General features: G+C 37.2%; 1 long non-coding RNA gene across 1 annotated transcript; it reads left to right on the top strand.

Annotated features, from left to right (window-relative positions):
• The first annotated feature begins 37,766 nt into the window (after positions 1–37,766).
• LOC138119301 (uncharacterized) lies at positions 37,767–43,860 on the top strand. The gene is made up of 3 exons (XR_011155454.1): positions 37,767–37,908; positions 39,949–40,020; positions 42,581–43,860. It is a non-coding gene; the product is annotated as an uncharacterized lncRNA (long non-coding RNA).
• Positions 43,861–72,089: the final 28,229 nt, after the last annotated feature.

Genomic DNA, 72,089 nt, shown 5'->3' on the forward strand with positions numbered 1-72,089 from the left:
TTGTATAATTTCTTGTGATTTCTACAACTGCAGACAAAATACATGAAGTAGAAGAATATTTCTGATTCAGTGAAGATACTGAAGCCTATTTGCCGTATGTTATTCAGGTGATGGGACCTGCAGACAATTTCAGCAGTCAGCTATATAGAAAAGACTACTGGGTGGCATCCCTGCACACAGTATGGGAGTTGGAACTAGATGACCTTTGAAGTCCTTTCCAACCCAAGCCATTCTATAATGATTCTATGACTTGTGGTGTCCTTACAGAGACCTTAACTTTTGAGGTAAATTTTGTTTTATATGGGGTTTAGCATATACCCAACCAGGCTTTCCCATGTGACTCGATGAGGTGAAAGCCTCCAACACAGGCTACAGGAGAGAAAAGGTACAGAAAAGATCAAGAGACAGTGAGAAGATGAATTACATTTCTTGCTAGTTATAGGACTGGTAGACATTTTGCAGGCAATGAGCCTACAAGACTGATGGTGTGAATGGTGATTTCCCTGATATACAGTAGAGAAAATCAAAACCATTTCAGGTCTTGAAAAATCAACATTTTTAAACTGTTAGCCTTTTGGAGTGATTTTTTGTTTTCTTTTTCTAAAGAAAGACTGATAATTTTTTTTTAAAAGAGCGAACAAAGAGTTTTTATTTAGCGCTCAATTCTGTTGAATATGGTTTGAATCAAAAAGCATTTCAGCTAGCTCCAGTTTACGTGTTCAAAATCTTTGTTTGCAAAGTACAAAACCCATAATTAAGATACCAACAACAAACTATTGCTAGAATCTTTTATTCTTTGCATAATAGCAATTTCCATTGAGTATGTATCAATTTTTAAACTCTTGGCAGACACAAAATTCTTGCAGAGTAGAATTTCTAAGAAACTGTTTTTCCTTTAAAATCCGTGCTTCCTCTATTCAATGTGTAGCTATAACCCATCAGATTGCTGAGAGACACTTTGATAAATTTATAGTAAAAATTTAGAGTGATAATTTAAGGGAAATGGGAATGTAAAGAAGGAAAAGGTCACAAGGTTACAAATCATTATTTAGAAAAGATCTGTTCAGCTACCTGGTAAATATGCCACAGTAGGAACCTGTATTAGATTAAGGTTTGTAATCTCTTGTCAACCAGCAATTTACAACCTCCTTGTAAATTTTACTGTGAGGATGGTGCTATGCTGGCACAGGTTGCCCAGAGAAGTTTTGGATGACCCATCTCTGGCAGTGATCAAGGCCAGGCTGGATGTGGCTCTGAGCAACCTGGTCTAGTGGAAGGTGTCCCTGCCCATGGCAGGGGGTTGGAACTAGATGGTCTTTGAAAGTCCCTCCCTACCTAAATCATTCTATGATTCAACTAATTTTTCCAGAGACCTGCCCTTGCCTTTATTATCTCATGTTGAATCTTTTCACCTTCATTAAATCTAAAAAATATTGCTAATTTTTACTTCCTGATCACAGATATTTTGATAGCATCTCAAAGATCCACTCAAGATGGAGAACAGTTTGTATAAGGTTCAACACCATCCCTGAGACCTAGTTACAGTCTCAAAGACTCCAAACAGACAAAGCAGTTGCATTAATTTAAAGATAACATTGCTCTTTAAACTTGTAATAAGTTGGAATTATTATTATTATTAATAATAATTCACTTGTATATTTTAATAAGAATCAGGGCTCTCCTGAGCTAGGCAATATACTGTAAAGAAAACATGCTTTTGTTTGATAATTTATATTTTTGGTGTCTGAGAAGAGCCGGCAAACGAAAGAGGTAGGATGATGTTGCATTTAAAAGTTTTAAAGTAAGGAGAATTTAATTTATCTTTCTAAGAATCTGTATTATGGTTTCCTGGTTATATATCTTTTCATTTTATGTCGCTGACAACAGTGCAAACATGTAGGCACAGAAATGCATCACAGAGCACAAAAATCTACCTGTTATTCTGAATGAAGTACATGTTCAATCCACCTAACCTTAACCCTTTAATGACATTATTCATTCCAGCTCTTATTTCAAGATGTTCTGATGAACATGGAATACACACAGTTCCTTTACAGACCAGTTCCAACCTGGATTTCTGACTTACTTCTTTGGTTATGGATATTTCTCTGGCTGCGTCCCCTCAGACTGCCACAGGGACTGAGTCAAGGGATTACCTTGTAATGACTAGGAATTCAGCTTTTGGAGACCCTAATTTCAATCATGCTTTCAGTTTTTAAAGAATTTTTAATTTGACTTTTATCATACATTCTAACCTGTTTATGTTTTGGGTCAGAAGTAATCTTAGTAACTTTGTGTTTTCTGCCTACCCTTATGAACAGGGGGAACAGCAGGGAGCACACACATCTGGGCAGCCAAAACCCAGGATATTTTGACTTCTAGTAAACTGAACATGCCCAGAAATGTTTCCTGACCCCGAGGCTAAGTACTGTCACTTGGCTCTAGATACAAGGAGGCTGTGTAGAAACTGACTACTGGGAACGACCTTTAGAATATTTTGACAGCCAAACTCTATCTGGAAACTATAGAGAAAGGCAAAATTCATGCCAAAGAACGTATTAACAGCTTAATGACCCAGCAACACACTCCAGTGCCTAGGGACCTTCCTGAGTCTGTGGATTTTACTACCATGAGTAGTTTTTGTGCTGTTTTCATCTGAAAATTGATTCAGGCACATTTCTGACACAGGCTTAAATTATTAGAAGCTTTTAATATTTTTATCTCATTTTAAACTGTATTTACAGCAAGGACATAATACTGTAAATATGGGCTTCATGTCTGTGCACAGGGTCAGAACAAAACTTTATGAACCACTCAAACCCTGAAGCCAGGAATATGTAGCTCTATACTAAATAATATTAAGGTTATGAGAAAGACTAAATGCTAAATCAACCTGTCCACTTCAGTCTCAGTGAACTGTTTCTATAGTTTCTGAAGGCAGTGCTTGGCTGAAAGATACAAATTTGTTTTCCACCAGTGCCATTTTTGAAGGAATTTTACTTTGTTATAAATTGGAATAAAACAGGAAAACAAGATTGCATTTCATCATTGGAAGGGACGAAACAAAATTCATATTTTCAGCAGGGAAAACATATTGTCAATTTTGTTTCTCTCTCCAGGATAAAGTGATTTTAGAATCTGTGTTTCGCTTTGTCTGGGAGAAAGTTCAAGGTTGTTTTTTGGTTTGTTTGGTGTAGGGTAGATTTTTGCTGCTTTTTGTTGTTGTTGCTGTTTGTTTGGGGGTTTTTAAATAAAAATTCCTCTATTGTGTTTCTTTTTTTCTCTTTTAAGATGGTATAGTCTACTAGAAGAGTTGAATGGGAACCTCCTAGTCACCTTGAGTTTTCACATCTCTGCAAAGTGACTGAATCCCAGACCAAGTTCATTATTTTCTGCATTTACAATTCTCCTCAGGAATTTGCTAGGTATTCAGAACTTAGCCACAAAACTTTATTGAAAATAACTCTTCACTTTAACTGAGTATAGATGCATAAAAATGATAAATCAGAGTGGATGTCTTAAGGATTTTTTTATTTTGTAATTTTTTAGGGTGCTACTTTCTTTTCAGGACAAATCTTTTCATTTCTAACATGAACTCCCTGGCCAGGATAGCACTAATTGCATTGCCTAGGCACATTGAGTAGGGATTTCATTTCACACATCACAAACTATCCACACAACCTTGTCATAGTAATATTTCATATATATTTTTTTCCCAGCAAAGTCTAATCTCCCTATCCTAGTTTCACAGTCCACTACTCTGAAACAAAGCTCAGTTAAATCTTAATAAAAAAAGAAGAAAAATTAAAAAGATCAAAAGGCTCAGTGATTTCTCTCAGGCCATTGTCCCTGAACTTGATAAAGGTTTCTGCAACTTCAGCTGGACTCGAGGGACAGGACTTTGGTAGTCATCAACAGAGGGTGTTGCTGATTCAACACATTCAAAGGGAAGGAAAATTAGGTGTAGAAAGATAAAGAATACTTAGGGTTAAGTGACCATTATAGTTTAATAAAATCTTACTTTTTACTTCCCATCTTTGTAAGAATCAAAGCTTTGAAATTCAAATTATTTTTTTTAATTGACACATATTACATTTAAATCAAAGACAATTAATTTTCATGCTTTATCTTGAATGGGTCTTGGATGGTTGCTAATTGTTCTCTATTGATTTCATGCACCTGTTTTACATCTAAAACATACTTTTCAATCAGCAATATGATGAGGATAAGGGAAATTTCCATTTGTGCACACGGTATTTCACTAAATGTGTCATGAAGGTCTTAGATCCCCTTTTGAAGCACTTTTATAGGTCATCGTCAAAGTCAAAATACTAGTTGGTCCATTGACCTGTTATGGTGTATGCTTCTGTATATTGCTTTTCACCTCTATCTCTCAGACAGGTGCACAATAAGGTGATATAATGCTAATTCCTCCTATTTGAAATAGAGTCTTTTTTGTTCAGAAAATTGCTGTTCTCACAAAGTTATGTGATTGTTTGTTGTGGTTTGAAATTCACTCTTGCCTGCAAAATTTCTTGGGAGGAAAAAAAAAAAAGAATAAGAAAATTACAAAAAACCAGTCCTCAGCTGCAGTAAATTCATGAGAGTATGATAATTATTGGAACAATTGGCATCAAGATTGCAACACTTTGGATACAATGTTTGCATCAAATCAAAGCAATTTGCACCCAGCAATGATCTGCTCCTCTTTCGATATGTTGAAAAGCAGCTTTTGATTGAATATCTGATTACTGGAAAAAAATAGCAGGTATTTGAAAGTGTGCATGTAGAGGAAAGTAGATTTTGCTACAAAGTAAGTAGATATTTTTCTCCTTTGGAACCAGAAGTACAGAATACTAAGCACACCCTTTTCTCTCAGGACCACTGGGAAGACCTGGACCAGAATAAATTTTCTCTCTTTATGATTGTTTTAAATGCATCTTTTAGAAACTGCCATTTCACTCCAATTATTTTTAAGAGATTCTGTATCTTTCAAGATGTGCTTTTTCTCTCTATTTATTCCTCTGAAGGGAACATGGCTGTTCAGGTAACAGTCATTGAAAACCTGATAGCACAGGCATATCATTAATGCCAGCAGGTGTGCTTTCACGGTTTAGAAAGCAACCTACTCTTTTCCTGCAATTAAGTGAACTTTCCTGATTTGTGGAGAAATTTAGTGGATTTAATGGACTTGCTTGATTTGGCAGTTTTTAAGTGTCTGAACCTTGGAAGAAGCTTCGCAGGCATTTTGGCAATTTTGCAAAAAATATCTGAGAATTATTATTCCAGGTATATATTTCTTTCTTTGTTTCAATGTACTGAGATAATTAATATCCTAGATAGAATTAATCCCTGAAAAACAAAAATCAAAATTGCATTTTTTTTCCTTAGATATATTAATCTTTTTACTACAGCTTGTGTTCTTCAAGATTGTTTGACAGGACATTTCCATTTCCATGTCACAAACAGCAGAGTACTATTGAGTGCTAGTTCAGCACTTCAGCTCTGGTTGTGTGTAAGGAGATGTCTGCATCTTCAAATGTTTGTGCTTATGCATCTATAGCTCCATTAATCCAGTGCTGATATTTTAGAATTTTCTGACACAAAATCAGCCTGCTTCTAACGAATTAAAGTATGCTTTCATTGTAGCATATTTGTTTAGGGTGTCTAACAAGCTGCTCTGCCTGAGTGCCTGGTACAGATGAAACCATTGCCTTCTGCTTGGCAAGTCAAACAAATGCCACTATAGGATTGTTAAGCTCTGATAAAAGCATACATAAAAATCTGTGTTCCTGGACTCCTCTCTTCAGTGCATCTGGTCCCACACTCCAAGCGGTGAAGATGGAATTCTTCAATGGATTTCTATAGAGTCAGTGGCTTTTTTCTGATGTCTGTCCATAGAGTCTGCCCTTGGCTAGAGTATTCCAGAGAAACAGCAAACACCCTGAGCTGGCTAATTAAGGAAAATACAAAAAGCTTGCTGTCAGAGAATCAAATGTTGGCGAACAGGTCCCTTTAGGCTCTTTCTGAGAAGGCTGGCAAATGCAAGCTGTCTATGCATTTGGCTTGGGATAAAACATGATGCTAGACATGGGCTCTTTAATTTTCTTTTTTTTCTTCCATGTAAAAAATTCTACAATAGCTTACATGGCTTAGATTGACTTCAAGGCAATTATGCAGGGTGCAGGCCAATATGGAATTCACTCTGCACACTCATATGTTTCATATTGGGTTGTCATTCACTTCATTACTCCAGAGTATAACTCAGGAATGAGTCTGCCAAAGACTGCAGAGTTACATTTTTCTTTAAAGCAGATAAAAAGTAAGAAGAATATAAAGCCTATATTGTGAGGCTAAAAGAAAAAAAAGACCATGGAAGTTGAGTGGCATGGTTTCAAAACTGCATGTTCTGCAAAAAACCCCAACTCTCCACTTCCCAATGAGATAACTCTTTAGCACAGCTCTAAGCTAACCCTTACTTTAAGCCTGCAACTCTGTCCCTTACAGTGAGAACCAGAAGAGCTCACATGGGGTTTTTTTGACTTTTTAACACACAAAATAGGATAGACACCTATATTCACAATATAGTGCTGATTTGATATGCAGAAAAAGAGTCAATTATGCTAATTTTTCTTTTATCCACTAGCCGTGATACTGAGGAATTTTTCTTTGCAACACCTCATCTACCTTGTTCCACTCCTCAACTTTAACTGACCTAAGTGTCCTCAGAAAAATATCTACCAGCACTGAAAGGTTAGGGTAACTCCTGACATCCAGAAATAGAATTATGAGTCTGAACAAGAGAAAAATAGACCATTTTGGCATAGCTGACATCTTAGACACCTGAATCTTTAACTGGCACATGGGTTATGCCCCACTTTCATATATCCAACCCCAATTATTATAGAATCATAGAATGGTTTGGGTTGGAAGGGACCTTAAAGATCATCTCATTCCAACTCCCTGCCATGGGAAGGGAAATCTTCTTTAGGTTATTAGAGCCTCATCCAGCCTGGCCTTAAACACTTCTAAGGATGGGGCATCACCATCGTTATAGTAAAGAATTTCTTCCTAATAACTAATCTAAATTTACCTTCCTTCAGTTTAAGGCCATTCCCCATTGTCCCATCACTGAATGCCCTTGTGAAAAGTCCCACTCCAGCCGTCCTCTAAGTCCCCTCTAGGTACCGTAAGCCCCCGTTAGCTAACAGCAGACATTTGTATCATGTCTTTTTCCATTTAAGTGCTTATCTCCATCACATGGGGTCTGTGCTTTTTCTCTTTGTATAAGAATATTCAAAAGTCCTGGGTTTGGCCACATGCATGGAGAAATTTCTGGTGTCAATAATTTGTGCTGCTGTGAAATCAGATACTCATCCAAGTGCAACAGTCCCACTGGTTGTGCCCTGTCATCCCCATAATCAGTCTGTCTCCATTGCCCTAAGCATGAACCATTGAATATCTCAAGTTGGAAGGGACTCAAGGAAGGGTCACAAGGGTTCAACAAGTCCAACTCCCTACTTCTCACAGGGCTATGCAAAACTAAACTATATGACAAAGAACATCACCCAGATGGTCCTTGCTGTCACAGTAGGATTGCACCTGCACCTTGACAGATTCACACTCACTGTTACTTGCCAATGTAGAACTTTCTGTGCCCACCACTTAGAATATCAAATCATTCATTCGCTAAGCAAACAGAGCACAGAGCTCACACTATCTTAAAAAAGCACCATTCTCTCCTAAAATTCCATAGCCTTCTTAAATAGGTTACCTAGTGAAACCTACTATGACTGAAAATACTGTTTCACCCTCATAATTACCTAGTAAAAGTCAAAATAAATCCCAGATATTTGTTTTCAGTCCAGTTTATTCACAACCCATTTTAATCTTGTACACAAACACCATCTTCACTCTTTATTTTTATATTTGCTTTCAAAGTGCCTTTTTTTGGTCCCATGGAGATTGCCACCTACTGCTGTTGACAATCTGTAATGTAAATAAATTAGACTAGACCTTGGCAAACTATTTAGGTTTTCAGATGCATGTTCACAAAGAGTAGGGAAGCATTTGGAAGAGACATTTTCTCTAAGTGACACAATATGCATGTGAAGCTGTAAAATCAATACACCATTCACTGAAAAGGAGTTGATTTTCTGAAAAGTTTTCTTAATTGCTTTTGCTTTAAAGTGCTTTTTTATATAGCCCTATTTGATTATGGTCTTCTCTTTTGTGAAAACCATTAATTAAAATGACATCACACTCAGAATAACTTGTATATAAAATGAACAGTAGGACCATGTTCTTATAATTAAACTTCTGATTAAAAAATAGAAGGAAGAAGTATGGAATTCTGCCTAAACATATGCATGTCAGGCAGATACACATAAAAGATGACAATTTTCACTTATAATTGTCTTTAAGAAAATATCCAACCTTCTGAGTCTTCATTTGATCAAGGACTGTGTCAAAGGGGTGCTATTTACAACACCAATTATTAAAACTTACGCACAGTTGGAGCACTAAATATATTTTTGTTTTACAGAAATTAGTTACTCTCTTGCTTTGTGGCAGTATGCAGCTTGTCTGAACCTAATTTCTAATCTTCAAATTCAGATTTCTCAGCTGTTGAAGTGTTGTAAGTTTCCTAGAAGTTTGTTTTGGTAATTCTGGTGTCTGGAGTAAGATTTTGGGAATAAAGAGCAATTGGGAGCACATTACTCAGGACAGTTTCTCCCACAACACTTGAAAAGGAGGAGTTAGCTATGGACAGCACAAGCTGTTATTGCAGCTCAAGAGAGTTCCCTGCAAACTACAAGCCAATAAACTCATGCTACATTCTAAGATGCTTTAGGTCCCAGCTTTCTGGGGTGATGCTTCTTTCCTTATGTGCTGTTGAGGGGGCAGGTGATGATAAATACTCAAGAGAAGACTCTCCCCTCTGGAACTAATTTCCACCAGTAATGCAGCAAAACCTGAAGGCATAGAGAAAAAAAAATCTGTCCAGACAGGCTTTTGCCTGAGGTAGATTAGTACAATATTCCAGTCTGTCCTTGCTTTCTGTTTGAGGATGTGCCTTTGCATTTATGTTTGCTGGGTAGTATTCAAAAAAACCTAGAGAAAGTTGCTAAATTCAGCCAGCTATTGGTAAATAATTTAAAATGTTGTCTCTATATTTTGTTTGTTGTAAATATACTTGAACTATTAACAATGGAAGTGGGTTTTATTTATGCCATCAGAAATGGCTCACAGGTTTACATTGATGGAAACATGACCTAGAAAGACAAAAAGGGCTCAAATATCGCTCAGCTACTCTACCTCAGCTCCTTAAATCTAAACTAATGCTTTTGTTGTGAAGGTTGAAGATAAAGATGAATTATTTGTAATTACTAAGTATCTAGCTGTGTGATTTTATGTTCCATATTTTATAGTCACTACTGTGAGTATATAAGAATTGATTCCCATGCACACCAGATCTGCAGTTTAGTGCTTATTATTAAAGCTGTGTGAAAACAAAGGTGAAGATCACTTTTATGTTCTAAATTCTCCATACACTAAAAATCAAACAGCACAATAACTTAAAGAGGATAAAAGTTCAGTAAGAGAATAAAATGTTGGTGTGTTAGAGCTACAGGAAGTTTTTTTTTGTTAGTGTCTGCTTGGACCTATGTTTCAATTAAGCATTGAGAATCCTCACACAGAAACTAGTCCCATTTTGTTTGTTGTCATGCAGAGATTAAGTGCTTGAGGAATACTGCTGTCTTGAGAAACCTTCATTTTGGACAAGAGATAGAAAGTGGGAAACACTGTAATCCCCAGTTTGCAAAAGACACTCATTTAGTAAAGAGAGATAAATCCGCAGTGAATGGACTGCTGCATTTTGTAGGACCCCTCATATGTTTCAGAATTCATTGCCTGGGAGCACCACCTCAGTGCATAGCATGTATTTAACCACACCAAAGGTCACATTTATGATTCCCAGTGATTTTAACGGACTTTAAGTAGTCTGCATGCTTAAGTGCTTTTCTAGGTCCGAGCTGTCTCTGCTTTGTGTCACCTAAGCTGTACTGCCCTCTGTATTAGCACCGCTCCTGTGCCTGAGGCAATCTGGCAGTCCTTTCAGGAAAGATGAAAGATGGTGTATACTGGTCAATTACCCCTTGCTAATAAAGCCTTTTCTTTGTTGTATTCAGTAATTAAATTACAGTATCAAAAAAAGAAACCTACTTCAAAAGAGTGGACAAATGTATCCACCCCCTCAACCCTATAGTCCTTTGGAACTGACAGGTACTCATGTCTCCTTGACCACTGTCTGCTTTTCATCTACTTTCCTTTGCCCCTCAAGAGCTTTCTCAATTGTTTGGCTTTTTTATTTTTTGTCTCACATATTTCTAAGAACTGGTTCATTCCCAATAATGCCATGTATGCTGTAAGTGGGGTTAATAGCAGCTTGGTCTGCTAACTAGTTTCCACCAATTCTTCAGTGCTTATTCAGTGATAGCTACCATGAGCCTTCCTTCTTCTTCCCATCTGCAAACCACTGAGATAAATCCAAAGACCAGATAGCTGCACATGTAAGGAGCAGTGTATGATCCGCCAACCACATCCAACCCATGACCAATGGCATATCTTCAGAGATCTTCAGAGATCTCCATCTCTGAAGATATCCAAAACTCCAAAACACAGTTCCAGGCAACCTGCTCTATCATAGAATCATGGCTTTGGGTTGGAAGAGACCTAAAAGATCATCTTGTTCTTTGCACAACCTCTTCTATCTGAATGCTTCTGAGCAGTGTGGTTGGATTAGATGATCTCAAGAGATTTATTTAATTTCAAGATTTTTTTATTAATAATTAACAAATTTAAATAATATTTTTTATGATCATGCATATTCATATTTGAAACAGTCAGACTTACTATGTGTGTGAAGAATAGCTTTATTTTTTATGATCCATAACTGATAACAAAAACTCTCATATATCTGTTAACTGTAAAACTAAAGCATAATTATCTGACTAAGTAAACCAGTTCAAAAGAACAGAAAGAAATATTTCTGGCATCTTCAGTGTTAGAAGATTTAATTGTTTTCATATGAGTAAGGACCTCTGGCTGTACTATTCACATCTTCAATGTACTACGGAAACAACAGTGCTCCAAGATTTGGAGTTGGATATAGAAATGACAGAACACTCTCCTTGAGTAATGCAACTGTGTTTATGATCAACAATTAAATATAGGGGAGATAGGGATTTTACTTGAGAAACCCCTTGCTGCTTTCAGGACTAGGGTTTCAATGGGTGGTCCATCCATTCCGGAGGGAGGGAGTGAGGAGGAAGTTAGTTGCTTGTGCCCTGCTTAACTAGGTTAGAACGCTGAATTCCAGTGTCTTGTTTTATTTATAAGCAGGTTGCACTCAGCTAAAATTTCTCTATCAGACAGTCTTTGATCTTACTATTCAGGTACTAAAATGTGTCACTGACTTAGATTAAAATATCTCTAGGGTTTTCAAAATTAGCCCAGTAAAGAGAACTGTCAAAATGAAAGTGTCACTATCAGTTCTACTATTGTCTTTTACACTGAATTTAAACGATTATATAAATATAAAATCACCTTAAACCAGTTTCCTTCCTTGCAAATTTCTATTGACACTGCAGCGAAGTAATGGCATTTTAAAGCCTTTTTGATGGCTTCAACGTCAGTCATTAACATTATAGAACCTGCCCCTCTATTTGCTAAAGCAATACAGATCTTTCACAAGGGCTGCACATGTTAAAATTGATATAATTGTTGAGAACAAACAAAAATATTTTCTAAATAGTACAAGGTTTTATACTTTTTTTTTTTTTACTAAAAATTTCACTTTTTAAGGTACTTTTGGGCATAATAAACTGAAAGTTGAAAAAAATATGTTACATACTAGAGAAAGAATCAACCCTGACTCTCTCTCATTCTCAGTGAATGAATTTCCTCACTCTGACAAATATACTTTTTTCCTTAGATGTTTGCACATTCCAAATATTAAAGATCCTTAAAAAGTTCTCATTCCTTCTTCATGAAGAAAGTGTCACCAGCATCTCACACCTTGTCTCTTTAAAGCATTGCTCAAAATAACAGCAGTTTCAGGAGACAGGTCTGTGGGCACCCAATACATCCAGTATATCTCAGAGAGTAGAATCATGTTTATTTTTGAGATTAAGTGCCAAGAATCCAGGGGGCCCATAATGAATTGTCCCTTCTAAAAAGTAGACAAAACACTCCTAAATTGTGCTTAGCAAATTAATCTTCTCCAATTCACTTTTCTACATTTCAAGTGTCCTATGTGTCCTAACCCAAATGGTCAGTCTGGGCTCTTTTGTATGTTTTGAAGGAAAGCAGCACAGTCAGTATAAAATTCAGCTGACCTATTTTATGTGTCAAATGGAGATCCCTGGAAAGGAGACATTGTCCCAGTTCTAATTTTACAGAAGTCATGATGGACTTACAGGAAAGGCATGCTCATTCTGGAACTGCCATTTAAACTTGTGAGATCAGTGTAGCAAAATAACACACTTCTTCATGTGATTGTGGAATTTCAAAAGATTATTTTGGACTCAGCTGGCTAAAGAAAACAAGATAGGTTACTAAAAATCCCTATTTTTCAAAATTTTGCATCAGATTCTATTGTAATGTAGCATTTCTCAATGTCTTTTTATTGTTTTCAAATTGTATGACAGATTTTTAACTTAAAAGTTAAAAAGTCTATCTTATTAAACATCATAAATACTTATGCTTTAAATAGTTAATACATAATACGATTAATTTAATAACACTTTCATCACTGACTCATTTCCCTGTGTTTCTTAATGGCATAATTTGATACCTGTAAACTAGGACTGCCTTTTTACTTACTTACTATTTCAATCTACAAATAAAAAGTCAAATTAATTAAACACTATATAAAAATATATCATTAAAGGTTTTATATTATTTTTGAGCCCTGGAATCTGTGGAAGACTACTCAGTTTATATTAGCCTGGGAGTAGAAATTGCAAGTGTCTTAGTCAAAAAAAAAAATATTAATAAGTGTAATGATGTTATGAGATAGTTATATCAGATCAAATTTTATTTACAAAAGTTCTGAAAGCAGCCAAGAGAAAAAAGAAAAATACAAATGCCTAATATATTTTAAGAATTCAAAATAATTTAAACTGTATTTTTACAAGAACTTGATTTTTTTAAGCATAGATGAGAAGTTGCAAATGGGTATGTTGCCATATTATACAGATTGCACAGAAAAAGCAGAATTTAAGCACACTGACATAGGATCTTTTTGAAGAATAACAATTTGGAATGTGCTGCGGGGTTTTTGAATGAGGAGACAGAAGAGATGAGAGAGACAAAAAGAAGCAAAGCATTTTCTCTACTAGCACAGTGCATTTAGTTTATGGCAATTAACCAGTTTACTGAAAAGTGTTTCACTAACACTGGTGTATGTCTGGAAACTGGTGAATATATACAAACTTCTGGGAGTCTCTTGGGGAGAGTAGGTGAAAAGGGTGTAGGAAAACAGAAACGTGGACCTCTCTAAAAGGCTAGGACAGGAATAAGATGTTGAAAATTTGCAGAATGCTGTCTGAACACATTTAGTAATAACCATGACAGTTACATCATAGAATAGAATAGAATGAATATGACTACTCATTTTGAAGTGACCTACAACAGTCCAGTCTAGCTACTTGACCACCTCAGAGCTGACCAAGTAAAAACACATTACTAAGGGCATTGTCCAAGTGCCTCTTAAACATTGTGAGGACTGGGACATTGACCACTTCTCTAGAAAGCCTGCTCCAGCACTTGAGCACCTCTTCAGTAAAGAGATGCTTCCTAATATCCATACTTAACCTTCCTTGCCATCACTTTGAATTGTTGTCCCGTGTCCTATTACTGGATAACAGGGAAATCAATGCCTCCCTCTTCACTCGACCTCCTCGGGGAGCTGTGGGGAGCCATGAGATCACCATTCATCCATCTTTTCTCCAAACCAGACAAAACCTCAACTACTCCTCACAGGACATTCCTTCCAGCCCTGTCATCAACTTTATTGCCCTCTTCTGGATGTAAATTCAAGGATAATTGTGATAGAGGCTTCTAAGTAGAGCAGCTACAGGTCTTATCTTTTACTAGATCAGTTACTAGAAGTGAAACATTAGCTCAGTTGTCAGGCTCATGAACCCTTCCTTGTATTTGAAATAGAAGCAAGACACTTCAAACTTAAAGTCAAGCCAGTAACAAATATTCCAAGATTTGTCTACCTTGAAGGAAAAATAGTCCACCAGAGATTGGATGTTACCAGGGAAAGACAATAAAGTAATTATTTCCTTGATAAAATGAGGAGACAAGTTGTTTATAAGTTGTGTAACCTAGAGCTTAATACCAACAGATCCCCACCACTGCCCCTGTAGATAACCCCGCAGTAGAAACCTCAGCATTCATGGATCTCTCATCTGCATGTTGCAGGATGCAGCACATTTCCTCCTGGGCAGCAGTGTCCTCATTGTATCAGCACAGGATAATCCAAACAACACCTACACAGCAGGATAAACTCAATCAATCAAGAGTAGGAGCACCCAGCAAAAATAAGGGAACATTTCTTACACAACAGTCACTCGCTCTCTCCTGGTTCTCAATGAAGACTTAAAAATCACTCTGAAATGTTGGTTCAGAATATTCATAATTCTGCTCAGGACCAGAAACAATGAGCTAAATAGAGATTGATCTTTGAACATATTATATTCTATTTCCCCTGCAGTAACAACAGACGATGACTATCTGTCTTCCTGTTTCTCATGAGGGAAAATTATCCTATATCCCTACTAACGCTCTAAGATCTATGCTGATTTCAAGGATGGCCTAACATAAGTACATTGAGCATTTTTTTCTTAACCTTAATTTTGAGATTTAATGTTTGGAAGAGCGAAATGGATGCCCAGTAGCTTGGCTAATTTTTTAATAGGTATGATTAGTATGAAGACAGGTTCTATCTCCATTTAAAAGTCTCATCTTCCTTATTACTGTAAGCGCATACATAGGAGAGAAAACTCAAAACCAAAGCAGTAAAATTCATGACTTCAATAAATTGTGACTTTTAAGTTCCAGCATGCAGCAAGATAGGTAGATTATGAAGATGTCTAATCAACAGATAGACACTTCTCAGAGACTTTTTTATCCAGAAAACCTGTATTACAATAAATATGTAAGGAATGTGGGACATTTTTGGAGATTGTACATCTGAAACATATCCTTTTCAAAATGTGAGGCTTCATGGATCTTCATGCTCTCTGTGGCCCTTCTACGTTGTGATTCCTCTTAGCTCATGCTCTCTAAATGGGGAGGGATGGAAAGAGTTTGAATAGAGCTCGGGAACTCCATTTCAATGCTTAACTGGCACAGTTACATCTGCTTAACAATATATTTTAGCAGGATGTGCTAGTTTAAATGGGTGTATCTTTTCTGGAATTGTATCACCATGGAAACAGGAAAAGATCATGGTCTTTGCACAGTCCTTGTCTCTTTGTCCTCTCGTATTGAACTCCACAGGGGAAACTTTCAGTTATCTTTATTTTATAACATTTTACGGGGTCATTCTACAAAAAGGAGCAATTATCTCACCAGAAATACCTCTAAGAGCTTCAACAAAGCAAGTTTTAGAATTTGGCATCCATGGCTGGTTTTCTATAAATATGATATTATCTTTTGACTCTTTTAGAGGAAAATAACAAAAGTTAGGGCTTCTATTTCTCAGATGTAAAAAAAACCCCAAACGTTTCAATTTCACAGTGTAGGGAACTTCTTCCTGGAAACTTCTATGGCTTGATTACATGTGTGAGTTCATCGTCAGCACGTAAAATTTGGAGTAGCTCTTCTAGGTGGTGCTGTTTCACCAATTTTACTTGGATTTCATTTGTCTTTCTTTGAAAAGATTCCTCACTCAGGCAGAACTTTTTTGAGGAAGTTAAAACAAAATACTAGAAACCGCCTTTCTCATCTGTGATAGAAAAATCTATATATAAGTAGGCAGATTGCTTCTTCATTATCTTCTAAGTTCTCTGAAATTTTTTATCCCTTAAGTCTTTATTTCCACCTTCAAAATTCTTCTCAACTTAGTTTAAGAACTCTTTAAATTCTCCATCTTCCCAATTAATGTTTTCATTTAAATGTCTCATTTTCCCTCTCCCAGCTTCTTGATATTTAAGAGCTGTGAAAACCATAGCTACTTGATTGAGCAAAGAAAACACATTTTGTGTGGTTATTTTTGTTTTATTTTTAACAATGCTCGGTTTATACTACATCATCTACTATAATTCAAGGACAATACCAAACTTAAAGTGATAGAAAATAACATTGATCCCAGCAGAACAATGGAACTGTCACCCTGGTTTTAAAGAAATCATAAATTACTGTAGCTAGAAAAATTAAACAAGCTGATTAAGGCAGAATGCAGTTATCTCGGGCTTTTCTGTATCAGTTCCTTAACTTCCCTTACCTCATCAACACTAAGATTTATTTCCTTTAGGTAGTGACTTTTTTCATCTCTTGTCAGTGTCCTGGCCTTGAACACAGCATAGTTAGCTGTGACTCAGTAGGTGTTTCTTGCAGCTACTTTGGATCATTTCAGCTTGTACATGTCCAGTTCTGTATCACAGCTACCTTATTTTCCCTGATATGTTGCAAAAGGAAAAGGAAGATCAGTCAGACTACAGGGCACAGTAGGCTCTAAAGAGCAATGGATTCAATATCATTGCTCTTGTGTAATTAATATCAAGAGCAATTCTCTGTGAATAATATGAAAATAAATTTCTCCTCCAAGTTCTGGCTTGGAGGGTGTTTTATTAGATGTTACACTAATATAAATGAGCAGGACATATTTTTTTATTGTCTAATCATTAAATTAACAAGACTGGGTGGTTTTGGAAGCCAATGTCATACACAAATGGACTTAATAAACAGATATATGTGCCTTGTTCATTCTTTGTTTCAAACGGTGTTTTAATGGCTGTTTAGGTTGTTAAATGGTAAGTAATATTTTATGCCACAGAAGTTAGCTCAAGGAAAAAAAATAACAAACACAAGACCAGAAAAATCAAACATGGCTATTTGAACTGGCAGTTTGTTGAAAGAGTCATTAAGGGCTAATTGTGCTTAATATTTTAATAGAAATGTGTCAGAAATATGACAATGGACTACTAGTGCCTGTAAATTGGATTTTGCACTTTCTTGTCCCTTCCAAGAATCCATCCAGCTTGTACAGAGAATGTTCTCAGCAAATAAAAGATAAGCCATTTGTTTCTCAGGGATGCTGTTGATGGTAATGAAATTGTGCCTTATATTGTCCTCTGCTAATTTCCCCTTTCATACTCCTCCAAACAAATCTCAGATTCATTATCTAATATATTACTGAGGTAAATCTAGAGCAACCTCAATGATCTTCAAGCATCAAGCCTCTACTCAGTGAAAGTTCAGGGTAAATTCACTGAAGTCATTGGAATTGAGTTCCTACAGCTATAAATTAAAGTAAACTTGATATTAAAATTTGCATTATTAGTAGAAATAATATGAAAGAAGTCCCTTCAGCCATGATCGAAACAATACAAATGTATAGATTTTTTTCACTACTTCTTCCACTTAAAACATGCCGGAGATGTCAAAGCAAAGCTATGATACAGTTTAAGTACAAAAAGGAGGGAAAAACCCCTGCAGATTTCACTTTTACTGAAAGAATGCAAATAACTAAAAGGAAATATGAGAAAGATACTGAATCTAGAACCTCAGTGCTGATAAAAGAAGAACAGAAACTGAAATAACCATTGGTGGTGAGGGTCACACATGTCCTTCCATCATATTCTAGTATTTGTGGTGGAAGACTGAATAAATGCAACTAATTGTGCAATGGACCTTTAATGCAGCATTACTTAAAATGCACTAAAGAAGGTCTCAAGAAATAAAATTTAAAAAAAAAAAAAAAGAAGAAATCCAACTAGGAAAGATCCCATAGTGATGAAAAATATCCTCTTTATTCTATCTTTAGCTTTCCTGATGTTTCAGTTACCATTTTATACAATTAACTTGAAGCTGCCATAAAAGAGATGTTTCCTAATGTTTAAATTTTGCTTGGGTAAAAACATTCATGATGTTATGGAGTCTACTGAGAAGCAAAGCTGAAGGGTGAGAGAGAGTGATATAAAAGTAATATTCTTTGAGGGGAATAATATGAGCCATAACGTACACACTTTATATTGAATCAATTCAGTGACATTTGTGTCAATTTGATAACACAGAAAACACTGGTTGATGAAAACCAAACTGAATAGCATTCTACTACCTTGTTTCCTTAATAATGTCCTTTTATAAATTATCACTGCCAGTATTTCCCTTCTTGAGGGAAGTTTTGAGGCTTTGTGAAGAAAGATGAAACCTTTATTGTGACAAGGCAAAAATATAGTTTATCTCTGCCCCAATTCACCATTTCCAGCAGTATAAATTGTAAGCCTGATCAACGATGTCCCTCCAAATGTGTTGGGTTTGTGTGGCAAGGTTTTGGTGGTGGGGGAATACAGGGATGGCTGTAGACATCCTGCTGAGCTGCTAGAAGCTTCCCCCATATCCAAGAGAATCATTGCCAGCCAGCTCCAAGATGGACCCACCTGAAATACCACACCCCATGGAAGGGACTCATGATGAAGCCATATGTGAAATGCAGCCTCTGGGAAGGATTCCCATCAGAAAACTTCATGAATGACTGTCTCGAGTGGGCAGGGCCCCGTGATGGAGCAGGGAAAGAGGGTGAAGAATCCTCCCCCTGAGGAGGAAGAAGTGGCAGAGGCAACATGTTATGAACTGACCACAGCCCCCATTCCCCTTCCCACTAAGCAGCTGGTATTGGGAGAAAGCAGAGAAAATGGGGAATGAAGTTGGGAAAAAAAGTGTGAGGGATTTTTTTTCAGTTAATATGTCATAAGCATTTCTTGGAGACAATCCAAAACAAAACAAAAATTAGATTAGGTCATATAATCATTGATTATTTCCAGGTCTACCAATTCTGCTTCGTTTACAAGTGCAGCAGAAATCTGTGGTAAATTACTGATTATGCATTGTGTGGGTTTGATCATATACATGTAGAGCCATACTTTCAGAAGGGCTTACAGCTTTGCAGATGCAAACTTGAGCCAGAAATTGATGTAAAATAATGCACTGAATATGTGTGGGAATATGTGTGGCAAAGAGAAATGTTGCTCTGGGGTGTTTTTGCAACCAGATGTTGATATTTCTATTAAAAAAAAAAAAAAAAAAAAATTGCAGAATTCCTGGGAGGGGCTTTTCATGCAAGACTTTAAAACGGAAAGAAAATTTAGGGTAATTTTATATGTTCAGAATCATTTAATTATTTCAGTGGAAAATGAACTTATAGTCAGTGAAGTCTAGGCTTCCACAAACAGCAAGGCTAACCTCGAAATTATATGAGAATGCTCAGATCATATTCAGCCAAGTTCTGAATATCTCTAAGACTGGAAATTTCATAATTTCTCTTGTCCTCCTTTCCAAGTGCTTTCCTGCTCTCATGATCAAGAGGTGTTTCTGTATATTTATCTGGAATTTCCTGTGTTCCAGCTTGTGTGTTATCCTATACACATCCATTTACTAGCTGAAGATGGCAATAAAATCTTATTTTAAATTCAGAGAATAATTTACTTTGGAAGGGACGTCCAGAAACCCTCTAGTCTAACCACCTGCTCAAAGCAGGTCTAATTATGAAAAGAAATCCTTATATTTATTGGACTCGTATTTTCTGCTTTGAACTTTGAGGAGTTTTTGCCAGGCCACCTCATCAACCTGTTGAGTTCTGTCAGAGTGTTCGGTTGATGGATTTACACACTAACATGCCTCGACTTTATTAAGAAGCATCTAGTTCTTCCCTCCTCATTTAAGGTAAATAAGTATCTGAATACAGACAGTGTGAGTCTCTCTTCTAAAACCAAAATGATGATCTTGACTATAAAACTCAATGTTTTACCCAGCCCAAAATTTCTCCTTATATCCTTAGTCTAATTCTTTTAAATCTACAATAAAACAATGAAAAGGAATAGTTAGGTTTACCTTCTATTTTCTATACTTAATTTCATTATCTTCCATCTATGGTTAATGTAATTTGCAAAGATTAACAATGAAAATAAACAAGTAAAATATCTCTAATTTAATTTAGTGAGCATCCTGATATTATGATACTAAAAATGTAAGAAACATAAATGCAAATATTTAAAATACACACATAAGTTTTGAGATTTTTGCCTATTCATGTGTATGTGCAAAACTGCATAAAGTATCCAGAGGGTAAAAATGAGGCCCTCAATATCAGTAAAGGCATTTTATAAAGGTAATAATGTTGTTATCACCATGCCATATAGCCCAACTGATAATAGTATTCAAAATTAATGTACTTTGTAGTGCAGTGGATTAATGCACTCTGTGCATATTACATAAATCTTCCTGTCTGAAATTTCATATGGAATCCAGAACTAGACTAAATGTGAATGGCAGAGGAAGACTTTTCAGTCTCTGGGCTGTACTGAAAATTATACCTTGACATTATTCTTAAACAAAATTTATAAGCAGGACAGGTTCATCTAGAATTCAGCAGTTTATCCTGAGAAAATACAAACATATAGTTAATAAATTTTTAATGTTTTTCTCATTAGTCTCAATAATATAAATTCTTTTGTGTGTTTTATGAAATGTGATCCTAGGGGGTTAGAAGTCTTTAATTTCAAAAGGAATGTGCCTTAATATGTTGATTATATTATTATTTTCTGTGCTATAGTCAGTTATCCCTTGACCTTCAAAAATGGTTGAAGGCTGGAAACGTATGAACTAAATTCTGCACTCAGAAAACCATGTAAATGCTCAAAAAAACCCCTCAAATAATTATACCTCTTTGGATTTATATATTTATAAGAAAAATCAGAATTCACCATCATATTTCAATTATTGCAATGGAAAACAATGTAAATCTCACAGACCAAACAATTCTTATTTTATAGTATTAATTTATTTTGATAAAATTTAAATGCCTCAAAAACTCAGTGTTTATTGTGAGTTCTTTTGTTGTTTTGTTTGGGTTTTTTTTAAAGTGAAACTTTTGCTCCAAACCCTATGAAGTGCACATCTGTTTTCAATAGTCTCACTGCTCGACATATTTAGGTACCTATATGGAGAGGTGATCGTCCTCTTCATTACTGTCAAAAAGAGTATCCATTATAATGAGCTATTTTAGCTTCCCACCCCTGCCCTGGAAATGATCTTCTCTTCAGTGCCCTGGAGCAAAGCCAGCCATGCTTGCTTTCTCTGCCAGCTAGGATTTTCCTTACACAAGGAGAATTCCCAGGAGTTTTACTAGCTCAGCATTAAGATAACAGATCAGTGCAAAGGAGCTATATCAGGAGCCAAAAGTTTAGATCAATATAGTTTGTATCCCTTCAAACTACTTACAGTCTTACTTGCAAATTGTCCTCTCAACTTTTTTTTTCCTTTTTTCTTTTTAATTGTGTAAACACAATTATTTTTTCCATTTTAGTAGTGGCTGAAGGTTTCAGAATGTTGTTTCAGAATGAGGGTCTACTTTAAACAGCCTTTTTTACATGTTGGAAAAAATTAAATCACTGTATTCAGCTTCCAAGTACTGTTCTACCAACATTTCCATAGAAAACTTCTTAAGAAGATTGCGCTCACTGCTGCCTCCTACTATCAGGATGTTATGCCTCACTTTCCACTGTTCCATTCTTTGCTATATAATTAAAGTCAAAGAATCGTGGAGTTATTAAGGTTGGAAAGACTCTCCGAGATTACCTAGTCTAACTTTCTGCAGGACCAGCTTCAAATTCAGACCAGGTTTCTCAGGGGTGCACTGAGACCCTCAACAATGATGGTGATTCCATAGCCTCTCTGAGCAATCTGATCCATGGCTAAATTACTGCCATCACACAAGCTATTATACTAATACTAAACTGAATTTCCCTTTTTGCCACTTGTATTTCTACTGTGGACCTCACAGGTCAGCCTGTCTATCCGCTCTATCTCTATTTCCTTTGTCATTGAAGACAGCTATTTTTTTAACCCAGCTAAATTCTTTCAGCTCTCTCAATCCCTCCTTGTATGTCATGTGCTCCAATCACTGATCTTCTTGGTGGTTTCTGCTGGACTTTCCTCAGCATATCACTCTCATACAAGGGTGCTCTAAACTAGACACCGCACCGTGGATAAATTCTTGTGGTAGCTGGGCTGGGGGGAATCCCTGCTTTCCTCACCTGAAGTAAGTTTTTTGTTGACCAGTATCTTCAAGCCCTTCTTGTCAGGGCTCTTCTCAATTCATCCAAGCAGCTGTATTAAAGCAAAATGGAAATTTCTGGGATTGTTGTGTGACCCTTCTAGCATTTATGGTTAATGTCTTTCATGAGAACCAAGACTAGCGATCAGAAGATTTTAAGGAGGCTTCAATAACTGTCTCTTTTTGATCAGACTGACCAGCAGAGGCCTGACACAACTTCTCCTAGGTCATTCTCCTAGGACCTCACCTCTGATCCTGACTCATAGGGTCTCAACAAACATTATGGCCAGTTCCTTTGCAGAGCTCCATATGTATTATCCATGCAAATGCTGTCCATTCATATGTGTCATATATGTGTATCCATCTTTGTATTCATCAATCACTGCACTCTGTTTTCACAAGCTGTTCTGCCAGTAACTGCATAGTTCTGCAGTTGTGCCCAAACCTTCAGAAAAACCTTTTCTATGATTTCCATGCATGTGTTAACAGGATGGGTTTGGGCTTACAGCTTCTTGCAGGCCATTCCAACTGTCTGAATTACCAGATTATTGGCATGTAATGTTCTGGTGGTAAATGAGTATTGTATTTTAACTTATTTTCCACTTGGTTTTGTGCCTTTAAATATTCTCTCCTTCAGAATACTGTCTTCAAAATTTGGAGTTAAAGGCATTTAGTTTCACGGATCACTTTTGTTCTGCTAACTTAAGCTATTAAACTTGTTTTTTTCAGTCATATGGTACCTTCCTGTCTTGAAAGGTTTGTTCCAATGCTTGTGCCTAGATTACTCTGCCATATGAAGGAGACATATGGCATCACAATCTGGGAATGAGATAAAGACCACCAGATCATGCCACATATCTTGCATATCAGCTTCTAGTCACTGGTAACATAAAAGTGAAAAGATCTTCCAACCTGCTATCAATACTTCAAGCCATACCATCTATGCTTGGTACTGCTTTACATCCCATTTCATTTAACTGATAAAAGTAAAATTCGTGGGGAAGAAACTGAAATTTTTCAGTTGCATTGTATTTGCATTCTGCAGTTGGTACCTTTTTTAATGTTATTGTATCTGTGATATATAGATCTATCACAACTTCTGCTACTGTGCTCTAAATCTCAAGACTTAAAAAAAAAATGATGAATGTAGACATTAGCATTCTCGTGGGCCTGGCCATCAATATTTCATCTTAGGTAAACAGCAGTTTTGCCTAATTTATTGGTTCTCATTATGTCTGGCATATAGAAGCTGAACTCCCCTCTGCAAGGGAAATTCCCCATCTGCCTGGAAAATGACCTTTTGTGCTCTGCAAATCAGTAGGGACACAAATCAAGAGGGACACAGTTGGTTAATATTGTAGAAAAATGACTTCATTTGTCACTAACTAAATTGTCATGAGTTTGACCCATTTTGAAATTAGTTAACATTGGCCTCCTTTCTCACGTTTCATGATGCATAATTCATTTGGATTCTCACTTTATTTGCGCTATGCTTCTGGAGTGGGGATGTTTTGTATAGTCACTCTTAGGAGCAATAGTAACACAACATTTGTCAAAGTGTCATAGTGAACAATGAAACCTCATTATATGTCACTCAAAGAGCTGAATGAAAAGTGATGCTACATCTAGGCAATTTTATATCCAAATCTTGGAAGGTGAAAGACAGAAAACAAGTTTTTGTTGCTTTGATTGTCTTCCAGTTTGATTTGTTCTCTGAGAGCTCCCACAAAAGTCTATGCTAATATTCCTGGTCTTGATCCTGCTCTGCTGGAGGTGTTGGGGAATTTCACCAGTGATTTCACTGTGAACAGAAATAAACTGCAAGTGAATAAAAATTACTCACGTGTAAGAGTTTACAAGATAAGATCATCAAGGCAGAGACTGTCAATTTTGTTTCCACTGCACAGTATGGAAGATATTCCTCATGCTGCACTAAAAAAATACAGAAGATTTGAATACTGTGTGCCACACAACATTGCTGTGCTGCAATCCCCACCAAATACAGGGTCAGTGCTCACATAGCAAAAACAGGCAATATGAACAGATCAGTTTGGCTACTGAAGTGTACATGGGAAGTCATAATTTATAATTTAAAAAACTCCAAACTGAATATTTGCACCTTCTCTTTGGAAAAATGGCTTTTTCTGTGCCTCTTTCCATTTTGCCTTGTCTAACTACCTGGATATATGGCTTTTTTCTTTGCTGCTATGGTGATGAAGAGCCTGTACCCACCAGTCCTGAAGACAAAGAAAAATAATTTCATCCATGTATTGATCATATCCTAAATATTTAAATTCCCTGCAGTAACACCTCTCTTCTCAAATTTAAAATTTAGTCACGTTCCATCAAATCCAACCCTTTCATAGAAAAATGAGAATCAAATGTTCATTATCAAAATAAAACTTTCATCAAAACTGGCAGTATAAACTAGCCTTTCTTAAGGTGAGAGTATCCTTACCATGGAGTAAAGGAACAGAAGAAGCATCGGTGTTCTCTAGGTTTAGCTGCTTCTTCATGCAAAATCCGTCTTTACTTAGAACACAAATCACTTCTGTGTTTGTGAGGTGAATCAAGGCTTCTCAGCAGTCTTAATTGTCTCTATCTAGGCATTTCATTTAAAAAGTTGTATGTAATAAAAGATGATAAAAACCCAGGAGTTAATCCAAGGATGACAATATAAAAACATAAGCATAAGCTTTGCCATGTCGATATATGGCCATACTGTCAGTCATTGTCAGAACTATAGAGCGGAGCAGCATATCACATCTTTTCCTGTCAAAATGTTCCTTCTGACAAAGGTCAGTGCCTTCATGACATAAATCTGTTATCCTATTATTGTCATAAGCATCACAAGAAGAAAAGAGTCAAATGTTTGGAACAGATAGAGTCGGTGCAACTTAATTCAGGAAAGGGCCATATTTCCCACTTCCCTTTGTCAGGCTGCCAGCCATCAGCATGAGCGTTCCCTCTCACAATCTGTTTGTGTTCCAGTGAGTAATAGCTTTTTACTGGCCTGGAAAATGACTATCCCATTACTAGCAAAGTGCATTCATAGGATCAAGAGCCTTTTGACTAGTTAAGTACATTGTGCCCTTTAAATAGACCAAACGGCTTCAGATGAAAGCCTTAAAACGATGGCCAATCTGTTGGAAAATTAAAAATATAGTAAATCTAGGGCTGAAACCAGGCATATTTATGAGCTACTCAAATATACAGCCATTTAAAATAGTTTGTTACTCAGTGGAATTTATGAGGGGTTTTTTCTTCACAAGAACAAACATCTCCAATAACTCATGGACATTTGTAATAGATGGAAAATAAAGAAACAATATAATATCTGGGAAAAATTATGTTAAATTGGTCACGACAGTGTTTAGTTTCACATCTATTTGGAAGCATACAAAATCATCATAAGAACTGTGTGCATGACTCTCTTCCCAGTAACGCCAAGATGAACTGGGAGTAAATGGAACTGAAATCAATAAATGCACATGAATTTAAAGCTACAGTAAATAGAAATATTGAGGATACTAGATATGAATATAAATTTGTTAAAACACATAGAAACATGCATAAACATGTATGAGGAATTGGAAATTATAGATACCAAGTTTTATGGATGGGACTGGCCTGTTTCATAAAACCAACAAGAAGACTGGGCTAAGTATGCTGTCCCAAAAATATGATTCATAAATTGTATTCACATGATCCATGGGACTTAAGATTTTATTTTGTTATATAGTTACAATGTTATAGCCATGCTAACATAAACTTAAGGAAATGGGGGGAAACAGTGACCTGGAGTTTACAATCTCGTGTAAATTACAGAGCAAATTCTAGTGTAGAGTTTGAAGGATCTGATTATTCAGCCACGGAATGCTGAATTGCAGTGTTGGAGGATTGATTGGGCTATTTTTCATCTCTTACTGGTTAACTTTGTGATCCACACAAAATTACTTTTTTTTTTGTTGAAAATCAAACAAAAGCTTTGCAGTTTTGATACATAAACCACCTGCTGATCCCTACTTCTGAGTGAAAGGACCTCCAGGATTTACAATTCTAATAACAGGAATTTGAAAAAGGAAAGATAGAAAAATGTATTTTTTCCTTGTTTGTTTGACAGCCTATCTTTTTTTAGAATATGAAAATGGAAAAAAAATGCAGAAAATTGAAAACAAAATTGCCACCATTTTAGATAAAATAGAGACAACGTGGTCAATCCCATCTTTACTCCCTAGAGAAATTAATTTCGAGCTTCACTCACATTCACTTTTGCTTCAAATACCTCAGTCCTGGTCTTGCCTCCTCCTGCATTTAGTAATGCTGGAGAAACTTTCCTGGTGAATGTCACACCACTTTGCAGTTTTCAGAAAACTAGTATCTATACTTTCCCCACAACTTCCTTCCTCAAGATATTTTATGGGTTCCAGCTGTAGGTCTAACATCCTCTTTACTCATGCTCCCTGTAAATGTTGTTTCTCCACGGTGTACCTGGCAGAGGTCAATGCCTTAATACACTTGGAAACAACCTCAAGGGAGCAGCAGGCATTACAGGTTTTTGTAGGAAGGTATAGGATGTCACCAGAGAGAAGGAGAGGGAGGTCACTGAGGGAGACCTCACTGGGGTCTTCAACATCCTCATGAGGGGAGGCAGAGGGGTGGGTACCAATCTTTTCACTCTCGTGACCAGTGACAGGGCTTGAGGGCATGGCATGAAACTGACTCAGGGGAGGCTTAGGCTGGATATCAGGAAAAAGTTTCTCCCCCAGAGGGGGCCTGGCCACTGGAACAGGCTCCCCAGGGAAGTGGTCACAGCACCAAGCTTGACAGAGTTCAAGAAGCGTTTGAACAATGCTCCCAGGCACATGGTGAGGCTCTTGGAGAGGGTGCTGCGCAGGGCCAGGAGCTGGACTTGAAAATCCTGATGGGTCCCCTCCAATTCTGCATATTCTATGACTCTATGACTATGAAATCTTTTCACTGAGGTCTTCGACTCTGCAGGAAGGTGCTGGTACAGTATTTCTGAATTATGCCATAAAATTAAAGCAAAATGAGGCACAAAAGGTGAAGTGGGAACTTGGATCTGAAACAAGGAGCTCTGTCTCTGGGCGGCAAATTTGATGAGAAGCTCAAGACTGACCTCAGTATTAGCTGTTAGTTACTAGGAAAAAATGTTTTTTAAAAGGGTCTTAAAATGGGTGCTTATTCTGTAATAACTGGGGTGGTGAGAACAGTTGTGCTGAAATATAGACTGCACATATAGACTCATGCTCTCAGTCTTTAAGGACATGCCCGCATAAGGAAACTGAAAGTAAATCAGCTATAATTCATCTTCTTGCTTTTAGGTTCTTTCATCCCTCCCAGAACAATCAGTGATGCATACCTGTGTTGTTGAAAACAAATGTCCAACTGTATCCTTATATTACTTCATTTGGTCATTTCATCATAGAAATGCAAAGGCCAAGGTGTTTGAGTGAGAAGTTCTCTGATTAGAACTGAAATAAAATTTTCAGGGTGCAGGGCTTAAAGCACACTCAGTTTTACTTTTCTGTGAATTCAGACATGAGGCCTCTTTCCTAAGTGCTTGCATGGGCCGCTGCACAGGTATCCTGTAGTAATGAGTTTTAGAAGCTCAATAAGAAACTTATGAAGAAATAAGTTTTCCTTAACAAGCTTTACGTTTTCTTTCCTTCAAATATATTCGATTTCCCCTTGCTCTTATATTATGACTAAAACTTGAATTGTAATGCCTACAAGTCAAGCTTTTCATCATTCTTGGAATTATCTGCCTTCATTTTTTTTACTGATAGTCTTAGAATTGCATGAAGAACAGTAAGATGATATAATTTTTTTTAATACTTTTAACTTATATTAAAATCTGTAATTTTTAGTTTCATTAATCTTTGGTCTCAGTTAAATATGAAAAGCAAACAATGATAACCTTCAAGAATGATGAAAAATGCTGCGGAACTAAAAAAATATCTTCCAGCAATCTGGAGAGAAGGTTCAGCTATTGTTTTGAAATTAGTTGTTTTATTACTCATAAAAGTTAAGATCAAAAAAGTATTTCAATAATTATTAATTTTCTCTATCATTTCTGATGCAATATATAGGCAAGTTTCATATGCTGATCAGACTTGGGACCAAAAAAATAATAATAGAAACAAATAACATAATAAATACTTATTTATTTAATTAAAATTTAAATGTTCATCTGCAGCTGGGGTTAACCAAATGCTGGGGAGAAGGGTGAGTATCTTGATTTGTTGCTGGTATATGAAGTTCTCAGCAGACTGGTTATCTTCATATATTCCACAGTCATAGTTTTGATCACAGTGTTTATTTTCATATATATATATACATATACTTTTTTTTCCCCTTAGGAAGTTGGCTGCATTTTCAGAGGATTTTTTCAGACATCCATCTGGCTTTATTGAGGTAGGAGTACAAGATATGGACTAAATATATTTTAAAACTAACTGTCATCAACTTTGATGCACAGCTAAGTATAAAATCAATTAACAATTCATGAAAGGTGGGTTGTGTCAGAGGAAAAATATTGTCAAATGAAAAGAGTGGATAAAGTTGTTAATTTTATGCTTTAATATGGCACAACCAGGTGAGTGGGTTTTGGAGGTTTAGGTCACCATTACCTGCATCAGCTTTGGGGTGTTTGTATTCTGTGCACCCACTGAATATGACAGAAGGAAGGACGGAGTTCCTATATCCATCACAGCTTGTATTTTGATAGCTGTTCTGTTCCTACTGCCATGACCAGATCCTTATCATAGAATATTTTGAGTTGGAAGGGGCGCACAAGTATTATAAAATCCAGCACTTAGGTGAATGGCCCTTCTGGGAATCAAACCAGCAAACCTGGAGGTTTTAGTGCCATGCCCTAACCAACAGAGCTAATCTCAGGGTTGATTTGTTGGTGCTCATCACAGTCAGGCCATGCATGTGTGGAAGAGCTGCTTCAATGCCAAAAAAAAAAAAAAAAAAAAAAAAAAAAAACACAAATAAGTGGAAAGCAATAATTTCATCTCTTTTTCTCTATCTCCTTAAAAACAACACCTCTCCCTTCTTACCTATTAGATGTGATATGACTTAGGTTATAATTGGAGTTCCAGAATCTGTTTGGCTTGTATATGGACTTTTCACGGGTTCTTGTGGAAATTATCACTTTAAAATTCTGCTAGTTTTTCCACCCCAGGTATGTGGAAATCTTTGTAAAGGTTGGGCAGCCTGGCCCATGCTGTCTTCAATAACCCACCTCTCTTTTCTGATAAACATAATTGCTGTAATACATCATCAAACTTAAAAGATATATCTATTCCCATTTGTGATATTTTCACTAGCTAGATTTTGTCTGGATCAAAGATGACATTTGACACACATTTCCAGCCATGAAAGGAGATAAATGGTCAACATTTTCAACATTTCTCATCAAAGTACAAAAAGTCCGAGTTAAAATCTGAATAATCTGCTTGTTATTAGCACCATGTGGTTTGACCCCAAGGTATTTTACAGGTCATTCCTGTGAATAAAATAGCTGGGCCAAGAAAACTGCATATTATTTAGTAGAAATCAATGAAATATTTCACAGTGAAAAAAGACAGGCTTCCACTCTCTATCATGTAGACCTGCATGAAAATACTGAGAAAGTGACAACTATAATTTCCTTACTTGCTAATTACTCTTATTAATTTTTGTTATTTCATGTTTTACTGAAATTATTTTAAAGTCTTGAACTAGATTGGAGCCAATTAATGAATTTCATACTGGCATAAAGATGATGTGTATCTGTGCTCCTTTCCTGCAGAAAGAGTCACCCCAAGAAGTCAGGATGGTGGATTGAGCAGATTACCCCTTAAAACGCAAAAGAAATCAAACAGAAATTCAAGTCTGGTTTAAAAATTTAAGCAATTCTTTAAAATATACATTTTAATTTTCATCCTTCTGGTTTGCTTTGCTTTGGTTTGGTTTGGTTTGGTTTGGTTGGGTTTAGCAGTTGGGTTTTTTGTGGGACTTCTGTTTGTTTTGGTTTTGTTTATTTTAACCTATATTATAATAAAAAATTAGGTTTTCATAGGACTCCTGCAGCTGCAGATTTTAGAAAATATGCAGAGAGATCTGAGCAATGAAGTAAAACTAAGAGTATTTATTGGAAAAAAAAAATTAAATTAACTTTAAATATACTTACAGGATCAAGGACTTTATTTATCATCTAAGCCTTACCCCTATTTACCCAGGTCTCCATGATGCTAATGGAATCCCTCTTCCTCCCTTCAGCCCTAAGATGTTACAAGTTTGATAAAGCAATATTGTGTAAAGGGAGGGGGTCTTCCTGTACTCCAAATTTTCTCATATAAACTGCAATGGTTTGCTTTTTTTTTTTTTTTTTTTTTTTAATGATACGTTCCAGATATGTTTTTCATTAAGTCAAAACGAAGGACCTCGGACAAAATTGCTCAACTCTTTCTGTTGTTTGTTTACTTCTCCATCTCTACCCGGCAGAAGAGCCATTGAGAAAAACTTGTAACATCCCTGACATTTAGAAACCTTAGCAGAAAAAGCATGTGCTATAGCTACCCACTCAGTGAACATATGTGGAACAGTTTGTGTGTAAAATATAGTGTCAAAAATGAAATCCTTGTTTTTGGCTACTGCATATGCAGAAGATTCAAGATTGTGTGGAACAGACTTCTATGAGTGTTGTACTGTGTGAGTGTGATTGTCACAACGGCCTTTATAATGTAAATCCCCAAAACATGGTGGGATACTGTTTGGAGCTTCTGCAGTCAGAGTCTATCTCACGTGTCCAGTATCTGCTGCCTCAGCCTGTCCTGTTTACAGCAGGCTTGTGGCTACTCTTACATATGTTGCTAACATCAAGTCTTTAAGGAGCTTGCACTTGCAGAGCCGAGCTCCACTATGTTCTTCACACATCCTACACAAAATACCCCTGGTAGAAAATGGACAGAAACAGCATCATCAGGAGTTTGCTTTAGTACAGATATGTCTAAATTCAAGTACTTTACACTTTCTGATCAAAGACAATTAATTGGAACCGGGCTTGAGGGTGTTTAATATTACAAGAATTCAAGCTGTGCAAAAAGGCTCAAAGAATTCCTTTGTGAACAGATACCATGAGGCTACAACCAAATCTGCAATCTCAGCTACCCTTTGATGCCATCCATATGCAAAGGGTGTCCAGCCTGACAGTGCTGATGCCCAGCACTGTGATATTGTCTTCTCTTTATTAATCTCTGCAGGTTGATTTTGGCACAATCTGGTCTGTGCCCTGAGATCTTCAAGGCTGGGAAAGAGTCTGGTTTCCCTTGAGAGGCAGCACAAAGTTCCCAGCCAAAGGGCAAGACACTAGTATAACACTGAAACACCAAAAGGGAAGGAGATAGAGTTTTCTAGTAGGATCTATCCAACTGTTTATTAATGCAATCAAGTCATGGCAAAATGGTGGAAGTCAGAACGCGAAAGAGACAGCTGCTGAGTCCTCTCAGCAGCTTTCTTCTTTCTCCCAGATCTGACCATGGATTTTTCATAACTTGAGTTTAATTATATGTCCCTGTTAAGCTGAAAGCCACGTCATTGCTACCCAGATGAGGAATTTGTACCTCAGCTTTTTGTTAAATATCTCTTCCAGATAATTTGCTTTATTCAAAAGCTTCCTTCCCTCAATATGCTCATTGCCTGCAAAAAACCGTCATCACCTGTTCTCCACTTGTTTGCATGCTGATAGCTCTTCTCCTCTCATAAATTCCATTAATTAATGAATAGTCAGCAGGGAATTGTCTCCTCAGGCTCATTAAAGAAATGGACACTAAAATGATATGAAAGCAGCTGCCTCCTTTCTGTTATTCCCTTCTGACGGCTACTGCTTTCCTCATCACTGCTAAATTATAACACTGCTTTGATTAGCAGTCCTGTTAGCTGCAGCTGCATTTAGAGATGGAAATTTTAACTATACAGTCATGTTTAATTGATAGTCTCATCAAACTGTTAGCATTGTAAAAAAATGCAGCACTCCAATACATCAAGCTTGTGTATGTATATTATATCCTGTTGGAATTTTTTTGACCTTGTAAGCAGATTGAAAAGACATGTTTCTTGATGCTTTCTCATAAGCCACTGATTATTATCTGAGCTCATTTGGGAGCCAGATGTAAAATTTGTGAAAAATCTCAGGCCAGAGATCATCCTAAACAGAAATATATTTGACTGCTATCCCAATGCCTAAGTGTGAATGTTCGTTTCTATGCTGAAAAATTTAGAAATTATTTTAAAGCATAGGATGAGATCCGATTTTTAGAAAAGATTTCAAATCAAAAACTATTCCACATCAAAAGAGTAAATCTATGTCAGACAGACAATCTATATCATGGCTGGTATAAATTACCATAGTTTATAAGATGTTCTAATTCATACAAGAATGATGGTTGGGCTAACTTGCCCATACTCAGGGTTTAGGTTCTAATTCAACCCTTGTTGAAGGAGCACTATTCATAGAACAGTCCAAATCAGGATAAGCTCCTCTACTCTGAGGCTGCTGAGACATGCTGACCCTCTACTAGCACAGACTTTGAACAAAAGATGACAGAATCCTGGAATCATTAAGGCTGCAAAAAACCTTTAAGATCATTGAGTCTAACTGTTAATACATCACTGCCAAGTCCACCACAAAACCATGTCCTCAGGTGACATGTCTACATGTTTTTTGAGCACTTCCAGGGACAGTGATTGTACCACTGCCCTGGGCAGTCTCTCTACAGGGCTGGACAACTCTTTCTGTAAAGAAATGTTTCCTAATACCCCATCTAAACTTTCCTTTGTGCAGCTTTAGGCCATTTTCTCTTGTGCTGAAAGAGGATGTCTTGCAGCTTTGAGGTAGCATAACAGGGATTGTTCTTAACTGTCTTTTAGCGATTGGTGCTTTCACTTAGATTAAATCAGATCCTTTTCTGGGCTCTGGGACTAAGCAGAAGATTAGCCACAGGATAAGGGGAAAGGCCTTTGGTCTGGTGCTGACTTGTGAGGCTGCCCATGTTCAAGTTCAGCTCAAAAGACAGAGGAAGAGGTCATTTGCCATGGTGTATACCAAAATCAGAACTAACAGGAGCAGATCTTTAAACCCTAGCCCTAAGAATAATATATTGAACACAATTCTGAAATTGTCAAAAATATAATGGAAAGGCTTCAAACCTGTTTTTCTCCCTGTTCATTAATTTGCATTTCAGAACTGGCATTGGACTTTGATTACCAAATATAATTACATTTTGATGACAGACCCAAAACTTTCAAATTCAAAGGTGGCACCTTATAAACAGAAAAAAATCCTTGCCCCGCCTTTAAAACTGTTCGGTTTCACTTGGAGACATTTTCATTAGATGTTCTAAAGTTTGTGCAGGGTGAATATAGGGTTTCTAATTCACCTACAGTATGTAAAATTCCCATTTTATTTCATATCAGGATGACCATTTAAAAGGAATCTCACAGCCATCTCCAATTCCTGCATTGTTGAAACATCATCTGTTCCTGTTACGCTGCACCCTCAGTGTGGGCAACACCCTCAAGTCTTTAATTGTGAGAGCTGGTTTGGATTCAAACTGGAGTTTTTGGTTTAGTTTCTACTTTTATAGCTCCAATACCTAAAAAGGGGTGATTTCACTAATTTTGATGTGACATCCTAGCTTCTTACAGAGATCAGTAAAGGTGGGTACAGAAAAGACCTAGGTGAGACAAATTCCTTGTTGATCAAGGAGACCTAGGCTCTTGCTGTAAACATCTCAAATTGCCCTGCTGTGAAGAACCTCATCTTTTCTATTCTAGACTTAACAGAGAAATTTGGCCTTTTAACTAAAAAAAGACAGATTTTGAAAAATTAAAGTAGTCCCCCCATCAGTTCTTCACTTGAAATGTTCTCCTGTTTTGTCAATAGTTGATGTATCATATTAAATATTGCTACTTTGAATAAATAACCAAAAATTATTCCTTTTTTCTTTCAAGTGTTTAACTTCTTTCTTTGATAGCCTGTGATTACACTGTATTATTCTCTATTAATTGAATATCTCCCTTTGAACTGTCTTGCAGAAGCAGTGAAAACATCTAGGTAGTTTAGTATATCACAGATATCACAATATATACGTGGGGGATTCACATCTGTTATTAGGATTAGTTAGAAATGTCATGTCTCTACCATAAAAATAATTTAAATAAATCATTCTCTGTAGTAGTTTGTAACTTGGCTCCAAGTATGGGCATCTCATCTGCCTTAAATTAGATAAAATTATTTTAGGCCTAAAAGGATTATTCGTGGGCACGCTGTAAAGTTCATGGTGCAAATTCAAAATTAGAGGCTTCAGTAGATTTTGGCTTGAATTCAAGCAGAGCAGGACTCCAAAATGAAACAAACATTATTCTTGAAATGTAGTGCACATCTATGAATTGGTGCAATACCTAAGTTTAATTTTAATTTTTTAACAGAAATTTTTATAACAGTTATGTTCAGTAAAGATATCTGGTTCCATCAGACCTTTCTTTTGGTGAACAGAAGTCTCTTGAAAGCCATTTTCTAACTCAAGGATTCAATAAGGCAGACAGGGTTTATCAATTCATTATACATAAAGAGCTCAGTTATCCTGTGGCAGAATTGCTTTTATCTCTCGGGAGGTTAAATTTTAATTTATTCCATGTATGTGAAAAATTTTACCTCTTATTAAACCTTTCATATGTTTTCCAGGCCTACATCTCTTTCTGTGTATACTGTTCTCTAACCTACAAGTCATTAAATGGTTTTTGCCTCTAAGGTAATTTATTAATTATAACACACATTTGTTTTTAATTAAAAGATGCAGTTGGCTTAGTACTTGATATTGTTGCTAAATTAATTCATCAGATCTTTTACTAAAAGCCAAGATATGACCTTCCTATAGTGTTACACCTGATGCTGTTGTTCCACACCAGTTACCACAAGATCTAATAATAATTACAGCGGATTCAGGCTGTCTAGCTGCTAGCAAGGATCTCAAGATGGGAGAGGAGGGCTAATTATTAGAATTAAGATCTGTGTCCACACCCATAGAGAGAAGGAGCTTGTATAAAAGGAAAAGGAGAATCCTTATGGCACAGACTAAATATGTAAGAAATTTTTATTTAACCCCACAGGCAGATGAGTCAGTGTTTCAGGGCAGTCTGAACCCCTGCCCTGACAAAAACCCTGCTTCTTTTATAACACAAGAGTGGAGAATAACAAGTAGCCTGAATTAACCTGATCTGGGTTGATTTTCATTTAGAAATGTACAGTGTATATACAGTGTCTATAACTATTGGGTTTTGATAAAGTGATTTGTAATTAGAGCCCTGCTAGATATCCAGTGATGAAAATTATTCTTCTTCTGCACCTCACTGTCTGGAGCTGTTCCAAACCCCAGATTATACCCACGTGGGAATGCTTGGCTCCTCCCCTGGGCGGGGCATGTCACAATGGGCTGATGAGTCATGCCCTGTGTCCTTGATTGCCCGAGGGCGTGTTCAAGGATGAGTCCTGGTAGGCGATAAGGAACACTGCCCCAACTGTTTTAACAGCTTGTGGTCCTGTTAAAGCAGTGATCCTGTGGAAAAGGGTATGGCCTTCACCTGAAGGCCCAGTGGTAGCTCTTGTCCTCTGGGAAAACAGTAGGTAAGGGCTGCTTGAGCTGTTCCAAACCCCAGATTATACCCACGTGGGAATGCTTGGCTCCTCCCCCCTGGGTGGGGCATCTCACAATGTCATGCCCTGTGTCCTTGATTGCCCGAGGGCGTGTTCAAGGATGAGTCCTGATAGGAGATAAGGAACATTGCCCCACCTGTTTTAACAGCTTGTGAAGCTGATAAGAGAATACATACTAGGTTACATCTTACTTTGTAACCTAGGACAGCTAGTTAGGGCAAGAAAACAAGAGTTGTTGGTGAGAAAAATAAAAATATCAGCAGTAGGAATCTGGCACAGAAGGGAAAAAAACCTACTTTTGAATAGGAGCTGTGGGATAGCCAGAGGATTGGAGCTCGCTGTGATCCTTACTGTTGCTCCTTCTCACTTTGATAATGAGCAAGCAGGGTTTGTGATGCCCAGTCTGCTGCAGTTCCTCTGCCACCCTGCAGCTGCAGCTTTTCTGAATTGCCTGAAAAACCAGTCTGAACTGGTCTGAATTGCCTGAAAAACCCCATTCCGTACTCCAGGAAAAATCCTGGTCTGAATTGGCTGAATTGCCTGAAAAACCCCATTCCGTACTCCGGGAAAAGTCCAGTCCGGGTTTTCCCCCATTCCGTACTCCGGGAAAAGTCCAGTCCGGGTTTTCCCCCATTCCGTACTGTGGGAAAAATCCAGTCCGGGTTTTCCCCCATTCCGTACTCCGGGAAAAGTCCAGTCCGGGTTTTCCCCCATTCCGTACTCCGGGAAAAGTCCAGTCCGGGTTTTCCCCCATTCCGTACTGTGGGAAAAATCCAGTCCGGGTTTTCCCCCATTCCGTACTCCAGGAAAAATCCAGTCCGGGTTTTTCCCCATTCCGTACTGTGGGAAAAGTCCAGTCCGGGTTTTCCCCCATTCCGTACTCCAGGAAAAATCCAGTCCGGGTTTTCCCCCATTCCGTACTGTGGGAAAAATCCAGTCCGGGTTTTCCCCCATTCCGTACTCCAGGAAAAATCCAGTCCGGGTTTTCCCCCATTCCGTACTCCAGGAAAAATCCAGTCCGGGTTTTCCCCCATTCCGTACTCCAGGAAAAATCCAGTCCGGGTTTTCCCCCATTCCGTACTCCAGGAAAAGTCCAGTCCGGGTTTTCCTCCATTCCGTACTCCAGGAAAAGTCCAGTCCGGGTTTTCCCCCATTCCGTACTCCGGGAAAAATCCAGTCCGGGTTTTCCCCCAAGTCCAGGTTTTGCCGCGAGACGGGTCAGCTGCCTGGTCTTTTAAATCCTGGTTATTCCTTTATTTGCTGCAGTCTTTCCAGCCCTTTATGGAACAAAGAGCAGGATATACAGTCCTCACAGTCCAAATTTATTTGCTGCAGTCTTTCTAGCGCTTTATGGAACAAAGAGCAGGGTATACAGTCCAAACGGGCACTCTGCTCTGGAGACTGCCGTGGCACGAGTGTCAGGATATGGGATTCATGCTGGTATTACTCTCTGGTAAGGATTTGGGCAACTACAGTGGTCCAGCACTGTCCTGGAGCCCCAGGGCATAACAGAGAGCGTCTGGCTTTGGCAAGTCTCAGGTAGCCTTCGCTCTGCACTGACTGAATTACAGCGGAGCTCCGAACAGCTGGGAATGCTTGGCTCCTCCCCCTGGGCGGGGCATCGCACAGCGCGCGGATGAGTCATGCGGTGTGTCCTTGATTGACCCTTAAACAGAGATAGCCCCGGGAGGGATTGTCAAGGGAGAGTCATGGTAGGAGATAACAAACTGCCCCACCTACTTTAATAGTTTGTGAAGCTGATAAGGGAATACACACTACTGGTTACATCTTACACTGTAACCTAGGACAACAGCAAAACCTGTCTGAAGTAAGTAACAAATGCAATTTTCATTCTCAAAAAGAGCTCCGAGTTAGCTCCCCCCAAACATGAGGGAAGCATGAAACAATAAAGTCGTTATCTGAGCAAGAGGGTACACAGTATAACGGAGAAAGCAAATGAATGTGATACTTAAAGAAAGAGCCAGCATCTGCTTTTGTAAAGGCACATCTGGTCCTGTAAAACTGGAGGGTTTTGAGGGACTTGGCAAGTTTGTGGATAAGGCAGGTCTGGCCAATACAATTTGCTTGGATTTAAAGAATTTGACAAGATTTTCTCATCAAAGTCTTTAAATAAAGCTGAAGTCATAGCATTAAAAACAAAAAAAAAAAGGATAAAGAATTACCGAAAAATAGTAAATGGAAGGTGGGAATTAACATCCCGTTTTTACAGTGAAGGGAAGTCATCAGTGGTCAGATCATAGGGTAATCTGAAATACACGCTGTTCAGTATATTCCCAAGTGACCTGGGAATACAGCTTGGTGAGATGAGAAAATGGGATGATGGTAGAAAGTTGCTCAGGATAATACAGTGGGAGTTGACTTGTGAATAATTTCGGAAAGACCTTACGGCAGTGAACGAGTGAGCAGTAGAACAGCAGATGAAATTTCATATAAGCTTATGTAAAACAATGTTCATACAAAAAAAAAATAATTTGCATATAAAGCAATGACTGGGAACTAATTGTAACCTCTTTGGAATGAGACTTTGATCATAGAAATCCATGAGATTGTTATCTTAATGCTTGGTTGTGGTGAAGATCAGAAATCATCGCTGTCCATGACTCACCAGCATTTTGAACACCACAGTTCTGTGCCCTCCTTCACTCTTATCTCCAAAATAAGATGCCAGAATTGGAAATATCTCTGAGAGGGACAGCAAAGGTGATCAGAGGTGTTGAATAGCTGTGTACAAAGAACACCTTAGTAGGGCTGCAGTCTTCAGCCTGGGAAAGAGCTGAGGATGGATAGGGATGTTTCAGGTCTGTTACCACGAGCAGCTTGGAGCAGGGGGAGAGAAACAGGAATCACCCACTGATTTTCCTTTTTTTACAGCAACCAACCAGGTGTTATAAGAAAGAGGCAGGGAGAAGGTTATAAGCAAGTCAAAGGAGGGAGTGTGTCTGTAGCTGGGCAATGGAACTCCTTGCCAAAGGATGCAAAATTTCTTATGGATTTGATGGTTAACTCTACAAGTAGCTGTTAATAGAGGCTTAGGAAGTACAAGGGCAAAAAATCCTCTACTCATAGCCTTTCCCTCTGCTCTTCCTTTGATGGCTGTTTTGACCTCTGGATTGCTTAGTCCCACCCCCTGCTCACAGCAGAGCTCTCCCCAGAACTAGCTCAGGTAGCCCAGGGCCTTTTTCAGGTGAGTCCTGACACCTGCCAGCATGGAGGTTCCTCAGCTGCTCTGGGAACCTGTGGCAAATGCTGAACCACCCTTGAGGGGGAGCATGTGTGCAGTTTTTCCTGATACCTAATCAGAATTTCCCTTGCTGCAAGTGATGCCTGTTGCCTCTTGTCCTTTTGTTGTGTCCCACGAAAAAGAATCTGACTCATTATCTCTAAACCCCCACGGCCCCTTTTAGGTAGTCTCAGACAAGTGTTAAATCCCTCCTTAAGTATCTTTTCTTCAAGCTTGCTCGCTGCTGTGCTCCAGGCTCTTCACTGCCTTAGTGGCATTATGCTGGATTCTTTCTTTCTCCTGGGATTATTTGTGGTTGACGGTGTAGTGATCTGCTGTCACTCTCCACTCAGTCAGGAACCTGAGGTTTTCCCAAGGCAAAGAATTTTGGGGTGTTTTGGACACAATTGGTACTTGTGCTGCTTTGGAGAATATGATAAAAACGTTTCTGCAATATAGATCCAAGAATATTTGGAGGAAAAATAAGTTAGCATATAGTCTTTGGTCCAGCAGACTTCAAGAAGGATGCAATATATGTCAGAAATTACTGACATCTCTCATCTCTTCCCAGGCAACAATGCCCTAGCATTTCCTGATATGCTGACTTTCTGATTTGCTCTTTTCCAGAACTATTCCAGTCTCATAAAAGCCCTCATGGCAGAGAATCTGCTTTGTTTCTCCTGTGCCGCTCATTTCTTTGTATGTATCCATGTTTGTTTTTGATAATTATTCATTGGCTAGTACCAGTATCAACAACACATACTATGTCTGGTCCTTACATGTGCTCGTGGCCAGTATGTCATTCACAAATTTAATTCTCATAAATTAGTTTGGGTTTATTTGCTTTTTTAGAAACCCAGAAACACCCATCATTTATATTCATAGCTGAACTTTTAACTAATTGGTCAGAAATTTAAATCTGTGGAAAAAGACTGCCATGTGAGAAGACAAATGTGAAGATCATGTAGACAGGTCATTATTTGCACTAATTGCATTATTGGGAGTAATATGCTGTATAAGTGAAAGTGGCACTGGTTCCTCATCTATTCATACAGATAATTCTAGATTTCTGAAAAAGTAAATGCACTTATACTTCTTTGTAAAACTTGCTCACATTGTCAGGAAAAGAAATATATTCTCATTTATGTAGACTACTCCTTCCTAGAAATCCATATAAATAGGTTAAAGGAAATGGCAATAATGTAAGTCATTATGTAGAAAATGGTTAAGAGGGAATACATTATTTCTAGACATATTTTTCATTACATTCAAAGGATATGGAGACTAAATGACATTACAATAAGTTTCACTTCTTCATTTTTGATTTTTTTTTAATGATCATTTTCAAAATATTACACCAATGCAAGCAGAACATGAGATCAGCATTATTCCAGAATTATCCTGGGGCACTGTGGTCACATAAGGAAATGACACGTCTCCCTGACTGCTTTTTAGGAATGTTTATCAGCTAAGGATACAGCAATAAAATGTTTAGTTGTCAAGGTCAACAGGAAGGTTCTGTCTTGTGTCAAAGCAATATTGTAATCGAGTACACCTAGGGGCTATATAATTTATTTTAAAAAGTGAGCTTTTCCTCACTTCTTATCCTCATATTTCCAGTTAGTCGAAAATAAATTGTGCTATTTTGGTATTGAAAGTTGTATTTACCCAGATAGTAAAAAAGGCTTTTACTGATCCTTTAAAGCAGAAGTTCACATCAAACCACTGTCAAGCCTGTCAAGAGCATATTTTTCAGCTTTTTAGGAAGAAGAAAATTTGAAATTTGAATGATAATGATTAGATTTATTTTGATAAATAACACAATAGAAAGGACATGTAGCTGTTTAAGGAGAAAGAATAATCACAAATGTCTTCCTTCATGTCTAGTTCACAATTTGTCAAAAAATAAAATAAACAGATCTGCATCTCATGCTAGATATGAAAACAGCTTCACTAGCAATGAAAATAAAGACATCAAAAGGAGTTTCCAAAGCCATGAATGTGAGTAAATATGAACAGAAGGAATTTAGGGTTATTTGGGGTTATCACAGTAACCCAAATAAAATGGATTTTAATGTCAATCTGTTTTTGTGAGATGCACATGAAATACACAGATGCTTTAGAGATGATCAAATTTAACAGCTCTGAAACTTTGTGTATTTAAAAGCATAATATAAATTTTAATCGGCATTTCCATATGGAAAGTTCTGTGGATGAAACCGCAGAGCTCACAGAAATACAACCAGTGATGCCAGTGTTTGTGGCACTGGGGCTAACACAAAATGTCTTGCAAGGACAAAAGAGAAAACTGTTGTAAACACTGGGATCAGCAAGGCAAAATGCTGACTTCCAGCCACAGCCACCTTCCACAGCCCTGAGCCCTCCTGCTCCTTTCCTGGAGCACATTTTAACCAGGATCCTTTAGGAAGATCTGAGCTGTGTGGGTTTTGGGAGGATGTATGTGTAAGACAGTACATTTGCTGTATGCTTCCTATAATCACAGGGGACAGGACTTGAGGATCAGATGATCATTTGTCTTTGTTGTCATGAGGAACAGTTGGCCACTAAAAGTGGTATGATACCTTTAAGAGAATGACTCCTAAAATTTCCAAAACAAATCAGCAGATTAATTACCATTATCAAGTTTCTTGTTACAAAGGTTTGTTTTGAAACAAATGACATTGTACTCTAATCTTTCTCTCACTAAAAACAGTACTCAGGGAGTCTTGAACAGTGGCCAGAAAAATATAAAACAAAATTAAAGAGTTGTTCCATTTATATGATCGCAGATCACATGGGTTGCTGAGATTGTGATGATTTTTTCTCTTTGTACTCTACGTAGATTTTAAAAGTGGAATCTGACAAATGATGAGCCGTTGACAAAATTTAAGATATTTTCAAATTTGGGGGGGAAAAAGGAGTAAAGATCACTGCATTACAGACAAGGTGTATTTAGAAAACACAGCTTCCCCTGGAGCTTTGTGCTCCACATAATTACATTTCACATACAGTAATTGAAACTTGTGAATATGTCAAACTGTGTGTTTTCATAAACCTGCAGTAATCAGCTCAAATTATTTAAATTCACTATTTGACATAATTGCTATAAATATGACAGAAAAAGATATTTCTAGGGTATACTACTTCATAACTCTGTCAAATGACTACCTAGGGAGATAACTATATTGTGTTCCTATGGAAATCTGCAGGATAGCAACATCCAGTACTGAATACTTGTCTTTTCCCAAACACTCTTTAGATTTACTAAAAGATCTACTGAAATTAAAGGGAAACTTCTGCAGTCTGGGACTATCCACATACCTCTCTGATTCAGAAACTGCCATAAAATCAAGCAGTTGGAAACTAGTGGCCAACAGCTCAACAGCTGTCATCAGGAATAGCTCCACTGAAGTCAGAAAAAACTGCTGATTTTTACCAACAGAGAATTCAAATTGCACCTCTAGGGAGAGCACACCTGCTGGGTTCCTGACACAGTTGCAATGGACTTGTCACCTAAACAAAGACTGCTCTAAGACCTGAAATTGTCCTGTTTGTTGTGCATTTAATGTGTGAGAGAAAGGGCTTTCTAGAGGTTCATGAAAGCCAAATGCCAATTGTAGTTTCCAGCCCTTCTGAACCTTTGAGATGTCGTGAGTGCCAGAGGAAAAAGGTTTCTCCGACACATTTGCTTTGAGAAGTGCTGTGTAGATGGAAAGGAAAAGAAGAGGACAGGGGCATGGAATGTGTTTGGGTATCCTAAATTATAGTTGAATGTTTCCTAACATACAGTTTAAGGAATTCATTTATCCCAGCCTCTTGTCTGGCTGACCAAAAGGCAAACGGGATATTAATTGATAAAAGAATAAATTGAGTCATTGCAGGAAACAGATACACAAGAAAATATTTGTACAGTTTGTTAGGAAACATGAGAACTTTCCAGAGGTCTTTCACTACATCTAAGTTCTAACTACTCTTTGTTGGCCCCCAGAGGTAAGGTGAATTAATGAAGAGGAAAGAAAAAGCAGAAAACCATACAGAAAACTTTTTTCATCCCTTTAATTATACGTATGGATTAAAAAAAACCAAAAAAAACAAACCACAAAAAAAAAAAAATGAAGAAACTGCTCCAGCTGGAAAGCAGAAGCAAGCTTTAAAATGGGGTTATCTTTTAATTTGTCCTTCTGACCAAATGGTGGAAGGATGAATTTAAACTTATTGAATCATCTTGTCTTTCTCTCAAGAGTCAGAGAACCTTGTGGACATTTTCTATCATTGTGGATGTTTAGAAGAAACTCTGTGGGGGTCGTGAGGCACTGGCACAGGTTGCCCAGGGAATTCGTAGATGCCTTGTCCCTGGAAGTGTTCAGTCAGTTTGATTGAATTTTGAGCAACCTGGTCTAGTGCAAGGTGTGCCTGGCCATGGCAGGGGCTTGACATTATATAGTATTTAAGGTTCCTTCCAATTCAAACCATTCTATGATTGTATGAAATGTTAGAAAGGAAAGCTAACTTATTTAACATCATCTTTCTTTTTTATGGAGATACTGTGTGCTTTTCTCCTGAAAACAGACTGATCTGTTAATGTATATGTATTTGTAGAACCACAACATCTTATTAAAAAATATGTATCTATTCAACACCTAGTCTAGAACGAAATGATTTAAAAATGTAGCTAAGTATCCCAATTATGAATCATATATCCCTGCTTCAACTGTACCCCAGTTAGGAGAAGTATTAGCCTGGCAAACCAACACAACCACTGTTTCTCAAAAACCAAAGTGTCTTCTAGCTGCAGAATGGCCACTGAAGCTCTTTGGTGGCAGGCAAACAGCTGAAGGTAAAAATAACCAAACAACCTTTTTTAATCAATACACTGATTTAAATGAATGCTGCATTCATTCTTTATCCAAAGCCTAGAGAGTCTGAGGAAAAGGCTCAAGCCATTGCTTGTTGACACACATGAATAGCTTTGCAGAGAATTTACATGGAATTCAAACTATTCAAAAAATAACTAATTCAAAAATTACAGATAACACAGTGTAAGATTAGGAGATGGTCAACGAGAATAAGAATACAGTAAATCCAGCACATTTTGCCTTATGACTTAATACACAAACTAGACTGCTTCAGTGGACTTGTCACAGCAATCCCAGATGAAGCACATAAATAAACACACTACTCTTGCATTTTATCTCCTCCTACAAGACTGTTAATGTAGAGAGGTGTACAATTAAAACTGGAAAACTTTATGGGAATGAGAGGGTCTAAATTTGTACATAATGTTAAGAAGGAAAGAATTTTGACATAGTTATTTCTTATGGTTTGTCAGGCTCAACAGACCCTTGGCTCAAGCAAAGGCGGGAGAGGGATGAAATATGTCTCTTATGGATTTAAAATCATCAAGGAATTAAAAATAAAATGTCTTCACATGATTTTTTGTTCTCCTATTAAGGAAATTATTTTTTGTGTCCATTCCCTGACCTGAACACAGGAAAGTTTTCTCCTTCCATAGGAAATGAAGAGAACTTAGAGGACTGCGAAAGTCTTTGGAATGCATGGAATATAATTAGCACACAGGAAGCCATATCCCTTGCCATCTGAAAAGCTATAAAAATGTTAGGAAAGGAGAATTATGGATTTTCAATGTATCTTGCATAAAACCATATCAACAAAGCTGATTAATTTCAGATATTTCTTCTAATTTTCTTTTTTTTTTTTTCCCCTTTTTTTTCCCACTTTCATGCCACTCAGTAAACTTAGGGAGGGAAGTGACAGAGAGATACACTCAGACATGGGTTTATACATACATTTTAGGTATTAATGGCGTGATTCTATGACATATATATCTATATATATAGATATATATGTATATATATAGTATTATCTAAGAGTCCAGGGTCTTTCTAAGAATTTGTCAGGAGTGGCAGGAGATGGGACCAAAAACATTACTGGAGAGAGGCTACCTAAAATACAGGTCCAAGAGCCAGACAAGGCAGGGCTGAAGACGGGGATATCCATGGCACAGCTTAGAAAGGGACCAGGGACCCTGTCCAGAGAGTGTAGGGGAAGGTCCTGGGTGAGGCTGCTCAGGGTAATTAAGGCTAATCCCTTGACATAGGGATTAAGTAATGTAAATTTAATGAATTAGAGAAATATTTTTTTAATTTTTATTTCATCCTGGTATTGCTTCTGCCAGCAAACCAAGAGGATTTTTGGTAGGTACAAAGATTTTACATTCCATGCCAGAAGTCCCTTCATTTAACACATATCATTAAATGTATATAATTGGAAGTTGCTGAAGTGTGTGTTCTTGTCCACCTTTTTGAAGTTACATAACATAAAATATCATTTGAAATACAGTGAATTCTTATTCCATAACCAGCATTCATAGTTAGGGATTTGACTGCCTGATGTCTCCTCCAACATCATTTTAGAAGCTTACACTTTTAATTGAGGTTACCCCCTCTAGGAGTCCAACACACAGAAAATAAATGTTTATATTAAATTTGTGCTAGCAGCTGCTTTCAGAATATATTTCTTGGACTTAAAAATGCTAAATATCCCAGAACACATAATCCTGAGATATTTTAAATTTCAGAAAACAGTAAGAAAGTTCAAAATAATGCTAAGAAAGCACTGTTTGGATCCCCCGTTCTCCTCAGTCACAGACAAGCAACTCATTTACAAGGCCTGCTACCATTGAGGTTAAATTTTTAAAGAATTAGAATTTAGCTTAACAAGTAGACTCATATGATTGACATGTGCTAATGGTTGGGTTATTGCCTGAAAATGTGACACAAATGTATGTCAGTTTAATAGGAAAAGAAGAGGTGAAGCAAACTGGGTTTTAAAATATCAGTGTGAAGCTACCCTCACTATGTTAAACTGTTGGCCCTTTAAAGTTATTGTCACACTCTACTACCTGAATGTATTGTCATTGTCCTCTTAGAAAGTGCTGATAAATCATTCTTTTTTTCCTGGAAGGTTTATTTCTTATGATGATAAGAAATATTTCTGATTTTCCCTTTACTCTAGTTTTTTATTAGCAACCTCTAGGAATTTATTTTTGGACTAAACTGCTTTTCTTGACTAAAAAATTAAATGAAAGATTTGAGCACCAATGTTATGAATTGTCTTATGGGGTATTTCACCCTGAATGTTCTAGAATATCTTGTTAACTCTTACTTGAGAGTTCATCTAGTTTCATTCCATCTAAAGTGAATTCTTTCTCTTACAACCTTACTAAGTAGGCATAATTTGTGAGTTAAAGCATCGGGATTTTATACATTCTTATGCATTGGGGCCCTCTTACTATTTTAAATTGCATCAGAGCCTTGATTTTCTATCCTGCAATTTAGGTGATATGATTTTCATATTGTATAAGCCAGGGGCGTACTGCGAGTCTAGCTCTTAGTTTAGTATCTTAATTTGGAAAGATAGCAGATTTGCAGTTCCTATTTCTTTTCACACCTTCTTCAACCTGACTGGACATGCTGGAAGTCCATATTATCTCCTGGTATTCAGTGCTAGCCTTCTCATGGTGTGCCAGGACTGAAAGATGAAGAGGAATATCCAGCCCTTTAAGGCAGAATAATAATTTGGAAATTTGGGAGAGAAAAAGCACATTTTGTTCTAAATGTACCATATGAGCTAGGAGAGATATTCTTTCCTTCTTTCATAGGTATATCTGAGCTTTAGGGTTCCCATTTAAGTGGATTAGTGGCTTCACATGTTCTTGTCAGAGAGGGTCCAGTAGAAGAAAGAGCAGTTATATGGATATCCTTCAACATGTAGCAGAGGATAATGGCAGTACGATGTCTTCCAAGCCAATAACATGTATAGTCCTAAAAATCCCTGTACATATCTAAATAAGATTTTAAGAATTCATACGCATTCATTTATTCAGATTGTATAAACTAATGAGTTTTTTGGAGTGCAATGTGCAGTTTAGATTTCTATATTCAAAAGTCTGACCCCATCTCTATAAAATCTAATGCATTTTCTAATGCATTCAATGCCAAGTGTAACAATTTGATTTCATTTTATAAATGCTTTCACAAACTCAATCACTAATCCTTTCTTACTGTGTTCTTTTAAAATTATACTCCTGGCTTGTATCTTTATCTCACCTCAGCTGAGGTGGGATTTCTGAAAAACGAACTGTGTACTGCTTTGGGACCACATTTCTTTTTTTTTTTTTCTTTTCCTTTTTTAAAAGGCATCTCATGAGCCTCTCCTTACACAGCTGAGCAGCTGTACTCGGTCAGCAGTGCCGTGGAACCTGAGCATGCAGGTATCAAAGTGCCAGCTGTGTGACTCACAGGAGCTATTTTCAGCTTTGGTAGCTAATAAGGGAAGGTAGAACACCTGCTTAATAATTCTAACCACCAGAAAGGAATTACAGCTGTGGAGACAGAGGTTCATCTGATCAGCGTTACACACTGTGGAGTGGTGCAGGATGCTCGGATCAGAAACACTATTTCTAGCTGGCTGTCAAAATGCTCTCCCAGTCCCACGCTGAAAATTTGCTTTCTTCTATGCATGCCTTCACAAACACTTCACTTCAAGAGTGTTTCCAAGTGGGCACCAACCTTTTTGCAATCATTAATAAGGGGTCAAAGTCACACTAAACTCTCAAAACTGTGGGAAAAGAGGTTTCCTGTAAGCTCAAAAAGTAATATGGGAAACAGGCTTCTTATTGATGGGAGAGGGATTTTCAGTAAATTTAATTAATATATTTTGTACATTTATTTCTGTTGTATCACTAACATTAGCTGTGCTCTGTGCCAGAGACCCAGGAGACAAAAATATCTCACGCTGCCAGTTGTTCTTGTCAGTGCCTTCAGCTCTCCCCCAGGAAATCAAAAAACCTATTGATTCCCAGAATTTGAGACATACAGAAAAAGGAGCGCTTTATAATTGACCTATTTCTTTTATCCTGTCTAGATATTCAATGCTGGCTCAAAATGAAGCCATAACACAGGGCAAGGCAGATCTCTCACTTGAAGTGCTACACACTCTCACATGTTGTAACTCAACCACACTTTACAGAATAGTCAGCCATGCTCTGTCCTGTGTTTTGCCTTTTGAAGGAAACTTGTAGAAGGAGGATTATCTGCATCCTTGCATTGTTATGGATTAACTGGAACCTGGGCTGAGTTTTCATTGTGTAGTGCATTGTTACCTCAAACAACAGCAGTAACAATGGATTGTGCTGGAAGTGCTAAATTCACTGCTCAGTGCAGATGATGTGCTTGCTGGTGCTCTAGCTCTGACTGACTCTGGCACAAGTTCATCCTGCACCAAGAGACACAGTCAGGGAAACTCCATGTTCTTTGGTGAGAGGTTCCCTGAGCTTAACTAATGCTGCTTGACCTTGGAGATAAATACAAAGTTGGCTAGTATATCCTGTTACATGCTAATCTCACACAATACATCCTGTACAGGTGACACATACTGCAGCTGTCCCATCCCTGGAAGGGTACAAGGCCAGGTTGGATGGGGCTCTGAGCAACCTTGTCTGCTGGAAGTTGTCCCTTCCCAAGGCAGAGAGGTTGAAACTAGATGGTCTTTAGGGTGCCTTCCAATCTAAACTTTTCTATGATTCTGTGATTCATGGGAAACATTTTTGATCTATGTTACCCATAACGCTGCAAAGAAATATTTGTGCAGCATTGCCCTTTGCTCAACTAGGATGACCTTCATTTGGATCACATTATAGTCATTGTGGGAGAAGGGAGTAGAGACAGGTTAGCCTTTAAAAAATGCTTTAGGAACCTTTGTCTGGGTGCTGTATGAAGATCTTTTGAGTTTGGCATGCCCCTGTCACTATTATTTATAGCCTCCTGTCCTTTGGTTCCATTCTACGTGAGACGGAAGGGCTTTCTGTGACAAATTAAAGAACAAGCAAAGATAAAATTATCAAAAATCATGGAAATTACATCAGGATGTAGAAGAAAATGTAACAGACACCTTAATTTTTTTTTTTAATTTTTCTGAAATGGATCCTTATTCATATGGGTGGGTTTGCTAGGCATGAACTGCATGACTAATAGCTTTCTTTTAGCTCAGCCTATAGAAATAAGATATTTCTGTGGATTTCGAATTTTTCTTTCTTTTGGTCTTGATGTCATCTGTATTTGTTGTTAGGCATGAGGTGTTCATACCTCTCAGATCTACTTCCCAAGCCAGTTTTTTCTTGATATTTTTCCTCTTTCTTTTGATTTTCATTTAAAAGATCTGTGCTTTTTAATGTTATTTTTTAATTATTGTTTTTACTATTATTAGTATTTCTCAGTTCTATAGAAAATTGAGTTATCTAGGTAGATATGCAGTAGCTACTGGGATATTTTTGTATTTTTATATAAATATAAAAATATTTATATAATGGCTGTGTTGCCTACTCATCCTCAGACTACTTTATGCATTTAGAGATTAGAGGGACGGAGCTCATCTCTGATATCACTGCTGGCCCTTGCTCTTGTTGTTCAGTCTAGTCTCATGACTTATACACGAGCTACTCATTCACCTACACGCTCACAGATCAGAACAAAAATTCCAAATTGTCAAAATGTGATTGAAGAAAGAACAGAGAAACCTGTCAGGTACCCTAAGACACTGATGACAACTATGACTTACAGCCTCTGGTGTTCTGACACAAAGGTGTAAAATAAAGAACCTGTGGATGATGGATCTTATGTTGCCATCAATTCAGTGGACCTTTTCCCCCCCAAACCTTGCATAGAAATAACCAGGCAAAATGACTATTGAAACATTGCAACTGAGAATGGAGAATATTATCTATTTGCTTTGCATTCACTTTTTCAGAGGAATAATTTGTCAGTTGGACTTACCCTGAGTGGGCTTTTCTGGCACAAATTTCTGGTGTCCAAAGACAACATTAGCTATTTTCTAGGGTAGGCACAAGCACATACATGTCATTATCTCCTGCTGAGGAATTCAACTGAGTGCTCTTTCCAAGTTGCACTTGCATCAGGGCACAGTTATTGCTGGGAAATGCTAACACACCCTTTCCTTTACACTTCATTTGTTGCCTAATCCATCTAATCTAATGGCCAGCCCTGGAAAAGGCTTTACCTTCTGCAATGCAAAGATCTTCCTTTAACTTTTTGTGGTAGTGACAATGTCCTACCCAAAACTTCTCTACAGGGAATGTATTTATAGTGATTTTTTTTGCATGCTATTCCCCCCTCCCCACCAACCCCACCCTCCATATAATTGCAAGCAAATTTATTAGCCATGTTTTAAAGCCAGTTTGTCTCTTGAGCTTGGTCCTTATATTCAGGAGGTGGGACAGAAGTAAAGAGACAATCAAAGCTGATGGCTTTGTATTGCTGCTGTGAAATATGTTTCCATAAAATAGGAAGTACTTTGTCTTGAGGATAGGATTGAGCACTATTTTTCCTATCTTATGCCATTAATTTCCAACATCTCCAGAATATCGTCAGTTATTCAGGTCCTCACTCATTCTAAATTATGTGTAATTCATTTACTCTAAAGTCAGGATCAGAGTCCAGCTGTCTATACACAGGCTTCTTGTACCATTTGGGACATCTTGATATACCTGAGATATCCTCACGAACATCACAGATGTAATATAGGAAATTTGCATCCCATTGGAGCAGCAGCAGAAAGACATGAGCACACAGTTCACAGAGATATTAACTCTGATGTGTGAGAACAAACCTGAAGCCCACTCTGAAAGTTATGTGAGGTCAATGTTATCCTTAGGAAAAAAAAAAAAGTGACGAGAGTAACTTTTGGCCAATTCTGCCTCAAAAACATCCTGTAATGCTAAATGGGGTTCATAAAATGATGTAGATAGATTCACATTTGTGGTGTGAATTTTGACATCCTTTGACATAATTTACTTTCATGAGTAATTAAGGACAGACTTTAAGTTAAAGAACAAGGTACCTGTTGCTGTAAGCTTCACCACAACTGGCAAAATGTATTTTCTTCAGTGGGACTGTGAGTGTTTGGTTGGCTCACAAGATCACTTCTCGCAGTGCCATCTAGGGGCTGCAGCCACAGCAGAGTTCTCCTGAAGAGAGATTGCCAAACCCATTTTTCTGTCTCACTGGCACGGCTAAATAGTTCAATAGGGTTCATTTGGAATTTTGATATTTCTTTGTTCAGCGAGCTTCAGTGAATCTTTTTTTATCTAGAAATATAGAGACGTGAGGAAAAAGAAAGTGGTTTTGACTTGATTTTTAAATGAAATGTCTTGGTGAAAAGCTGGCTCTGCTGAAAGCAATGCTAAAGCTTTCACTGATGCCTATGAGCTGAAATTTCACTTGATTACTTTTCCTATTTAAACACATTCCTCTTTTAAAGAAATACATTTACATCTATAACACTCGAGACAGACAACTCTAAAGCTTAATCTTTCTGTAGAATCTTTAAACTTGAGTTGAAGGGTTAAAAGCGAATCAGAAGTAATAACCAGACATTTATGCTTTCCACTCAAGAGGCTGTGCAGAAATGCATTGCTCTCTTTTTTCTGTTTTCCTTCCCTTTCCAACACACAAAACATTTCATCCATCAGTAGCTACTGCTTCAAAGCCTCAAAGGCTCCATAAATCCTGGATTATCTCTGCAGTCTCTAAAAAGAAAGAAAATATTTGAGGTATGACCTTCTTCTTAAATTTCCTAGTAAATGCACAAGTAGCTAATCATATCAGTAGAATTAAAGTGATAGAATTAATAACATCAGAAGAATTATCAGCAGATATTATTGTCCAGCCTCAAGCAATCATTTCCTAGTTTTGTTTTTCCCTCCTACCTATTCTACTTTAAAGGTTTTTGGGTACAGGAGTACTCATGATAATGTGTTCATTGCCAATTACTCCCATAGATTTATAGAATAATTACAAAATTATGTGGAAAACTGAGATACTGCAAAAATGTCAAGACATTGTGAAGAAAATGCATGTTTGCTTTAATATTGCTATTAGATTCCATTAGGTTACAACAGGAATGGAGGTAGTCCTCAGTACACTGCTTTTTTAAAAAAAATATTAACTGGGGAATAGAATAGGTGAGGAGGAACAGAAAAGGACGGTCCTCTGGAGGTTTTTGAGGTTGTTGCTGAGCTCGTGTGCTCCCAGATTTTAGCCACAACTGCCAGCAGCTCAGTCTTAGACAGCACCCACCAAAAGCTGAGTATCATCACTCTGTGCTTGACACAGTGATTGTTAGAATTTGTTGGCATGGGACTTGGCTGAGGAATATCCAGTTTAGCGCCTGCATGGTGATTAAATTTCTGCCCTGATGCTTTATCTGAAATACCTGTTTAGCTAGGAATCCTAATGCAAAGGTTTTCTATCCTTTCTGGCCCATCAAAGTGGGTTTTCCTATTGAAGATAAAGTACAGGTGATGAAGGGAGGAAGGATTTCTGATTTTGAGCTTCCTAAGTGATTTTATTTTGGTTCAAACCAGACACCACTTTTGACCAGGTGGAAGGTTTATAGTGTCATAAATTTTTTTGCTGTTAAATTCATAGCTGCTTTCTTGGGAAACCAGATATGCTACTCAACTACTAGGCAGTTAAATTGTAGATAAGGTTGTGGCTTCTGCAGGCTTCCCATCAAGACCATTTGGGGACAGTGATGCTTGCAAGGTGGGATTTGGAGCACCTCCCATGGCCTAAAATGGGATGGTCTGAATAAAGCCAGCTGTGACTACCACATCTGTCTTTCTACAACCTCTCACCACAGTGATTTACTGTTGTGAAACCCAAGCTCATGGAGATGAACATACATATCGTGGGAACTAATCATAGAGGGCATGCTACTGCCCTAGAATTTCCCCCCACTACAATTGGTGAGGGGATGATCCTCACCATGGTACCCTGGAGACATGGAAACAGTCACAGCTGAGTGTGTCCTGCATGTAAAGGGAGAAAGCAAGTGAACAAATTTTATTCTGTTCCAAATTATAGAACCTGAGGCTTCCTTAGTCTCAATGTATTGTCAATCCACTTATGATGGTTTTGATTAGTCCCTTTCTGTTAATTTTCATTCATCATAAACACCATGGGGACGCCTTTCAATACAAATGCAATTCTGCTGGGCTTGATTTTATTTTGCTTTTTGTTTTTTTTTCAGGAAAACCACATAACTGAATTTGAATATAAAAATAAGGATATAATCATAGAATCACAAAATGGTTTGGGTTGGAAGACAACTTAAAGATCATCTTGTTCTACCCCTATTCCATGGGTAGGGACCCCTTAGACTAAAAAAAGTTGCTCAGGGCTCCATCCAACTTGGCTTTGAGTGTTTCTAGACTTGGGGCAGCCATAACCTCTCTGGGCAACCTGTGCCAGAGCCTCACCACCCTCACCGTAAAGAATTTCTTCCTAATTTCTAACCTAAACCTTTCCCCTGACAGTTTGAAGCCAGTTACTCCTTGTCCTGTCACCCCATGCCCTTGTCAAAAGTCCCTCTCCAGCTCTCTTAGAGCCAGGGACAGGGGAAGGGGTCCCTTCTGGATCAGGAAGTGTCAGGTGGTATCATGAGTTCCCATGTGAATCATTTACCTCTTTCTTGCAGTCTCTGTTATTAGCTTTGTTTCTGCTACTGCTTGTTGCCTTTTGTGCCTCCAATCCTCCCCTCCAGCCCTTTGCAGGGGGCTGTGAGAGGGAGAAAGGTGAATGACTGAGTGGCACATGGTTTGGAGTGTTTCAGTGGGAACGTTAAATTGAGCAATACCATTCCTGAACTACAACAGCCTGTGGGAAAGCTGTGTGATTTCTCTTTTTTTCCCTCAGGGAAACTGAGGAAGCAGCATTATACTAAAACACAGTTTTCTGTGAAAGCACATGCACCAGGGCAAGAATTAATAGCATGAATGCATTTCATGTGGCAGATGAGTGTTTATGGAAACATCTTCACAATATTTCTTTCTTTCTTCAGAAGTACTGCTTTTTATGGATAATAAAATTTATTAGTGAAAATATGAAAAAAGTATAGCCACAAAAAGCGCTATTAGTTTGTGTGGTTTGGCTTCTTAACAGCTTGACTTTAGCTTTGTGTCTGCTTCCTGATTATTATTTTTCTATTGCTGGTGATAAAACTAAAGGAGATGGAATAACTCTTTAACTGAACTCATGCTTTTACTGAACACATTTCTATGCAAGATTTAAAACACCATAGAAGTGAAGGTATTTTTAATATTACAGTTCACTTTAATGCCTGTTGTTGTGCACAGCCTACTTAGGCAGAATATGTCTGTCTAAATTCAGCCCAGACCACACCCTGATTTTGAAAGAGATGATATTTTCCTGGTCATTTTAATGAGCTTGGGATTTAGTTCTACACACAGATTCCATTGTTCAGATCAATTTTAATCTAGAAGTTTTTCTTCCTGAACCCATCTAGTTAAAATTTTGCTATAGAAAAATCTGGTTTTGAATAGAAATTGCTTGGCTTCAAAGTAGGGGGAGTATCCATGGATCCATTCAAAGGGCTCTGTGTCACAACTGTGATTGTTTTTTCATATCACTGTCAAGTCAGTGTTTACATGATCTAATGAGAGGATGCCAGGTTTGCTGAGCTGCCATGGGGATTTGTGCCTGACTCATCTGATAGAAAGAATCAAATCATAGACTCATGTCACAGAATCATAGAATGGTTTGGGTTTGAAGGGACCTTAAAGACTGTCTAGTTCCAAGTCTCCTGCCATGGGCAGGGACACCTTCCACTAGACCAGGATGCTCAAAGCCCCATCCTACCTGACCTTGAGCACTTCCTGGGATGGAGAAGCCATGACTTTTTTTAGCAACCTGTTTTAGTGTCCATCTACACTCCATTCAAAAAAGAAGTCAAGGAGAGTCCTAGTGTCCTCTTCATCATCTTTAAAGAATGTTAAATGATGTCAGCATGAGCACTCAGGTGTAAAAGAGAAGCAAGGAAAGGGTTTTCCTCTTTAAATTATCCAATATCAGAGGTTTTTACTACAGTAAAACCATAATTAAACTCCAGTGACAAATTACAGAGAATTCAGAAAATTAAATTGACATGGCTTTCTGGAAAGAGGGGTACAGCATCTCCTTACTACCTCAGAAAGAAAGAGAAATGTCTTCCAAAGAAGCAGAAAACAAAACCTCCGTGGAGAAAGGGCTCAGATAACTGAGTAGTAAATACAGACATAAGTAAGTCTTGAATAATTTATATTTTCCATGTGGAAGAGAATTTCCATCTTTATTGTACAAATTCTCCTTGGTCTGCTTTGTTACACATTTACATATCAGAGCTGGAGGTCATTGAAGAGTTGTAGGGCCGAACTTTTCCATTGTGTTAATGGAAAACAACCATTACAACCCTAATTTCACACTACACCAGGCCTTTGTACTCGGGCTCTCAGAGCACACTACAATCTCCCTCCAAAAATCCTACCACAAAACCTGCTTGCTCACTGTGCATTCAAACAAGGAGTATCTAAGACATCCTAGACAGAGAAGGGAGGCATAAACAACTATGGAAAAAGAATTTTTGGGTAAGCTGGAGGCGGACTGGCTTCTGATGCCTTTCAGCAAGCCCCAAGGCATCTCTGACTGGTGCACAGCTGTCAGTAATTCTGACCCTAAAGGTATATGGAAATTAGGAGAATGCCAAAGTATGGGCACAAAACCCACTAGCTAGAAGCTACAAGCATTTGTTCCTGAAATGGAACAGCATCAGTTTGGGAAGATTTAGATTAAATTGACTCAGTATTCAGTGTTTCAGTGTCCAAAATTCACCTTTCACCATCTTGACAAGGGGTCTCGTAACCTCACAGATCTGTGCCCATTCAATCTTCCATTAGTGTTGTCCCCAGTCTCCAGAGTGAATTCCAGAGTACATCAGCTTCTATTTAAATAATGTTAACATGTATGAATTAGGTGTCTATAAGAAAATGTATACAATTACATCTTATTATATACCATTGCATCTGAAGGAAAGAAAAGATTTTATCATTACTTTTCCAGATAGAATAAAACATTCTTCCAGGCCTTTAATATCCTGCTTTAAAGATTATCGAATATAATGTATTTTTTTTAACTTTTCCAAGTTGTTATTTTTTTCTAAATTTGGTATGTTTACCTTCTTCCATAAATTTTATTTGACAGACATCCTAATATTTTCTCCATGCTATCTCCATGACACACCGATCAATTTGTAACTTTCTACATTATTAAATGCTCCCATAAGTTTCTTTTTAATTCAGGAAAATACATAAATACAAGCTGAAATGTACCCCTAGGATTCAAGGAAATTTTAAAATTGCTCTTAAGTGCACTGCTGATTCAAGGCCTTAATATCATCAGGAAGAAATATTAGTGGAAAAGCTCTGGATAAAGCTATACATAAATGGGACATTTCACAAATAAATATTTTTAGCCCTCTCATTGTTTCAGTTTCTTCTCTCTAAGCCTCTTATTGAGCAATAAATTCTTTCAATCTCTATAACACCCTGGAAATCAAGGTAATATTACAGGTAGTATGAGCCATATTATTCTGTGTAGATTTTAATTATTCTTTTTATTAGAGTTTGGATTTAGAAATTAAAACCCATAGTGATTTAGGCTTTCTTGTAATTAGATGTAGTAATTGGAATTTCTTTCACAGTGCACTGTGCCTTTGTTTTGAAGGAAGAGCAGTATTTTATACATAGTGATATTCAATATTTATCTATTTTCCAACATTTCCTTGTGGCTCTCTCTCTACTGAAACTTCCCAACATGACCACTCTGCTGTTATTATGGCAGTCCCCATCACTTTTTACAGATCAAGGGGTTTAGCATTAATTTCTTACTTTCCTTCCATTTCTCTAACTGCAATTTCCTGATGACTCAAAAGTGACTTTGTGCGAGGGGGTGAGGTTTCTGATGAAGGTACAGCACAAACCAAACAGAGCCACGCAAATTTGCCACAGCAAATTTGACTTTTTGGAAGAGTGAAGTCCAATGCCACAAACAGTTCTCCTGTCACATCTTTCCAAACCTGATTTTTGGATACTTTTCGTTCTTTATTTCTTAGGTGGCAGCTCTCTGGGTTATCACTTAATAAGAGATTGCATAAAGAGATTGGGCGAAATCATTACCTATTTTGTAAATATATAAATATGCACCTCAGAAGTAAAATTGGGTATTAACAGCTGTCTAACATGTACCTTTTACAAATAATCCCTTCATGCTGACAGCTGGAATTGCCAGGTTTTGAGGACAAACATCCTCCCTCTCATGGGAAATAACTAATTAAAAATGTCTCTTCAATCACGCCTCATCATCCAAGGATTCTCTTGTGATGAGGGTCATCTGCACAGGGCCAGCATTTAAGTGTAGTCACCGTAAACTAAAGAAAAAAAATGTGAAGCGCAGTCCAACTTATTTTCTACAACTGTCTCTGAGATGTGCTCATTGCCCTGATTTTGGATCTTCCATGCTTAAAGATTTTAATATCCAGCACTTTTTTGTCATTATTTAGGATGCAAAACAATAGTCAAATTCAAATCTGCATTCAGGTTTTGATCAGCTGGCCCTAGAAATTTGAAGTGGATGGATGGATAAAACATCCGTTTTATGTTCCATGTTTATTGTGAAGATAGCTGATTTATCAAAACAGCATCAATGGGTGAATTATAATGGTTTCATACTTGGTTCCAATATTCTCCTGCCTTTGCTTCTCTTTTTAATACATTTTTGTAGATAATGCCTCATTTTCATTACAGTAGCGAATTACTGAAACATATAAAACCCCTGCAAGTAATTTTTTATAATGTTTTTAACTTTTGATCCAGTATTCCAAACTTCTAGAAGAAAGCACAAGTGGAGGGAATAAAGGCTTCATAGTAATAGAAAGCAATAAACCAAGACCTCCATGTCTGAACAGACAGCAGAGTATGGCAAAATTAGGAGACAGCTGGCACAGAGGCAAAACTGAGCACTGCAAGCTATATTTCCATTTTTTTTATCAGTATTATTCTAAAGTTTAAATATCCAGTCTGAGGTGACATTCAGATTAATTTAGCCTAGAAGGAATGCAAATATTTTTTTGCTGTCATTCAGATGTTCTACTAGAGTTTCACAATAATAAGGGGTTGTCTTATATCTAAATGGCAAAATCCATCCTCTCATGTGGAGGATGCTTGGATGTTGTGCACAGCTGAGAGAGTGATGGCTAGAGAACTTATCTCAGCAAGCAACCGCTTACATCAGTAAATGTAACCCAACAGGCCAAGGAAAAGGGAAGAAATACACGGAGAGGCTGAGGGAGCTTGTTTATTCCAATGAGAGTGGAGAATAAGAACGACGAGACTTTTGTCTTCAGATACTTAACAAAGAGCTGTAGAGATGAAAGAGCAAGGCTCCTCTCAGAGTCACACAGTAAAGAGGCTATGAAAACAAGTTGAAAAAATGGTAATTCTGGTTAAATATAAGGACAAAGGGGGGAAAAACACAATGAGAGTGTCTGAACATAGAAACAGGAACCCAGAAAAGATGAGTGAAGTGATTTAACATATACATGGACACTTCTTCTAGTGAGAAGGTGGACTCCACAATCTCAGAGATCCCTCCAATCTGTTGCTTTATGGGCATGGGAGATGGTTTGTATTAACAATATAACCATGTATATGATTGTTTCCCTGTGCCAAGTTTGAGCCCTAGTTTCCTTTTACATGCATCATAGATGTAGCCTATAATTCTGCCAGTGTATGATAATTGTCAGTAATACACACAGTGGTATAACATATATATTTAGCCTGTTGTAATACTTCTACCCAGCCCACAGCACCCATCTATAAGGAACCGGTGATTTCAATTAGATAAGACTCTTCAGCCATGTTGTCAAAAAATTAGAGTATAATTTGAATTTTGTAGGATAGATTATAATGACAGCTCCATTGGCCAAATGATGAAAATACTTTTTACTCAGATTTACACACCAGTGCCTGGGATTGGTCAGTTGCTTTGTTTTGTAATAATCAGATTCTATTCTGTAGCCCCTCCTCTTATTAAGATACCACAGATTAATAGAAGATGATGTTATTGAGCATCTGCCCAGAGTCTGGAAGCATAATCAGGAAACAAAAATCATTTCAATCAGAAGATAAGCAATTTTGATTCTCTGAAAGCTTCTAAATCAACCATAACTGAGATTTCTGCTTTCAGGATCATTGCTTTTCCCCATTACATCCACTGAAATTAATGTTTTCTATAAGCAAATAAAAGTAAAATTAAATATTTTCTGATACAAATGATAATTGGGCACTTGTCTGATAAGATGGTTTTATTTAAACAAAATATACTCGTATAACACTGCCTTTCTGATTCTACAATCCCATAATCTTCAGGCTGCTTCTCTTCTCCAAGTCATCATAATTAAAGGCAGGTGTGCAATTTAGCCACCAGAAGGGATGAGTTAATGCTGTAATTATTAGCTGTAAAAGATTTCTAATTAGAATTATAAAGTATTTAGTTGTGAAAATGCAGGTAGATGCTCATACGGTTGTTTTTTGGGGTTTTTTTAAGTACATAAACACCTATCTCCAATAAAATGAGAAGGACTTCAGCTGCTAAGTATATTAAAAATGTCATTAAGAGCTTATTTATGTCTCAGGGCAATAGTTAAAATGTTCCTTTGGATGAGATTCAGATTTAAATTATTATCCAAGATTTCTGGTAAAAAATATGTATTACTGATAAGTTTAACATCCTCCTTTGTTACTAACATAATGGAAAGCATTATATTGTGTTGTAGCATTTTATCCTGCTTTTCTATTTTCAAGTAGAAAACAAAAGTATTTTTCAAATAATTCTGACCTAAAGACCTCATTATGAACAATGTAAAACATTTAGTAGATATAGATTTCTTTTTTTTTTTTTTCCTCAATAGATACTGAATACTATATTCTAAAAAGCATTTAATTTTTGCCTTTAGCTTGCACTGGCAGGTTCTATATCTCATAACTAGTTGCCTTCTGCTTCATTCTTCAGGTTTTATTAATTGATCCCAAATTTGTGTGAAGCATGTCATGCTCTTTTGTAAATTTCAAATTTTCATGGTTTTTTTCATCTAATTTTTTTGTTGAAAAGTCTGAAATTATCAACACACAGTATAAAAAGCGCCCTATAACAATACCTATATAATGAATACCTCTAAATTAGCAGTTAATACTCAGAAAAGAGATCTTGGAATTGCTACAGGAGTTTCTTTGAAAGACTGGTATCAGTCTTTGTAAAGACAAATAGAATATTGAGCTATAACTAAAAAAGAGGTAGAGAACAAATGGTTATCTCTATTTCACTGGATGGTCCCTTCTATGAATTTTTAATGACACAAGTACTTGTCTTATTATCATAACAGAAATATAAGAAATAAAAGAGTACTGAGAATAACGACATGGAGGATCAGAGGGATGGAGTATTTTGCATGAAAAAAAATTGTAAGGACTTTTCCCTTTGAAAAAGAGATGGTGAAAGGTAGGATCATGAATGAGGTTCACAAAACTGAAGACAATATAGGTGTATCACTTCTTGGGATGAGTGAAGTCTACCTTTCACCCTTGAAACTACAAGCAGGCAATTTCTATTAGTGGATCTTAAAACTTACATTTAACAAATATTGTATTGAAACAATAACAGCTCTAGCTACCATCTGTAATCTGCATAAAGAACTACTTGAGATTTTAATGTGAGTTTATATTTTTCTACCCATAAATAACAGACTGTAATGGAAGAACACTTTGAGCAACTTCAGATCCTTTTTCCCTCTCATTATTTATCCATTCACTTCGTAACTTCTAAAATGGCTTTCTGACAAGTAGATACTCATTGTTTAAAGCAATCTTTTTCTTTTTAAAATATAAAATAGAATCATGGAATGAGAGAATCATTTATGTTGGATAAGACCTTTAAGGTCATCGAGTCAAACTGTTAATTCAGCACTGTCAAGTCCACCACTAAATGACATAGTTAAGTGCTGCTTTTAAATACCTTCATCGACAGTAACTCTACCACTTCCCTGGGCAGCCTGTTGACAAGCCTTTGAATGAAGAAAGTTTTCATCAGCATTCTACAAATGGAAGAGGTTTTTTCATGTGTATGTTCAGCTAAACTCAGGTAGTAAGAAGGATACTTTGTCCTTCTGGTTCTATGCATTTTCCTGCCCTTTTTTCCCAATTCTTCTATAGTCAGAGGCAATTTTGCTGATCCAGAAGGAAAGCTTGGAGGACCCCCCTTATTTCTTCTCCAGAATGATTATGGATTTATTATGATCATTTAAATGTGGATTAACAGATATATACATTATCCATTAGTACCTCCTTTGTTTGAGTTATTCTTTTTAAAGAACATATCTCTTCACAAAGCTGACCTAATTCTGACCTAATTTTGAGGCCAGCAAAGGATAACCAAGTAGCTTCAAAGTAATAGGAGCAGAACAGAAACAGAACTACAGTGTTTAGACAGAGTGAAACAGGTGTTCCTATTCACAATCTTCCCTTATACATAACAATAAAGTGATAATTAATAAAGGAGCCCTGACTTGGGATGGGAAAAGCAAACCAAAAAGCTACTACTTTGCCTATTTAATCTTTCAACCCTGAACCTTTTTTCAAACAGTTTTCATTTTATTTAGTGGGCAGTTTTCTGCTGCATTTTCCAGTTCTGACCCAAACCAATTAAATCAGACAGTTTATTTCATGGCTTTTTTGTTCCAAGAAAAGCAAGAAAACTGGAAGTGTGTTCACCCCATCTTTTTTCTTCTATCTTTTCTGATTTTTACAAATTAATTTCTTTCTACTTTGTTCAGTGGAATAACAGTGAGAAAAGATAAGGGCATTTGACTTCTATATTAAACTTTATACTTTGTAGTTCACTAATCCAGAAAATATATGAACAGCCTGAAACATTTTCTTCCTAATAGAGCCTTTACTAAAGAAACAAAAAATTGATAAAATTGGTTCTGTACCAGTTGTGATAATGTTATAGAGATGCATTCTATGTTGCTCAAGACATTTAAATACACTAGAAGATAAAACACAAAAACATACATAAATTTGCTCTACATTCTTTCAAAGTATAATACTACTGACCTTCCATGAAATCCTTACTTGTGTTGGTGAGCTGATGTTTCCATGAAAAGCCTCATTCAAACACCAGTTCTTTTGTATGAGTGAGTGGTCTGCAGCATCAACAAAAGAAAGGCAAAAATGCACAGCACATTTGTAAATAACAAGATCATATACACATCAATTTGTGCAGCCATGGGATTCGAAAACAGCTTCATTCATTTCAATTTCCTATTAGTGAAACCAGAGAATTTGTCAAAGATAATTGCTAGATGAATATTACCTATTTTGGACTTGAGAACATGTACAAAGATCTAATAAAAACAAGTTCACAATAATTTTATAAATTAAAATGATATTTGTCTGCTCACCAGGAAAAAGATTAAGTGTAGACAGCTAAAACCTATAAACTTATAACTTGCTTACAGGTTTTTCAATGGTCAAATTTTGTTTCAGTTTTCAGTGATGACCATGAAAAATAAGCATGTTTGATTGTGCTGGTTTTTGGCTGGAGTAGAATTAATGTTCTACATAGTAGCCAGTATAGGGCTGTGTTTTGAATTTCTGCTGGAAACAGTGTTCATAACACAGGGAGAGTTTTGATATTGCTGAGCAGTGCTCACACAGAGACAAGGCCTTTTTTGCTCCTCACCCAGCCCACCACAAGGGTTTGGGAGAAGACACAGCCAGGATAGCTGATCCTGACTGACCCAAAGAATATCCCAGACCACAGGGTGTCATGCTCAGCATGTAAAGCTGGAGGAGAAGAAGTAAGGCAGGGATGTTTGTAGTGATGGTGTTTGTCTCCCCAAGTCACCGTTACACGTGATGGAAACCTACTGACCTGTGCATAGCTCAACACCTGCCTGTCCAAAAGAAGTGGGGAATTAATTCCTTGTTTTCCTTTTTTTACCTAATAAACTGCCTTTCTTTCAGCCTATTAGTTTTCTCACTTTTACCCTTTTGATTCTCTTCTCCATCCCTCTGGGGGAGTGAGTGAGGAGCTAGGTGGGGGTTAGTTGTAAATTGGGGTTAAAATATAATATAAAGAAAGAAAGTTGGATTTTCTATGCTATCTACTTCTTTGCTAAGCCTCTTAGAACAGAAAAATAAAACCAGAAACCATTAATGAAGTTATATGAAAGCCTAATGAATTCTTTCTTTGCCATAAAGACCATCACTTGTGTTCTGACCAGGGCAGACAATTCAAGGTGTACCAAACACTATGCTGGGATACAGTACAGACTTTCTTATATTGCATGTGTTACATTAACTGTACAGGGATGGCAAAGGGTGCTTGTTTCTGTGGTCTAATGCATAGATAAAAACTGTCCAGGGCTAAGAGCATAAGCATGAGCTTAAGAGCACATGCATAACAGCTCTGATTCGTGAGGTTCTCGAGGCATTCAAAACACAGGCTATTGGAAACGGAGGCTGTTGCACTATTGTCTTCTACTAATGGATTTTTTTTTGGAGGTGAATTCTGGGCTTAATGGGAATTTGGCTTGACACAATATGATTTTTTTTTTTTTCTCTGTGTTTCTGTATTTTTCTTTTAACAAAATAAACTAAACACATTTTCCAGAGCAAGGAGTGATGGTCTATCCAGATAAATCACAATCTCTTTAAATTGAATTGTCATGATTCATCTCGTTTCACTGCAGAAATCTCCAGTGTGAATTTCTACATCAGAGCTAGTAATCCACATCTTATTCTCAGTGGAGACAAATAGGCACTTTCAGGCTGTGATTCAGTGTATCTTAAGATATCTAAAATGCATTATATCATAAAACAGCATTAGCTGCCAATGCTGTGAAATAAATCCACAGCAATGCCCTAACAGGATAGTTACTGTAACATGGTTTTCACATGGCTTTTTGACCCCTCATGCGAAATCACTGGGATTCAATCAGAAATTTTAATCTAAGAATTCATTTCCCTTACACATTCCTTCAGAACTCTTTAAAGGAAAGGTAAGAGGTAAAACTGCAGTCAAAACTTTATTTTATTCATTTGACAGCTCATTAATTAGCATACTTTTCTTTTATTTCTGAAATAATTTTAATTTCAGTATTTAAAGAAACATAAGTGCCCAGCTGGAAGGCACCATTTAGCCTTGTGTTTGGTATTTCAATGTAACATGAAAATTCCTCATTAGTTTTTTTCACTATATAACTTTTGATCCTATACTTCTCCTTATCTTGATGACAAATATAGTGTGGCAGATCACACATACAGTGACTCACAAATCCGCACAGGCACTCACACAAATTGCAGTGTTTGGCATGAGACACTCAGGTACGGTGAAGTATTATAGAAGCAAAGAATCATAGAATGGTTTGGTTTGAAAGGGACCTTAAAGATCATCTGGTTTCAATGCCCTGCCATGGACAGGGACACCTTCCACTAGACCAGGTAGCTGAGAGCCCCATCCAATCTGGCCTTGAGCTCTTCCAGGGATGGGGCATCCACAGCTTCTCTGGGCAACCTGTGCCAGTGCCTCACCATCCTCATGGTAAATCTTGCAACTAAAGGCAAATTCTGCCAGAGAAAGCCAAGATTCTAAGGTAAGATGTTGGGCCATGAAGTTTATTAACCACAGAATCAAAACTTGGTGAATGTTTTTTTTTTTTTTTTTTTTCCTGTGGAAATAATAGTCATGTGTATAAAAAGTCCTTTGTAACCACCTTCAAGAGATTTTCCAAACTCCCTCCTCTTTTTGTTATCCATGTCCCCCATGACTAGATTTTGTGGAATATTTCACAAAAAACATGTATTAATTCAGCATAGAAGGTAGTGCTAACCCCTCCTGGAAACAGCTGTACACTGACTGCCAGATATGTGTCTTTCTTCTGCATAGTGAAACAACAGCTGTAGGTTCTCACTTTAGTGAACATGAAGGGTATAACAATGTGAGGTGATGCATCTGATGGAAACATCTTGTAACACGTTCAATCCATCTGAGAAAACTTGCATAACATTAAGAGGGGGATAGGAGGAGTAAAAACAAGAAACACCAAAAAGGCAAACCAAAGCAAGACCAAAGCAAAGCCTTCCTTCCAGCTACTACATTTCTGTTCCTTTAATGTAAATGCAGAAAGGATTCAAGAGGGCAGGCAATGTCAGTTGTAACTCTGCTTGTTCCAGTTTCCCACAAAAGCATTTCCCTGACCTAAGATGCTATTCTAAAAGTCAGATCTGGAGATTATTTGTTACACAATCCTTGTGAAATCAGTGAAGAGGAACACACACCTGAAACCCCCTAATTTATTACATCTCAGAAATTCTACCGTGCAGTAAACCCGCCTGTACAATGTGATTCATGCTGTACTAGCATGTGCTAGCAGCCACTTCTTTGTTCATAAGGTGCCTTACATGCATGATCTATTTTGTCCCCTGAAGGACCTCCTTCAGCAAATGTTTTGTCGTATTTGATTTTTGATTCTTTTTTTCCTAATAACTCCTTCATTATTGAGATATTTCAGCTGAGGAATGGTTAATCCATCCATGAAACACTATCACTGTCTCATTATCAATGTCTCATTAGTGGATAGTTGTAGGCAGGATTTCATGGTACGTAAACATAACTAAATGGTGGAGCTAAATTATTTAATAACTGATATTAGAAACAAAGGGGAAAAAATAGAATGAAAGGCAGCAAAACAGAAAAAAAGTAAAAAAGCAAGTAGCAGCATGGTTACTGAAACCCATGAAGGGAGCCTGATGTCCCACTGCTTGAGGATTCATTTTTAAATGGGGTTTTTTTGTAAGTAGTAAAGTCAGAAGCTTTTGTATTTGTAAGAATTTGTGCTGCTGTGGATGCTCTGGAGACTAAGAAACGTGCTAATGTCTGAGCCTCAGCTTGGCCATTTTTAGGTCTCTTTTATCTCCCCTAGTTCCTGCTTATCTTCAGCCTCTCGTCCATTCACTCAGCTTTGTCTGAAAGTGGTAGGCAGATTTGAATGCATCAAAACTAAATAAACACTTGAATAGGAAGAATCCCTTTTTTTTAGGAACTTTTCTTCAGGAAGCTTGGCTACAAATGGTTATATCAGCTGAAATTTCTTTTATATGCTCTTCTGTAGAAAGCTATTAAGAGAAATTGCACCTCTGAGTGCAATTGTAAATTCTAAGTCTTAGTAATTTATTCCTAAAATTATTTGAGGGTCCTACTTCAGTATTCCACAAACAGCTCAATGGGCATGTGAAATAGTTTTGTCCCAGGGTTGTTAAAAACATTAATAGTTTATGTGTGGACACTTCTGAACAATTCCAAATCTTATTAAAACAAAGCCTGCACCCTGCATACTGTTAAGAATATAAGAATATTCTACCAAGTTTGAACAAAGATATATTGATGAGAACTCTTCTAGTCATTCTAACTTTTCTTTAAACACAAAAGCTACTGCTACTGAAAAAAATACAACATACTTCCATTATCCTGGTAAAAAAAATAAACTTAATCAATTGGTAGTGCTCAATGAACTTTCTCCCATGGATCCAACAGTGTTTAAGAGGTTTTCCTCATTTACTGGAAGGCTGCTACGTCATGCTTTCTCTCTTGTAATGTAGGATCTATGCTCTAGCTCCTAATAACCTGCTGTACACCGTGTAGTCGTCACAGAGGAATGTCCATGTCTCAGAGTGGGATGCTGTGTATATGCTGGGTTGTACTTGAACTGATGGCTACAGTACTTTCAGTGTCAGAACTGGTCTGGAGTACTTCCCTCATGGCATGCTGTGGGTGGCCTTGACTTTAATGGGTCTCTAGCAAAGAGTAGTAAAACAAATTTATTTTTTCACTCTTCTTGCATTATATTCTAAGATGTTCTAATTAGTGTTCCACATTAGAGATGTACCTTTTTCTTTAGTATAGCATAGTTGACTTCTGACTAATCAAGCCTCGTGTTTTATGACTTGTCATTTGCAATGTAATCTCAACTGGCAGCAAAAAACATTCTATTAAACAGTTTATATGAAACACGGCAACTAGTGTTTATAGAAAATATTTCCAAATGTACAAAAATTAAATGAATTAGGTATTAGTGGAAAAATGTGATAGAAGAACAAGCTGAAAATTAGAATGTGTACCATTCAGTCAAGCTATTGTATCTGGGAATAATATGAATCTTTCTGGAGTTGCTTCTCTTAGGTCTCTGCCTATTTGTCTGTCTCTTTATAAAACCCAGTGCTGTGATTCCTTAAGATTTTGGAAATGAAAAAAGTTGCAATGAATATGAAAAATAATATTTGAGTTCATTTGTAAGATATGGGTAAGTAGTGGGAGGATGCATACCTAACATTTATATAGTTTTTATAGTAATAGGCAACATGTTAATGTTCAAACCACCATTCTCTCTTCTCTCAATCATTTTACTTTGCTCAGTTGAAGCAAAGTACTGAGTTAATCAGTTGCAGATCTCTTTTGGTATAGGCAGCTCTTAAGTCATTCTAAGAGAATGGGATGAACACACTTAAAGCACAATAACTTCATCTAGTAGAATCTCATACTACCTGATCTAAATCAGCCCTCCTTCAGTTTAGGGCCATTACCCCTTGTCCCCGTAAAAAGTGCCTCTTCAGCCTTCTTGTAGCCCTTTTGGGTACTGGAAGGCTGCAATAAACTCTGCCCAAAGCCTTCTCTTCTCCAGGCTGAACAGACACAACTGTCTCAGCCTGTCAATAGAGCACAGAAGATAATGTGGAGGTGATAATCCCTTCCTAAACCACACAGGTTAGAGATTATGTAAAGAACAGCAACAGAATTATTAGTATGATGACAATGACTTAAGAAGCAAAAATAATAGAACTAAACATCTGTGGTTTACCTTCACCAGATGCACCCTCTAATTGTGTGCAAACATCTGAAAAGTATAAACAGCAAGGAACAACTCACACAGACATTGTGTGAGGGTGAGAGCAGGTGCAGTACAGCCCATGAAACACGGGTGAACCACAGGAAGGTCCATGATTTACTCAGTCCTGTATTTTTTCTCTTTTTTCTTATTCTTTCCAGTTTCATATTCTGTCCAATAGAGTTAAAGATTTTATAGTAATTTCTCACAGTGCTGGAGACTGTTTCTGAGTCATTTGGTAGCTTGTTAGATTGAGCTCCTTGGTTTGTTTTGGAAAGGTGTTGTAAAAAATTATCTTTCATTTCAGATGATAATTTTTTTTTTCTTTATATGTTCCTTTGATATTGCATGAAGGAGTGAAAAGAAACCCTCAGTTGACTTGCATAACATCTCTGATTTAATAAGCCCCTGTGACATCAATTCTTACTTAACTCTGAAATTAAACAGCCCTGATTTGTTTCATCTCTCCTCCCATGGCAGTCTTTTCATGGCTTTAATAATTTGCATTGCCCTACTACAGATTTCTTCTATTTCTGTTTTTTCTTTCTTTGAGATGGTATGACCAGAACTGAGCCCGAGATTCAAGGGAGGACGTGCCACCAATTTATATAATGGCATAATAATTGTTTATGAATTTGGGACATTGTTGGACTCACTGCATATACTTACTGCAGAATTCTGATCAGTTCACTAAATTCAGAGGATGATTATTATCCTATTAAGCTTTCAGAGGAGCACAATTGAAAGGCTAAGGGTTCCCTTCTTTTTTTTTTTCCTTTTCTTTTATATCTTAGCTTCTACAATGCTATGTTTTAGATTTATGCTGAAAACAGTGTTGATAACAGGGATGTTTTCTTTATTGCTGAGCAATGCTTAGACAGCAATGAAGCCTTTTCTGCTTTTCACCCCATCCCACCAGTGAGGAGACTGAGGGTGCACAAGCTGGGATGGGACACAGCTGGGACAGCTGACCCCAGCTGATTAAATGTGTCAAGCCATATATATATATATATATATATGTATTCATCCTAAACCATACCACAATAAAAATTGGTGGAAGAAAAAGGAAGGAGGTGGGGGACATTTGTAGTGATGGTGCCTGCCTTTCCAAGTCTTCATGAGATGGAGCCCTGACATCCTGGAAGTGGATGAACACCAGCCTGCCCATGGAAAGCGGTGAATGAGTTCTTCATTTTACTTTGCTCACACATATGGTTTTAGCTTTACCTATGAAGCTGTCTTTACATCAACCCATGAGTTTTCTCAATTTTACCCTTCTGATTCTCTCCCCCATCATACTGGGGAGCAGGTGGCTGTGTGGGGGGGCCAGCTGCCCCATGAGCTTAAATCAGGATGGGAACAGTATGTTTGATGTACTTGAGTACAGAGATAATGCTTGCATTGAGTTCTCTTATCTAACCCAGAAATCTGGGAATTGGTGAACTCCATAAATTAAGACAGAACCTGGATATTCAGTGATGCTACTGTGTCTTCTCTCTTTTATAGCCAGACAAGAAAAGGAAGTTTTCAGAGCATTCATACCTTATTGCAGTGGATGACTGTCTGTTTCAGTCTCTTTGGACTAGTTGTAGTGTACTTGTACACACACAACATATACTGTGACTATCCCTTAAGATAATGATTCTTCAGGTTCCAAGAGAAGCAACATAAATATGGTTTTATCTTCCTTCCTTGTACCTGCAAACCTTGAGTTCTAGAAATCATTGACCTGATATGTTGGCCCTTCAGTGGCAGAAGAAAAACTCTTTCTTGAAGAGTGGAAAACCTAAGACACCACAAGTCCAGCAAGCGCCAACTCATAGTCTCTGGGAAGAAATGACCTTGTGGCTCCTTTGCAGAAAACTGAATTCTGACTGGCCAAGATCAAGTAAAACTTTACCAAACTTGTGTGTTCTTGTGGCAGCTATCTGGGTTCTAATTCTACTTATTCATACACTGAAAAGGAGAGTGGAAATTTGTCTTGCATCTCAATTTACACTCGTTATTGATGGAGATATGATGATAAAAAGAGGCAACACAAGAATTCAAAAATAATTTATGCATAATTAAGAAATAACCTCCATACTCTCTAAATTACAGATGAAGTATCATTGTTACTAGGCAACAGTAGTCCAAAAAAGATCAACTTCTTCTTAAAACAGTTAAGAACATAATAAATGTAAAGTAGTTTCAGGTATATTCTTAAATGAAGAGTAACACGAAGCAAAGGGTTTCTATGTCTTTCTGTCTTGTGAGGACAAGATCTGACCCTTTTATCCATAAAATTAAGGCTGTCTATTACGTAGCATAAACCCTGATACTCCTATCAGCAATTCATATAATTTGGTGGTAAAGCCTTCTGAGTACTTGAGTTTCCCAAAATGGTTATGAGAAGTTGTCAACTTCAGAACCATATCAGTGTTTTTCTTTTAAATAAATTCCCAGCTTCACAAATGAAATAATGCCTTGGCAGCATCCTAAAATCTCTCAAAAACTGGAAAACCCTGAAGCAAAAGTATAACAGCAGTACAAGATTTAATAAAACAGTTACTGTTCTGAGAGACAGGTGTATAATGCGATAACTACACCTACAGAAATCTGAACTTTCTGAGAGATTGTCTGTCTGCCATTCACCCAGTTAAAACACAATCACAACTTTCATGAGAATACAACAGCCTGGTCTTCACTAAGATTTTTTCTTGGATCATTGGAGCAAACCTAGATTCAAGCTAAAACAACACAAGCATATGTACTCCTTTTCTCCTTAATGTTTCCACTGAATGTTTTTTCTTCATTTGTTTTTTTCTAAAGTCAGTGTTTAGTTAGGATACCCGTTTCTAAAATTATTGGGTTTTATTCCCCCAAACGGTTGCCAAACCCAGCATTAGAAATGTTAATGTACTGAGGCACAATCAGCTCCTGAGTATGCAGCAAAAAGATAAGGAAAAAAAAAAAGAAGGAAAAAAACCACTTTAAATCTGCCTTTGTACTTAACTTTTCTGAAACAAACTGGACACTGCACCAGAATAAACTCCAACAGATTATCTGAGATAAACTTTAGCATGTGAATTTTATGCACATAACCCCCCCACCACTTGCATACTTATACAGGAATACATATGTATACCTTGTATGTTGAATTTATCACAAACCTGTTGAAGAGACTAACACAAAAAATTAGTTTAATAAATAGTAGTGGTGATATCAATCAGAAGACTTTGGTACATAGTAAGATGGGGATAGAGCAGGACAGGGCTATACTGAGAGATGAATAATTCTCCATCCTGATTTTTGAAAAATCAAAACTTTGATCTCTGATAAATATGGTATGCTCAAATTCTACGGCACAGGGTATTTCTCATTAAGTCAGCCTAAGTCAGTTCTAGGGACAGATTTTTTACCACATAACTTTTTGAGAACCAGAATTTTTGTTGTTGATTTTTGTTTTGGTTTTTTGAGGGGGTCTTTTGGTGTTGTGGATTTGGATTTTTGGGTTGGTTGGTTCATTGTAGGCTTTTTTTGTATGGGAACATGCTGGCATTTACATATTAAAACAAAAGAAAAAGACAAGTTATTTTACCAACAATTAAAAAAAAATGCTTAGTGGTATTATAGTTCTCGAAAAACTTGATAGTTTATACTTTATGGACTCCCATTCTGCCCCTAAATTTCTTCAAGAATATTTGTTTGAAATTCTTAAATGTCCTTTCTGTAACACTTGCTTACATTTTTCTAGAGAAAATAGTTATTGGCAGGTAAGTATTTGCACACAGCTGCAGTGAAGATATTTCCAATATAAAATAAATGCTCTGCTTTCCTCAAGTCAGATTATTAGA

Source organism: Aphelocoma coerulescens, chromosome 1 (assembly GCF_041296385.1).
Source record: "Aphelocoma coerulescens isolate FSJ_1873_10779 chromosome 1, UR_Acoe_1.0, whole genome shotgun sequence".
NCBI classification, from domain to species: domain Eukaryota; kingdom Metazoa; phylum Chordata; class Aves; order Passeriformes; family Corvidae; genus Aphelocoma; species Aphelocoma coerulescens.